This window comes from Lycium barbarum, chromosome 11, assembly GCF_019175385.1.
Source record: "Lycium barbarum isolate Lr01 chromosome 11, ASM1917538v2, whole genome shotgun sequence".
Classification (NCBI taxonomy): Eukaryota; Viridiplantae; Streptophyta; class Magnoliopsida; order Solanales; family Solanaceae; genus Lycium; species Lycium barbarum.
Window position 1 is genome coordinate 49,809,653 of NC_083347.1, and position 71,859 is coordinate 49,881,511.

The window sequence follows — 71,859 nt, forward strand, 5'->3', positions numbered from 1 at the left end:
TTTAACACATTTTATATACCCATTACCATAATCATGTAGTAGAACTCTAATCCATAGCCTCTTTATACATACACCAAATATTATTCTCAATCATCATCGTCACACTTGTTAAGTCCTAAATTATTTCAGAACTTCAATCTTTTATGTAATGAGCTCTTGATCTGCATGCATGAGTATGACAAACATTCCATACAGTCCACATAACTCGTTCAACATTCCGAACCAGGACGAAATTTATTTTCTCCGATTCGTTTAACCTCCAGTCCCTATGACACTTCCTTATCACTGGTTAAACCTAGCATAACTACTTATAACCTCAAAAATCATCTTGTCTATGAACTTATGTCGATTCACTTATGACAAATCCAACATACAAAAGTACGGGATGTAACACTACATACCTGAGGACAATGGCGTCTCTGCCTGAGTCTCCTCCGGGGGTGGAAATAAATGCTGGTACCTGAACTTCATGTCTTCTTCTGCTTCCCAAGTCATTTCCTCTCTATTATTATTTATCTATAAAACTATAACTGAAGCTATATCTTTGATTCTGAGTCTCCGTACTTGCCTATCTAGAATGCAATGGGAACTTCTTCGTAGGATAATTTCTTAGTGACTTGAACATCATCTACCGGTACAACTCTAGAAGGATCCCCAATACATTTACAAAACATCAATACATGAAAAACCGGGTGAACTGACTCCAAATCAGGGGGTAGGTCCAATTCATAAGCCAGTTGGCCTACCTTACGCACAATCTCATAAGGTCAGATGTACTGGGGACTAAGCTTGCCCTTTTTGCCAAATCTCATGACGCCCTTCGTTGGTGACACCTTCAAGAATACCCAATCTTTCACTTGGAACTCTAAGTCCCTTCGACGATTATCTGCATAGGATTTCTAACGACTCTGAGCTATTAATAATCGATCCTGTATAAGCTTGACTTTCTTTATAGCTTGCTGGACCAAATCTGGCCCTATCAATTTTGTCTTTCCTACTTCGAACCACCCAATTAGAGATCTACACTTGTGCCCATATAAAGCCTCATACGAGGCCATTTGGATGCTAGAATAATAGTTGTTGTTATAAGAAAATTCAATAAGTGGTAAGTGATCATCCCAAGTACCTCCAAAATCCAATACACATGCCCGTAGCATATCCTCAAGAGTCTGAATGGTACGTTCAACTTTCCCATCAGTCTGTGGGTGAAATGCTGTGCTAAGACTCACTTGGGTCCCCAAACCTTCTTGGAAAGTTTTTCAGAAATGGGTTGTAAATTGAGTCCCTCTATCGGAGATAATAGATACTGGAACACCGTGAAGTCGCACTATCTCCTTAACATAAAGCTTTGCATAATCTTCTGCTACATATGTAGTTCTGACTGGTAAGAAATGAGCTGACTTCGTAAGTCTATCTACAATCATCCATATAGAATCATACTTACGTCGGGAACGGGGTAAGCCTGTAATAAATTCCATGTTAATTACTTCCCATTTCCAAGTCGGAATCTCCATAGCTTGCAACAATCCACCCGCCTTTTGGTGCTCAATTTTCACTTGCTGACAGTTAGGACATTGAGCTACAAATTTCGCTATATCCTTCTTCATTCCGTTCCACCAATAGACAGATTTAAGATCATGGTACATTTTTGTTACTCCGGGATGAACAGAACAACGGGAACAATGGGCTTCTCTCAATATTTAGTGGCGTAATCCTGCAACATCAGGAACACACAACCTGCCTCGACATCGAAGAAATCCATCTCCAGAAATCGCAAAGGATGACTTCTTTTTCTGAGAAAGTGTATTTCTGTAATGAATTAGCATGGGATCTTCGTATTGACACTCTTTCACTTCAATTACCAGCGACGAGACCGCTGAATTTTGAATGATAGTTCCCATATTGCCTGAGTCCACTACTCGAACTCCTAGGCTAGCTAACTGCTGGAGCTCTCGAGCTATCTCTCTTCTGAACATCGCATAAACTTTCCATAGATCTACGGCTAAGAGCATCAGCCACAACATTTGCTTTCCCGGGATGATATAGGATGTTAACATCATAATCTTTCAACAACTCCAACCATCATCGTTGTTGTAAATTCAATTCCTTCTACTTGAAAATATACTGGAGGCTCTTATGATCTGTATAAATATCAACATGGATGACATACAAATAATGTCTCCACATCTTCAATGCATGAATCACTACAGCTAATTCAAGATCATGGGTTGGATAATTCTTCTCATGTTTGTGCAACTGCCTTGAGGCGTAGGCAATCACCTTACCATGTTGCATCAATACACATCCTAATCCAATGCCCGAACCATCATAATAGACAACATAGCCTTCTGGTCCTTCTGGAAGTGTCAGGACTGGGGCAGAATTTAATCTAGTCTTTAGCTCTTGGAAACTACGTTCTCAAGCATCTATCCATTGAAATTTAGCTAATTTCTGGGTTAACTTCGTGAGTGGTGCAGATATAGAAGAAAAGCCTTCTACAAACCTCCTGTAATAACCTGCTAATCCCAAAAAACTACTACCCTCTGTAGGTGTTATAGGTCTTGGCCAAATCTTTACGACCTCAATCTTTTGGGTATCTACCCGAATACCATCGGCAGAAATAACGTACCCCAAAAAGGTCACTGAGTTCAATCAAAATTCACACTTCGTAAATTTTGCAAATAACTCTCGAGTCTAGAGAACCTTAAGGATGGTACGCAGATGATCTGCATATTCTGCCTCGGACTTAGAATATATTAGGATATTGTCAATGAACACGATTACAAATAAGTCTAGAAAAGGCCTGAACACATTGTTTATCAAATCCATAAATACTGTCGGTGCATTAGTTAGCCCGAACGACATTCCCCGAAAATCGAAATGGCCATATCTGGTTCTAAAATTCGTCCTAGCAATATCTTTCTCTCTAACTCTCACCTGATGATACCCGGATCTCAAATCTATTTTTGAAAACCACTTGGCACCCTGCAATTGATCAAATAAATCATCAATCTTTGGGAGAGGATTTATTCTTGATCGTCACCTTATTCAGTTGTCTGTAGTCGATACACATCCGTAAGGAGCCGTCTTTCTTCCTTATAAAAAACACGAGGGCTCCCCACGGGGAAAAACTAGGCCTAATAAAACCTTTCTCAAGCAAGTCCTTCAATTGCTCCTTCAACTCTTTTAACTCCGCGGGAGCCATCCTATAAGGTGGAATAGATATGGGTTTTGTATCCGGTAGAACGTCAATAGCAAAATCAATCTCCCGCTCAGGAGAAAGGCTTGGAAGCTCATCGGGGAATATACAACCTTTAGCAATCATTTTCCTAGCCTTGAGATAGGAAATAAACCTACCTCTCGGGGATGCCGTATTTCCTCTCCATTCCAAGGCTGGTTCTCCTGAAAACTGGAAGTAAACCATTTTCATTCTACAATAAACATTAGCATAGCAAGAAGCCAACCAATACATGCCCATAATGACATCAAAGTCCACCATTCTCAACTCATGTAAATCGACCAGAGTATGATGATTACAAATCACAACTATACAATTTCTATATACACGGCTAGCTATTACCGGTTCACCAACGGGTGTAGATACCTCAAAAGGTTTGATCGACTCCGGTTTGACCCCAAACCGACCCGCAATATATGGAGTAACATATGACAATGTGGAGCTCGGATCTATCAAAGCATATATATCATGAGAAAATACCGATAATATACCTATGACGACGTTAGGGGAAGACTCAAGATCCTGTCGCCCAGCTAATGCATAAATACGGTGCCACACCCCGATCTTGCCAGGGTGTGATGGGCACCCGACCCCATGTTCGGAGCCGAGCGAAACCCGCTGACTCTTATTACATGCATAATATCTTTAGACTCTTAAGTCGAATAAGAATGAAATACATAGTAAGCTTTCAGAATCTTTCTTTTCCCTCGTACTCAAATCAAATGGAATCTGTAATCACATGGACTTTATAACATAACATAAGATGACACATCGGCTGGTGGAGCCGTTTACAATACCGACACTCTACACCCACGACTCTGTCTGCAAAGTCTCTAACTTCGAACAAGACATCATAGGATAGTACTCTGACCCGGCAACACTCCAGAGCAAATGGAGCTTGCCAACTCCGCTGGAACATCTTCTATAATGGCTTCTACTCATCTAGGTGTACCTGCGCGGCATGAAACGCAGCCCCCGAAGAAAGGGGGTCAGTACGAGCAATGTACTGAGTATGTAAGGCATGAATAGTAACATAGTAAGGGATATAAATATGAATAATAACAAAATGGAAATATAGGGCATATCATGAGGTAGAAGAGTAACCTGTACATATGAGTGCCTCTTAGGGCGGATGCCATGCATGCTTATCTTTCCTTTGAAAACATTTCTTTTTCATATACATGGAAAATAGAACATGTCATAGCGCCGAACGACGTCGGCTCCCCCACATATGTCCCGCGTCCGGGATGATAAATTACTCCAGCTGACCAGGTGGCAATGCGTCTATAGCGCAACATATGGCCTTTTTCCCCATATCCCCCATATACATATACATATATCATATAAGCAGCAGGCATGAGAGCCCAAAGAAAGTCATGTATCCATCGGAGTGACGTAAGGTCGGTAACCTCCGATTACATTATGGAATAACCATGGCCGCTTTGTCTCACCTTGAGGGAACAATTATTATAAGATGAGACGAGCAACGAATAACAGCATACATAAACCGACACCTGAAGGCTCAGAAACAAGTTTCAGGTTAATCCGATTTAGTATAAGGAAGTTATGAGCGTTTGAAGTACAGAACCTTTTGCGAACATTTCAGAAGTCATTTTTGGAAAATCATCCTTATCATAGTCATCATAGAAATATTCTCATCTTTGACATCATCATTGTCATCGTGAAACATATCATCGTTATGGTCATAAAAACTTACAAAATCATAAACCTCTGTTTTGATAGAGTACGGGCACTTTGAAAAAAACATTTACGAGTTATCGGGAAGAGAATCATGCCTTGGAATCATAAACATCTAACTTTTGAAAACAAGGAAATATGGAAGCAATTATGAAATCATAACATCGGAATCATGCCTTGAAAGAAAGGGACGAGCCTTAACATACCTGTTCCACGTCCTATTAGCTACGCTTAATTGTCCAAGCTCGTTATCGCTAGTCTACATTGACGCAATCATTAGATTCATCGTCACACACACCTGTCTTAGTCTTTCAAATAAATTCACTTATGATCTGCCGAAATTTCGGCAGCATCTCCCCTGTAAATACACCATCCCCGAGAATCTAACTTGGCCCAAATCATCAATCAACAATCCGAGAATTCAACTCGGCCAAACTATCAACAACAATACCAACAATCGTGCCAACAACATCAACAATCAATTCAAGACGCATTCTAACATTAACAACCATTGTCACACAATTCAACGACATTTCATTTGTATTCAATTCAATCACATATAGTCAAGTTAACATCAATGATCTCACATCTAAGTATTAATCCGAAATCATTCTAACATGGTTCAAGAATACTTCAAACAATTCTCATAATATTCCAAACAACCCAATCAACATATTACTTCGCCCGAAACCTTCCAAATTCAATAAGAACAATAACAACACATTTCCTTCTTTCAAATTCAAACACAACAACCCACTTACAATCTTCCAACCACATGTCTCACTTCCAAATTCATGAATTATATTTGCAACCTACACATTAGCAATTTCATTCCTACAAATATAAGGAATAATACTAATATCACATCAACGTCTTCAATAATCCACAAACGATTTCCACTTCATTTCAAACCATTAAATCTTCATTTAACATCATAGAATCCACAACACAACAATCCATAATACTAAATAAAATTAGTTCTCCACTCCTACACAACACAACATAGGCACGGCTACAACTTCCACACCATAGTTTCATGAATTTCATTCATTTCCACATACCACAACATGCACAAATCATCCATAACATATGAAAGGGAGGATTGAATACATACCTTTTTCACTCAACTCCTTGACTTGGCTAAGGTTGTGAACTTGCACAAATAAATAGTTTTATTGCTCCAACAACCACTCCATGTTAAAGAGGACCTTCCAATTGGTTGGAATACAAGAAGAAAATAATTTTTCCTTGATCAATTTTTGAACCCCAATTTTTTTCTCCTTGGCCGAATAGGCCTTCTCATTTTTTTCTTTCTCCTCAAGTTTCTTGAACTTTCTAGGTTGAAGATGAAAAATATGATGAGCTTGTCATCTTTTATAATTATGTATTAAGCTTCCATATGGGCCAAGCCCACTCCATACAAACGACCCACTTGACCTTTTTATTCAAGACTATTCTTTCTTTTTTTTTCTTTTTTTTTTGTTTTGTCTTGCAATTCATGAAAAATAAATTTTCCTAATTCCAAATTTGCCCTTAGCCTTCCCCAATTTTTCCACATCAAAAATTTTCATAAGCAACTTATGTATTAAACAAGATCAAAATATGGCCTTATCCTTAACTTCTTGCAATTATCTTAAATTATCCGAATGTACAAATTGCGGGATATAACATACGGTGCTGGGGACGACTAGAACTGGGAGCTCCTCCTCTACCTCTACCGCGACTGACTAATGTCTAAAAGCCTTGCCCCGGAGGGCGTATCAATGATGAAGACCCGGCTGCTGACCCGGGCAGTCACGCATGATATGGCCTGGCCGGCCGTACGTATAGCAAACCTCTGAGCCTAATCAACACTGTCCCCAATGTAACCTCCCGCACTGAGAACATCGTGGCACGAGTGTCCTTGCCTAACCCGAATCGCCTCTGAAATGAGAACCTGAAGCCCTAAAACTTTGACCCGGCCCGGAGTGAGTAGATCTATCAAATCTCTGGCCCGTAAACCGCGGAGGCGCGCTAATCATAGAATGGCCTGAATGCCTAGAAAACTGCTATCTTTTCCCTCCTCTAAACTCACTAGTTGGACCCGAAGATCTAGCACTCTTGTTATAACCTCTATCAAGCTCACGCTCACCTCTTTACGGTTGTTGGCTTTCCTCCAAATTCTGGGCATGGGCTTGAATGCGAGAAATATCCATATTGTCCTGAAGGGAAGCAGTCAAGCACTTGTCCATCAAATGTGGCCCTAGGCCGCTCACAAATCGACGCACTCGGTCACCCGTATCCGCTACCATGGCCGGAGCATACCTAGCCAAAGAATTGAAGCGGAGACTATACTCTAAGGCACTCATACTTCCTTGCCTAAGATTCAAGAACTTATCGGCTCTAGCCCGCCGAACCTCTGGAGGCAAGTAATGTCAGAGGAAGGCATCCATAAATTATTGCCATACCAGAGGAGGTGCATTGACTCCCCGTGAAGCCATCCAAATCGTGTACCAATGAACCGCAATATCCCACGTTCTATAGGACGCTAACTATTCTGATTCAATGTCTGAAGCATGCATTAACCGAAGTGTCCTCAACATCCCATCAATAAAGTTCTGAGGGTCCTCATCCGGCTTTGACCCGAAGAATTTCGGAGGGTTCAAACAAATAAAATCATGGGCCCTTGCACTAACAGCCCTATCACCTTGACCCGTACCTTACCGCTGGGCCTGAGCGGCAACTAACTGAGTGAGCAAATGAATGGCCTCTTTCACATCTTAGCCCGAAGCATCTGGCGGAGGAGCTGGGGTTGCTGGAGCTGGGGCTGAGGCTCCCTCATCTCCTCAGAAATAGGCAATGAGTGAGAGGACTGAGATTGAGTCGCATTCTGGGACTCACCTTCCACTATATGCGTTGGCGGTACTCTTTCAGCTCGCTTTTCTGCCACTGTCTTGCCCTTTTGGGATGCCGTAGCTTTCCTCTTTACAGGCATTTCTGAAATACATAATACACAGTTAAGGAAATAGAAATCCTTATATCATGGCTCTATCGCACGATCTATGAAGAAAGAAGGTCATCCATTCCTAAAATGCCCGCGCCTCCTGCTTATAAGTGTGGCGCACAACACACCCATAAAAAAGACTCTACTGGACACGGTGTCACGACCCAGCCCGTGGGCCATGACTAGTGCCCGAGCTGGACACCCATATGTACCTGTCAAACATTATCGGACTGATACTGTAGGTCCTCAATCAATCACATCGTAATAACATACGCAAGCCGACGAGGCTACCACTGTATATATCATTATATTACGCAAGCCGACAAGGCTGCTATAACGAAAGAACATCCACAGTAACCATATAGACACGACTGATCAAATCTGGATACAACCCACATACATGTCTACAGACCTCTAAGAGTTCAACAATGAAATATGACGGGACAGGGCCCCGTCGTACCCCTAGACAATCATATATACATCAGAAGGTTTGTACCAAAATCTAGGCCCCGGAACAACGGAGCTCTCCAAGACAGCCGAAAGGGAATCCTAAGCTGGCGGATCACCAAAGCGAGCATCTGCACCTGCGGGCATGAAACGCAGCCCCCCCCCCCCCCCCCCCGAGGAAAGGGGGTCAGTACGGAATATGTACTGAGTATATAAAACATGAAATATAGTAAAAAGGACCATAACTGAAGTAGAGGTTCCAGGGGACAAGTATAATAATCAAGAAATCACTATACCTGTGCCTTACGAAACAAAGTCAGGCATATCATTATCATATACCGTACCCGGCCCATTATGGGACTCGGTGCTATAGTCATATCATCATATCATCATATACATATACCGTACCCAGCCCTCTAGTAAGGGACTCGGTGAATAAAGTCATATTATCATATACATATACCGTACCCGGCCCTCTAGTAAGGGACTCGGTGAATAAAGTCGTGTACAGGAATACCGTACCCGGCCCATTATGGGACTCGGTGCCATAATCATCTCATCATATCCATATACCGTACCCGGCCATCTAGTAAGGGACTCGGTGAACAATGCAGTGAGACTGTGCACGATAACATATCCTGGCCCGGGACTCAGTGAAAGACATATTGAGACATGCACGAGTGGAGTAGTGAGCAACCATATGCAAACTAAAACATTTTCAAAGACTCAATGGAATAATCAACACGAATTATCATTTGAAAATCGGGACAATAGTCATATCAAATACCTTTCGAATGTCACGCAGAAACATATCAAACATCCCTCGAATGTCATCATGAAGTATATCAAAGAATCTTAGAAATCATAGTCATATGTCAATATAGTATGAAGCATCTTATAGAAGGCTGGACATTAGTTATCATAGAGTTCCTAAGAGTAGGAGCTTATATATCGACTGTTATCCAACGTACAGAAAACTGAAGAGGGAAGCTCAATCACTTAAGAGTTCTAACATCAAGAAGTGAATAAGAATCATAGATCACACTCAAAACTTATGAATAGAATTACCCCAAAGTTCATATCATTCATCTCTTAGATCTAAGACATGCCAAAAGAAAGAAGGGACAGCTTTACATACATGTTAGCGACTAGTCGCAAACCCGTTCGCCTTGTCGCTCTTTTAGCCTATTTAATATAAGAGTAACGTTATCGTTAGTAACTATACTTTCTAGTCCATAAATCCGTATCCCATCGCTTATAGAATTTATTCTTTGGCTTGGACTTTCTCGTTAAGGGTTTTTCATTATTTAAGGACTTAAAGAAAATCGGGCAGCATTTCCCCTATATATTCGCCTAACCCGAATTTCCAATTATTCTCCTGTTAACACAGAAATACCAACAATAGAGATATACATATAAAATTCTCACAATTCAGTCCATAACCATTCTAACAACCCAACAACTTTTCTAAATCCATTTCAACCCACGATTTCCTATAACATCAATTTTATACATTTTCTTACTTTCAATTTCGTCCAATTCAATTTTAATAATTACATTACAACACTCTTAACACAATTACACCATAAAATAAGAAAATCTTACCAAATTTTTCTCGGAGGAATTTTTACGCTCAATTGCTCCAATTTTACAATTTCTTCTTCTCCAACTTAAAATCCAATGTTGCTATCACCTCCTTGAACTTGTAATTCAACTTGAGACTTGATCAAAACATGCAAAATTATTTTTTTCCTCATCAACCATGGCTGGCCGAGAGGTTGGCAGCCATGGCATTGTCCTTTTTTTTTTCTTTTTTCTAAGTCTTTTTTTTTCTTAGTTTGCAAAGTGAAAGTGAATTCATCAAGTTGGTCTTCAACTATATGTATGATGTCTCTTTGTTGGACACGTCCCCCCCCCCCCCCCCCCCTTTTAATGACTCACCAATTATTTTGATTTGTCATTCTTCCTTTTTTTTTTTTTTTTTTTTAATTTTTGGGTGGGGCCTACTTTTAATAATTAAGCTTAATTAATTTAATTAATCACTAATTCTTACTTAATAATCTAATCACAATTAATTAATCCCTAATCTCCAATAATATATATATGTAGATATATATTTTTAACACTAAAATAAAATTTGTAAACAATTTAGGTTCTAATTATAACTGAAATTTAAAGGTTCCTATTTCGTATCCGAAAATGATCCCGTCTTTGACTTGAATCGATTCTCTTGCGAATAACTCGACGTATAAAAATACGGGATATAACACACGGCTCGTAGACACACCCTAGGACAGAACTGCTCTGATACCACTTTTGTCACGACCCAACCGGAGGGCCATAACGGGCACCCGGTGCTAACCTATCCGGGCACCTCTTATCGTACATTCATATTCACATCTAGGTGAGCCACATGGCCTACGCATGATTTCTATACATCAATAATACTAATCTCATTGGGCAATGACACATTTATACCATCATCAACAACTATGCCCATATCTGTATACACCAGCCGACGAAGCTAACAAAATGATATACAAAATATAAGCCGACAAAGCTAAAACACATCTAACCATACACAACTGTCTACGAGCCTCTAAAGAGAGTATGTAACATCATATAGACGGGACAGGACCCCACCATGCCCATACGTATGTACACAAAAGAATAAAACCAACAGCTGCAGCTCCGGATCAAATGGAGCTCCTCTATGCAGTCCCTGAACAAATGATCTATGGATCGAGTCTATCTCCCTGTCCACCTGCGGGCATGACGCAGCGTCCACAAACAAAGGGACGTCAGTATGAATAATGTACTGAGTATGTAAAGCATAATCAATAACATAAAGGAGACATAGGAAATAACATAAGATAGAGAAGTCATGGAATGAAAGAGCTATGTATACCTCTAGCGGTGTTCGTCATATTTACTTACCCTCTTTCAAATGGGAAACTTCCATTTCATACATTCATACATTTAGAAATATCATACCCGATCATAGAGGTTCGGTGTCTTACATACCCGACCATGATAAGGTTCGGTGTTATAGGTACCAGCCCCTACCAAGGCTCAGTGTCATCCGTACCCAACTGCAGTGGTGTGCGCGCAATAGGATCATACCCGGCCATATAAGCTCGAAGTCACATTATAGTCATACATACTTAGACACATATACATAAGAGTCCATAAGTATCATCAACATCGTTACCATCATCATTTTCGTCACATCTATCCTTAGAGGATCAACTATCATATAAGGGAGGTAATAGTGTCGTTAAAGTATCGACAATCATGAGCTTCAGTAATTTTAGAGATAGGGTCATTTGGAAGACATCACGGAACTCATAAGAGGGTATATAGCAAAGGAATCATGCTTTAATGAAAGAAGGGTTAGCCATACATACCTCTTTGTCTTCTTAACTACTTAACGTTCACCGTCGAAGCTTGAACAATCTAAATTTAGAAGGATTCATACCACAGTTAAGCCTTAATGATACTCTTAAATTCAAAATAGAATAATTCATGATCTAATGAAAATTGGGCAGCATTTCCCCTATTTCGTCAACTTCCACCATATTACAAAACAACTCCCGGACAACCACAATATCATAATCAAGTAATCAAATTCCATTAAGCCTTCAAAATTCATTCTCATGCTCAACTTATACTAGCAACTTCACACCCATTCTTAGCACATTTTCATACAATTCTTCCTCATCACTATTACTACCTTCCATAACAAGATTATACCCATATCATACTAAGAATTATGGCTCAAGTTAGCTTACTACTCAAAAACATCATAAAAGCTACATTTAGACCTCATTTTCTACTTTCTCCTTTTACCCAAGTTGTTCAACAACCAAGCATTCATGATAACATGAAGTAAGCATGAAAACTAACCTTTTATCTCATAAGATTGGGATTTAGAGCAAGTTATCAACCTGTGAGAAAACCCTAGCTTCAATGCCCAAGAATTTCTTGTTGTCTACTAACCCTAGCAAGACCTCTAACACATGGATATCTTGATTCTTGCCTGTCGATATTTGTTTTCTCTTGGGTTGGAGTGGAATCTGCTTGGAGAAGGGTTTTGGAGCTCTCAAGACTTGTGGAAATGTGAGAAATGAAATAAGAGAACAAGGGTTATCTATTTATACAAAAATTAAAAAGCTGCCCGATGGACTTATACGTACCTTATAATATTATACGGTCCGTATAAGTGGACCGTATAACACCACCATGAAAATATCCCTTTCTGTAAAGGTCATGTTATACGGACCCCCTTATATGGACCGTATAAAGTTATACGGACCATATAAGTGGTCGTATAACTCACAGTTATCCGAAACTTTCTCTCGTTGATTCGTTTGACTTCCAATCCTCGTGGAACCATCTTGGCACTTATTTAACACTTCATTAACCATAAAATAGTCCCTATAGCATCCCCTCAAGACAGTACCAAATAAGTATTAGCTCAATCATAGCGAAAACCCTTTCCGAGCACGACTTACATTTCACTTCCTTCGACAAACTAGATTTCACATATTCATATGACTTCAAAATCTTATAGTATGAACTTTAAGCTATCTAATACTTCCCTTAATCTTGTAAGGATTTCATAATCACCTTAAGCTCACATTAGCCTACTCACAAGGAAACAAATCAAGAATTTTCGAGATATAACACAGACCCTTATGAGCTTCATCAGCGGAGTCTCAGGAGCGCTTCGTTTGTTTTGGAGCTGCAGTTTATTGGTTTTACTCTTTGTGTATATACTTGGGCATGGCGGGGTCCTGCCCCATCTTCATGGATTCCTGTATTCTATATAAAGGTGTGTAGACAAATGTATGTAGTTAGATGTTCCATAACCTTATCAGTGCATATTGTGTTATAATATTTTGGCAGCCATGTCGACTTGTGATGATGGGCACAGTTGTTGATGATTATATAGAGATGTGCCATTATCTTGTAATATATGCCCTTACAGAGTATGACGCCCATGAGATATCTTTGTGGTCCACCTAGAAATGATTATGAGATATATGTTCAGTGCTGCTCGGTGGGTTAGCTCCGGGTGCTCGTCATAGCCCTCTGGTTGGGTCGTGACAAAAGTGGTATTAGAGTAGTTCGTCCTAGGGTATGTCTACGAGCCGTGCCCGGTAGAGTCTTGTTTATGGGTGTGAAGCGCACACACATATAAACAGGAGGCTGCGGGGCATTTAGGAATGACCGACCTTTCTTCTCATCTTAGATCGTGCGATAGAGCTATGTTAACAGGATTCCCTTTTTCCTAACCGTCCGATTATGTTTTCAGTGATGCCTATGAAGAGAAAAGCAACAGCGGCCCAGAAGGGCGAGACAGTAGCAAGAAGGAGGACTCAGCAGGAATCGCATGCGAATATAGAGAAGGGCAAGTCCCAAAATGAGGTTCCAGCTCAGACCACTCATACCCCCATGCGACTCAGAGGAGCATGAAGGGGCCTCAGCTCCAGCTCCAGTACCCCTAGTTCCTTCACCAAATGCCTCAGGCCAGGAGATGAGACAGGCCATCCTTTTGCTGACCCAGTTTGTAACCGCTCAGGCCCAATGATAGGGTGCGGGCCAGGGTGATAGATCGGTCAGTGCAAGAGCCCGTGATTTTATTAGTCTGAACCCTCCAGAATTGTTTGGGTCAAAGCCAAATGAGGACCCGAAGAGCTTTATAGATGAAATATCGAGAACCTTGCGGATAATGCATGCCTCGGAATTGGAGTCGGTAGAGTTGGCCTCCTATAAATTACGGAATGTTGCAGTTCATTAGTATACGGCTTGGATATCTTCTAGAGGGGTAAATGCACTTCCCCCGGTATAGCAAGAGTTCATAGATGCCTTCTTCCGACATTATTTGTCGCTAGATTCGCCGGGCCAGACCTGACAAATTCTTGAATCTTAGGCAAGGGAATATGAGTGCTCGAGAATACAATTTTCGCTTTAATTCCTTGGCTAGGTATGCTTCAGCCATGATAACTGATATAGGGGACCGTGTACACCGGTTTGTGAGTGGTTTGGGGCCATATCTGATTAAGCAGTGCTTGACGGCCTCACTTCAGGATGGGATGGATATTGCTCGTATTCAGGCCAATGCGCAGAATCTAGAAGAACAGCAGCAACCGCAAAGGGGTGAGCGTGATTATGATAAAGGTTATAGTAAGAGGGCCAGATCTTCCTGCACCGCTAGTGAGTTTAGAGGGGCGCCAAAAGCAGCAGTATTCTAGGCATTCAGGCCAGTCAGCGGTCAGTGCACCTCATGAATTTGCGGGCAAGAGATTTGATCATCCCATTTATTCTGGACCGGGCCAGAGCTCCAGAGTTTTGGGTTTCCAGTATAGGGATAATTCAGGCCGGATGAGACTGCCTTCACCCCGATGTGCTCAGTGTGGTAGGCCATATTCTGGACAGTGATGCTTAGGTTTAGGTGTTTGTTATGCCTGCGGTCAGGTTGGTCATATGATGCATGATTGTCCATTGAGGAATGACAGAGATAAGGCTCAACCAACAGGATCAGCAGTTGGTTCTTCATCGTCCGTACGCCCTGTGGGGGGACAAGGTTCGCTGGTGCCAGTAGGTCATGGTAGAGGTAGAGGGGGAGCATCTAGTTCGAGCAGCCCTCAGAACCATATCTATGTACTAGCTAGACGATAAGATCTTGAGTCCTCCCCCAATGTTGTCACAGACATATTGTCAGTATTCTCTCATGATGTATATGCATTGATTTATCCGAGTTCTACATTGTTATATGTTACTCCTTATATTGCTGGTTGGACTGGGGCGAAACTTGAGTTGATTAAACCTTTCAAAGTGTTTCATTAATGAGACGTCAGTATGATTAGATAGGAGTTGTAACTTTTTCTTGAAGTAAGAAGTGGAAGGGATAAGTATATATTTACGCATGACCCTTAAGTATAAATAAGCTAATAATTTATGAGTACAAAGGGGTAGAAGAGGTAAGAGAACAATGTGCATTCTAAAAGGGCTAGATATCAACAAGGGCCTGTTTATCATATAAAGTATATTGGCAAGGATGTTGTATGGAGGTACGAGTAAAAAGATATATGAATTTAAGACAAAAGTGGGACTAAGGTACAGAAAAATTCTCTTTCAGAAGTTCTCTTGTCACAAGATTATTGAATTAGTAATATAAGGTTGAATAGCTAATGAAGGATGTGAACGATGCTTTGAAGGAATTGGTTCTGTAATGGTAAATGAATGAGTTGGAAGTCGCGAATTGATATAAGATTTACCCTTCATTAAGAAGATGAATTTGTAGTTTAAAAGAGGGTTGTCCAAAGACCGAGTGTTTATGTGGCAAAGAGAAGGAGGAACACAAACAATCAGGGCAGATTTTGAGGAAGAAATTGGCGCTAGATACCATCACGATGATGAAATGGGAAAGTGAGTAATGGGAGAAAGGTGATTTTGGAAGAACAGTAAAGAAATTATGAAGATCCTTTTGAGGAAAGATTAGACCCATCCAGGACCAGTACGTCTACGGAAATATGTGACTCGTTACAAATATGTCCAACTGACTAGATAAAGTCAGATGATGAATAGTCACAACTAAAAATAGTTACGGATTCACTGAGAGTATGTAATTGCAATAAAAAAGGAGAACTAATGGGATGTTAAATATAGAATAATGGGCTAACACCCTAAGGGCGAAAGATGAGACAAACAGGTATTGGATCAGAAGTAGGCGCTGTTAAAAGATGGAAATATGGTAATAAAGGATTGGAAACTATCTCAAAGGGATATTACACTAGCTGGCCGATAAGATGAAAGGACGATTTGATGATAAACATAACTAGTTAGTCATGTGCATGACTAAGTAAAGATTGAAAGGGAGTACACTAAGGAGGAAATTACTCAGAAATTCAAGATAAGAGTGGAATAGGAAGTTCAGAAATGAAGAAGCAGACAAGGATTGAGTATGAAAGTATTCAAAGTAGATAGTAGACTAAGATAAAAGTTAAGTGAAATAGCCACCGCGAGCTAGTTGTGTGAATACAAAGTTCCAGCATTACAGAACAGTTAGGAAAGCATTGTACAGGGAAGCCTTAAAGGCAAAAGTATTCGAGCCAGAATCTAGTAACATCTTGTTGATGGAAAGAAGTGGAGTTATCAATTGAGAAGGACAAACAAAAATAAACTATTCGGAGGAACGCGATTATTTGATGATACAAATGTGTATGATGATGATATGAGAATTCCAGGCATAGAATGTTCAGGAAATGATTAGCATGGAATTATTTGATTATGTAGTAGCTTTGGTTACCCGATTAAGATGTTCAGTTCTCTACTAGCACATGAGGATCAGTGTATACAAAGAAACCTAAAGAATATGGATTACTCTATTATTCTTTCCCACCTTGAGATAAGTGGGTAAGTAGAACACACTTTTTCGACGTCCAAGGATATGTCATGAGCATGTATATTAGAACCACAAAAAAAAATAGGATGACCAGTTAGTATGGATTGAATTTGCATATGGTATTAGTCGTCATTCCAATATCCATATGGCTCATATGAAGTTCTATAAGAATGGGAGAATGTCAGATTGTTTGAAATTTGGAATCTCATCTTAAAGAAATTTACGAAAAGTAATAAGGAAGGGAAGTTTGACCTTTGGATATCTTAGACTTTGCAAGATGATAGTCGAAGGACCTACTAGATTTACCCCTAAAAATTGAAATCTGTATATTCAGTCTTTTAAATGTTTATGCTTTGCAAGTGTATTGAGAAATTCCCCCATAGTTGTACCAATTGATGATATTTGGAGTAAAGAACAATTATTGTATGAGTAAGTCCCTACTATCCTCTCAGATCGCCAAATTTCTAGGATTGTGGATTAAAAACCAGAGAGGTAGCCTTGGTAATAGTACTATGGAAGAATGTGAAGGTAGAAGAGATGACTTGAGAAGTTATGAAAGATATGAGATCCAAGTATTCGCATTTGTCTCCATTACTAAAGGAGATCTAGATTGAGACATTATAACCTTCAGGTTGGTAGTACTACAGCTACAGAGGAAGCTCTACCGAAAATTTCCGTAAGATCTCTGAAAGTTTAACATTCGAGGATGAATATTTTAAAGGGGGGAAAATGTTACACCTCAAAAAATTTCACATCGTTTGCGTCGTGAGTAAACTAACATAAGCTCGAAGAGGTCATGGAACCCTTATAAGGTTAAGAAGTACTGTTAACATGTGTTAAGCAAGTGTCTAAAGGTTCTAGGATCAAGCAAATCAAAGAAAATAAGTTTGTTGAAAGTTTGGAAAAATTTGGCTAGAAATTTTGGGTCAAATTTAGAGAAGTATATCATTTAGTATATGAGGAGTTTTGAAGCAAAGCAAAATCCTAAATTGAATTTCATGAAGTCTAGTTTCCAACGCAACAAACCGCTCGCCAATATGACATCGGAGTAGAGAGTTATGGACGTTACAAGTTAGGTTGGTAGAGCAGAAACGTGCAGCTACAGTGCGCGACACGCGCGCTACAGTACCCGAAAATTCTAGATCGGTGCCAACCTACTCTAGAGCACCATAAAAGGGAGTTTACCCCTTATTTCTTCATCCAAACCACCCTAAACATATCCCAAATTCTCTAGAACATTCCTCCTACTTCTACAACATGCACATATATTCCTACAAGTCTATATGACAATTTTGGTCATTATTTTTTCATTTTTAACATAACCCCAAGTCCTAGAAAGCCCTAGAAACCTCTCCAAACATATTCCAACATATTTCCAAGCCTAAACCAAAGATCCAAATGAAGATTAAAGTGGTTAAGGTTTCTAAGTGAGGTCTACGCTTGTTTCCTCTTCTTGAAGATGCTTGGGTGAGTATTTTTAAAGTGGAGTAACCATGGAATTGAAGTGTTCTTCAATTTTGAGGTAAGATTTCATCTTAGTTTCATGTTTATGAGTTTGTTTGGTTATTATGTTAAGATTTGAGGAGAAGAAAATTGGAGGAAAAGTTCAAATATGCATTTGATGATATTTTGAGTTGTGAATTAACTTGAGTTATAATTATTAGTATGTTTTGAGCATAATCTTGTTATGAGGGATAACAATATCGTTAAGGAATTGTTGTATACGAGTGTATAAGGGGTTGTATGAAGTTGTTGTTATGGATTGATCATGAAAAAATGTTTTGGGATTGAATTGAGTATAGTTTGAATGTAATCTTTTGATTATGGAATTTTTGATGTTTTATTGTGTTTTGGGAGTTGTTTTAAGGATTGGAGGGAGTAGAAGACATAAGGGAGATGCTGCCCGAATTTCGACAGATTCTAAAGGAGTTTAATTTGAAGGCTTAAGATGAGCATATGACGATAAGCCTAACAATAGTATGAATTCTCTTGAATGTAGATTTACGAGCTTGGGAGGACAAGCATTAAGTAGTTAAAGTTAAGGCGACCGAAAAGGTATGTTAAGGCTAGTCCCTTTCTTTCTAAAGGTATGATTCTTTTCTTACGAAACCATACTTGTTTTCCATAACGTCCTTATTCTCAAAAGCTAGAACTTCATGATTCTCAAAGATCTTATGATGCTAAAGATAGATATTTTCTAAGATGATAATGATGATGATGATGACCCCATTTCTAGAAATTTCAAGGCTTATGATTTTGATGCTATTATGAGATTATTGAGCTTATTTCATGATTTTCTTGATTTTATTCATTATTGTTGATCTCACCTTATGATAATTGTTCCTTCAAGGTGGGATATAATAATGATGATTGTTCCATAAGATAATCAGAGGTTACCGACCTTACGTCACTCTGATAAAATAGTAGCTTTTATTTAGGCTCTCATGCATACCACTTATATTGTATATGTATATTATATTTGTATATATGGGATATGGGGAAAGGTGAGGCGTTATATATGCATAACCACCTGATCAACTGGTATACTATAATATCATCCCGGACGCGGGATATATGGGATAAATGGATCGGGCCATTCGTTCCGCGGCAACATATATGATGATGATATAATATAGTTATAGATTGGGCTGCACGTTCCGCAGTACTATTATGTTATATATGTATGAAATTTTTTTTTTTAAAAAGAAAGCTAGGCATGCATGATATTCGCCTTAAGAGGCAATCAGATGTACAGGTTATCCTTATCTTATGTTATGTTCTGTATCTCTTGTTATGTTATTATTCATGCCTTACATACTCAGTACATTATTTGTACTAACGTCCTTTCTTGTGGACGCTGCATTCATGCCCGCAGTTAGACAGGTAGACGGACCAAACCCTTAGGAGCTTCATCAGTGGAGTCTCAGGAGCGCTCGATTTGTTTCGGAGCTGCATTTTATTGGTATTACTCTTTGTGTATATACTTGGGCATGGCGGAGTCCTGCCCCATCTTCATGGATTCCTGTATTCTATATAAAGGCGCGTAGACAAATGTATGTAGTTAGATGTTCCATAACCTTATCAGTGCATATTGTGTTATAATATTTTGGTAGCCATGTCGACTTGTGATGATGGGCACAGTTGTTGATGATTATATAGAGATGTGCCATTACCTTGTAATATATGCCCTTACAGAGTATGACGCCCATGAGATATCTTTGTGGTCCACCTAGAAATGATTATGAGATGTATGTTCAGAGGCGCTCGGTGGGTTAACTCCAGGTTCCCGTCATGGCCCTCTGGTTGGGTCATGACACCAGACCAGTAGGTTGCTTCTTCAGTGATTGCATAAAGGTGCTCCATTTGATCCGGAGTTGCAATAGTTGGTATTATTCTTTTGGTATATATATATATTCTTCAGTGATTGCATAAAGGTGCTCCATTTGATCCGGAGTTGCAATAGTTGGTATTATTCTTTTGGTATATATATATATATGTATGTATATATATATATATATGGGCATGGCGGGGTCCTGTCCCGTCGTTATGATATCATGTACTCTTCTTAGAGGCTCGTAGACAGTTGTGTACAGTTAGGTATCACTCAGCCTTGTCGGCTCCTATTGTGTATATCATTTTGATAGCCTTATCGGCTTGTGTATATATGGGCATAGTTGATGATGTTTGTATAAAATGGTGCCTTAGCCCGATGTCAATTGTGTTATTGATGCATGGTAATTATGAGATAGCTATGTGACTCACCTAGATATGATTATGAGAGTATGATGATAGGTGCTCGGCAGGTTAGCTCCGGGTGCCCGTCATGGCCCTCCGGTTGGGCTGTGACATAGGTACAGTCAATCGATGGTCATTCAGTCAATTGAAATAAGCCTGTAGTTGAACAAGTAAAAAAATCCAAAGGCTTAATTATATGAAAACATAACAAGAATTCATCCTACAAAAGGTTCCATCAAAACCATTGATAAAAAATTAGCTTTCATAAGAGTATGTGGAAACACAATACTAAAATTCACAACAAACAATGAAAAATAGGATGAAGAAAGAAAAAACTTGTTGCCAAATCGCTTGCCTAGCTCCTAGAGTGTCCTTGCCTCCAAAAGTGTTGTCTCTTCCTTCTTAGGTCAAATCCCCCTTCAGAAACGTGTTTTTAGTGTATGTATAGATGTAGAACACATCTTAGTTTAATCCAAAATCTACTTGGAAGAATCGCAGGTCTTTGGTGCTAAGTTTGTGCGTGGCGTCCATTTTGCGGACATGTGTTGCACCTCGGAAATTTCCCCGTGAACGTACAGTGAATAGACTAACGAAGAATACGAGTATGCGATGTTTTAATAAGAAGGAAATGACGTTTGACGACCCTAAGTAAGATTTCAAAGGCAATGGGAATAAGAGGTAGGTTATGAGCCCAACGACTACTTATGGGTCCTGAAAATGTGAAAAGTTGCAGGTTTGCACTTTGGCCTCGTCGATGAAATACGGACCGTAAAGTGGTATACGGCCCGTAAATTTCCATGTCGTATTTCAACTTCCAAAATTTCAACTTTCTGTCCAATGCTCGAATGGTTAAAGACGACTTGAAATACGGACCGTAAAGTGAGTTCGTAAACCACCATGTCCTCAGCTTGACTTTCTGGTTCTGTTATGATTAAATACGGCCCGTAAACTAGAATACGGACCGTAAACTGAGTTTACGACCACTGTTGCACTTTCGACTACTGTTCATTGCAATCAGATTTTAAGTCATTAAAAAGGGGACTCAAGCTCATTAATTCATTTCATTTCCACACCCTTTCTCTCTAAAAACATCTGTCTATAATTATTCCCCAAGAATTCAAGGATTATTAGTGATCAACAACATAAACCAAGTGAATCAAGTGTAAGAAAACCCACTAAAGATCATTCAAGTCAAGAAATCCTAATGGAGATAAACTAGGGTTTTTGCTCAAGTGGAGTATTATCAACCAAGGCTTGTTCCTACAACATCTAAGGTAAGATTCATGGTATCTCTATGTTTTTTAAGGTAATTGAGAGTTGAAATACTTGGATTGTAGAAGGGTATAGAAAGATGGGTCATGAATGTCGAATAGTGTCATTTTGAGTAATAGCTTGAATTGAGTCATGATTCTTGATGTGTTGTGATATAAATACGTTATGAATGACGTTGAGAACATGGGATAGGCAATGTATGTGAATGAACGTAGTCGTGTGTATTATGACCATAGATATGGGTGATTGAAAGTAAATTGAGAAATGTGGATAATGTGGATGAATAATGACTATTGTTATGATATTGTGAATGTATTATTGACGTTTGGGAGTTGATATACGTTATGGAGGTGTCACAACCCGGCTAGGGACTGCGACGGGTACCCGGGGCTAACCACCGAGCACCGCTCTTCTTAATACTCAATTACTCATTAAATACTTCTTTCAGAATTTATAGACGAAACATGTGAAAATCATACTTTACAAGAAACATACTTGCTTTACATACATTTTCCATACGGCTATCAAGATAGTATATACATATAGTAATATCTTGTGGAACCATCTAACCCACACTACGCATCTACGAGCCTCTACTGACGTGCTATAAAATGGACGGAACAAGACTCCGTCATGCCCCAAAATGGATATATATATATACGTACGTATACACAAAAGAAATCACAAGCACCTCCGAACAATGGAGTGCTCTCAACAGCTGACTGCCCCTATGGCTCTGGATCTAGCTCGTCTCCCTGTCTACCTGTGGGCATGAACACAGCGTCCAAAGAAAAGGACGTCAGTACGAACATTGTACTGAGTATAAGAGGCATAAATAATGAAGAGAGAAACAATAACAACCTAATGAACATCAAAGTGAACATGTGAAGCTGAATCATAATCATAGGAAGGATGATGCATGTTGTCTTGCTCATACTCTTTATCATATCATGTATACATATCATGCAAGTTGCCCGTCCATGTCGGAACGGTGTGATCACCAATAATATAAGCCCGCGTCCAGGCCTCCCACGTCCGGGGTACCATCTCATGCCGCCCACTAGTGGTGTCTGCCCATGCCCGAGAGGGTCATGGTGTATCTGTGTAGCCGCCCGCCGAAGCGGTGTCTGCCCGGCCAACTAGGCGCGGTGTAAATGCAATCATGACATGCTTAACATAAAATACTTATCATCATATACTTAAAAAAAACATGCTTATGTTATCATAATACATGCGTGAGCTCATGATCATTTGTACTCTACCGGGATGACGTAAGGTCGTGATCCCCCGATCTCTTTATGGAGCAATTTCTGACATTCTGCCTCACCTCGAAGGAATTAGTACATGAGGTGAGTGTAGACAATGAGGACATAATCATCGCTTTAGCATTATAATATCATATCTATTAGCTCATGGAAAGAAGGGGATTTTATGCTATGGGATTCATGCCATTTGAAGAAAGGGACTAGCCTCACATACCTTGGTCGCTTAGCTAGAATACCGTTCACTTGCTCTTCTGCAATATCGCGTCGTTACCTTCATAAGCGAATTCGAATTATCGTTAGTTAGTGGGCTATAAGAACGCGTCGCTATTTTCTAAAGAAAATTGGGCAGCACTTCCTTTGTTTATTCTACTTTTCCCATCGTCTATATCAATTCCCAACATTCAGAATAATACCCACAACATTACCACCAACAACCATCATTCATATCGACTCATCACATTTCACCATTTTCCTCCAATTTTTCCATAATTTCCTACCTAGCTTATCATCGTGTTTTCACACCTTTAATACTTATTTCATGGTAAAATCATCATTTCTAGCATATTCATAACCTTAACACTTCAACTTATATGATTCAATTCCATCATCACTCAATGGTGGCACTATTCACCCATTTTTCTATGTCTTCCTACAATTCAAGCTTTTCCTATGTTTCTAACACTTAAATAACTTAATAAGGTCATGAAACATACCTTGGATGGTGATTGAACAACCCTTGAGTTGAAATGCTTCGCTCCAACAAAACCCTAGGTCCTCCTTCTAGGAATTTCTTGACTCAAATTATCCCTTTTGATGTGTTCTTGCACTAGGTTATGGTGAATTGATGAATTTGATCTTAGATTTCTACTTGTGTTCTTGGTTTGGGAGAGTGTAGAATATTCTAGAGAGAGAGAGGATCGTGTAGTAGAAAGTGGGAATGAAGAAAATGAGACTTGGATCATATTTTATAAAATTCAACTTCAGTCCCGATGTCATTATACGGTTCGTTATACGGCCCGTATAAATTTATACGGTCCGTATAACTGGCCGTAAAATGGACCCAGAGATCACCCCTTTCTGTAACCATTTGACGATCCATTTGACGGGCCGTATAATCGTTATACGGTCCGTATAATTCACCGTAAAATCGACCTTCTTTCAACCTCATTCTGTGACACTTTGACGATTCATTTTTACGGACCGTCAAACCGTTATACGGTCCGTATAGTACACCGTAAAACTCACCCTTCAGCCAGCCTCTCCTGTGACACTTATACGGTCCGTATAATGGACCGTAAAACACTTTTACGGTCCGTATAATGGACCGTATACTCCCAGTTCACTGAAGCTTATTTTCTTGACTTGGTCTCATTTCCGATCCTTATGGAACCTTCGTAAAAGTTGTTCAACTCCTCGATACCAATCTACGGGACCTTATTACTTGCCTTCAAAATGCCACACACATATTTTATCCTTATTAGCCTATTTTGTACATGCTAACGGAAAATTTCCGGGGTGTAACATCCTTCCCCCCTTTTAGAACATTCGTCCTCGAATGTTAAATACTCGAGATTCTACAGAAATTTCGCCAGAGTTTCCTCTGTAATCTGGCACTATTAACTTGTCACAGCAACCCATAATATCATTTCCCCACATGGCTATATTACAATATCAATACATCTATGGTCACACACGACCAACATCATAGAAATAAAGCGTACATACCTCAATTCGTCGTTGCTTCATGTCTAGTCTCTTCTGGGATTTGAAACAATTGGGGGTACTTGGACTTCATCTTTTCTTCCGCTTCCCAAGTCATTTCTTCTCAATTATTGCTCTGCCATAGAACTTTGACTGATGCTACCTCTTTGTTCCGAAGCCTTCTCACTTGTCTGTCTAGAATAGCAACAGGTACCTCTTCGTATGTTAGCTTTTCTGTCACTTGCACATCTTCTACCGGAAAAATCCTTGTGGGGTCCCCAATACCATTGCGGAGCATAGAAACATGAAATACTGGATGAACTGATTCAAGCTCCGAAGGCAATTTCAATTCATAAGCTACTTGACCCACTTTACGAACGATTTCATAGGGTCCGATATACCTGGGACTTAGTTTCCCTTTCTTGCCAAATCTCATCACTCCCTTCATCGGCGACACTTTCAAAAACACCCAATCACCAATTTGAAACTCCAGGTCTCGTCGGCGATTGTCTGCATAAGACTTTTGACGACTTTGGGCTGTTAGCAATCGATCCCGAATAATCTTGACTTTTTCGACCGCTTGTTGAATCGGGTCGGGACCTATTAATTGTGATTCTCCTATTTCAAACCAGCCAACTGGAGATCTGCATTTTCTTCCGTACAAAGCATCATATGGAGCCATTTGAATACCGGAATGGTAGCTATTGTTGTAAGCAAACTCAATGAGGGGTAGATGCTCATCCCAACTACCACCATAATCCAGCACACATGCTCGTAGCATATCTTCCAGGGTCTGAATAGTACGCTCGGCCTGCCCGTCGGTCTGTGGGTGAAATGTCGTACTAAATTTGACTTGGGTACCTAGACCCTCTTGAAACGACTTCCAAAACTTGGTTGTGAATTGTGCCCCTCTGTCCGTAATAATGGCTAAAGGAATTCCATGGAGTCGCACAATTTCCTTTAGATATAACCGGGCATAATCTTCTGCCGAGTACGTAGTTCTGACTGGGAGGAAATGAGCTGATTTCGTGAGCCTGTCCACGATCACCCATATAGAATCATACTTCCCTCGTGAACGGGGTAATCCTACAACAAAATCCATATTGATGGTTTCCCATTTCCACATAGGGATTTCCATGGCTTGTAACAACCCTCCTAGCTTCTGATGTTCTGCTTTTACCTACTGGCAATTTGGGCATTGCGCTACTAATTCTGCTACATCCCTCTTCATGCCATCCCACCAGTATATTAGTTTGAGGTCATGATACATCTTAGTTGCACCGGGATGGATAGAATACCGGGAATGATGTGCTTCCTCTAAGATCCGTTGGCGCAAATTTGCCACATCCGGCACACATAGCCTGCCTTGATATAGTAGAAGTCCATCCATGGAAACTTCAAATGGAGACTTTTCCTTCTCACAAGATAGGTCTTGGTAACGGCTTAGTTGAGAATCTTCATATTGTCGTTCCTTCACTTCTGCATTTAAAGATGAAACTGTGGGGTCATTAATGCTGATACTTGCTTTACTCGAATCAATTGCACGCACTCCAAGTTTGGATAATCGATAAAGCTCACGGACCATTTCTTCCTTGTCTGAGGGAATTCCACATAAACTACCCATCGATCGACGGCTAAGCGCGTCGGCTACCACATTTGCTTTTCCGGGGTGGTACAGGATATTTACATCATAGTCCTTCAACAATTCTAACCACCGTCTCTGTCGCAGATTCAACTCCTTCTGCTTAAAGATGTGTTGGAGACTCTTGTGATCTGTATATATATCGACGTGCACCCCATACAAGTAATGCCTCCATATTTTCAAAGCATGAATAACTTCAGCCAATTCAAGATCATGAGTTGGGTAATTCTGTTCATGTTTACGTAGTTGTCTCGAGGCATATGCAATAACTTTGCCATGCTGCATTAATACACATCCTAATCCCATGCCGGAAGCATCACAATATACCACATAGCCATCTGGTCCTTTGGGAAGTGTTAACACTGGGGCGGAAGTCAACTTGCCTTTCAATTCTTGGAAACTGCGCTCACAAGCGTCGTTCCATTGAAATTTTGCCGACTTTTGAGTTAACTTCGTCAAGGGAGCTGAAATGGAGGAAAACCCCTCTACGAATCTCCTATAGTATCCTGCCAAACCCAGGAAACTACGAACTTCTGTCGGTGTCGTAGGCCTTGGCCAAGTCTTCACAGCCTCAATTTTCTGAGTGTCGACTCGGATGCCATCACCTGAAATAATATGGCCTAAAAATGCCACAGATTTAAGCCAAAACTCGCACTTTGAGAACTTTGCATATAATTCTCGGGCTCGGAGAACGCCAAGGATAATCCTTAAATGATCTGCATGTTCTGATTCTGTGCGAGAATATACCAAGATGTCATCGATGAATACTATCACGAAGAGATCCAAAAATGGTCTGAACACATTATTCATCAAGTTCATGAACACTGCCGGGGCATTCATTAACCCGAACGACATTACTCGGAACTCATAATGGCCATATCTCGTCCTGAAGGCAGTCTTGGGGATATCTGCTTCCCTGATTCTCACCTGATGATAACCCGATCGCAAATCTATCTTGGAGAACCATTTAGCGCCTTGCAATTGATCAAACAAATCATCAATTCTGGGAAGAGGGTATTTATTCTTTACTGTCACCTTATTCAATTGCCTGTAGTCGATACACATTCGCAGAGATCCATCTTTCTTCTTTACGAACAAGACTGGTGCTCCCCATGGCGATGAACTAGGCCTTATAAACCCTTTCTCGAGTAGATCCTTCAACTGTACCTTTAATTCCTTCAACTCTGCTGGTGCCATTCGGTACGGAGGAATAGAAATAGGCTCGGTGTCAGGTAATACATCGATAGCGAAATCAATCTCCCTTTCTGGAGGAAGACCTGGGAGTTCATCTGGGAATACGTCTGGAAATTCGTTTACCACCGGAACTGTTTGAAAAGTTGGCGGCTCTGCCTCGATATCATGAACTCGAACTAGATGAGAAATGTAACCCTTTGCTATCATCTTCCTCGCCTTAAGGTAGGAAATAAACCTACCCTTTGGGGATGCAGTGTTACCTTTCCATTCAAGTACGGGTTCTCCCGGAAATTGGAATCGGACCACTTTCGTCCGGCAATCAACATTAGCATAGCATGACGCCAACCAGTCCATACCCATAATTACATCGAAATCGACCATTTCTAACTCAATCAAATCGGCTCTAGTCTGGCGGTCACACATAACAACGACACAATTTTTGTATACTTGTTTTGCTATCACGGGTTCACCAACCGGAGTAAGTACCTCAAAGGGCTTAATTGACTCAGGCCTCGCCCCAATGCAACCAGCAACATACGGAGTAATATAAGAGAAAGTAGAGCCTGGATCAATCAAGGCATACACGTCACGGGAAAATATAGTCAATGTACCTGTGACAACATTTGGGGAGGACTCAAGATCCTGTCGCCCTGCTAAAGCATATACGCGGGGCTGAACAGCACCTGAAGTGGATACTCCCCCTCTACCTCTGCCTCTACCTGCTGTAGTCTGAGAAGTCTGTGCTGTCGGGCGTGCTGAAGAAGAACCCACTGCTGAACCTGTGGGCTGAGTCCCCGCTCTGCCTCTCGCGGAAGGATAATCTCTCATAAGGTGACCAACCTGCCCGCAGGCGTAACATGCATCTGAACCCTGACGACACTGCCCAGAATGCAATTTACCGCACTGACTGCACCGCGGTACTGGAGGTCTCCGCTGACTGAAATCTCCCCTGAACTGGAAATCTGAGGCTCTCGAACTCTGGCCCTGTCCTGGCTGACAAGAACGATCAACCCTCCTATCTGGGAACCTAGAAAGGGCACTGGTCGCTGACTGACCTGAGTGCCTAGAATGCATCTGCCTCGACCCCCCTCTATATTCGCTACTTGCTCCCATCGATCTAGCCCTTTTTCCTTGTCTCCTGTCACTGTCATAATCACTTCTCTGTAATTGTCGTCGTTCCTCAAGATTCTGTGCATGGGCCTGTATTCGGGAAATATCCATCCCATCTTGCAAAGAGGCCGTCAAGCATTCTCTGAACAAATGTGGCCCCAAACCACTCACGAATCTGGGCACACGATCGCCCATATCGGCTACTATACTCGGAGCATACCTGGCCCGAGAATTGAATTGCATACTATACTCTCGGGCACTCATGTTCCCTTGTTTCAAATTCAGGAACCTGTCCTCTCTAGCTCGGCGAGTCTCGGGTGGCAAGTAATGACGAACAAAAGAATCTGCAAATTCTTGCCAAACTGGAGGGGGTGCATTTTCTCCCCTTGATGCCATCCAGTTGTTATACCATAGCACCGCCACATCGTGGAGTCTATAAGTAGCCAACTCTACGGATTCTGTCTCGGAAGCATGAATAATCTTTAGGGTTCTCATCATATCATCAATAAGGTTTTGCGGGTCTTCATCCGGCTTAGACCCAAAGAACTCCGGGGGATTTAGAGTCATGAAATCACGGGCTTTTGTACTAGCTGAACGATCACTCGGGCCCGCACTTTGTCGTTGTGCCTGGGCGGCAACCAACTGAGTCAATAAGTGTATGGCCTCGGTCACTTGTTGACCCGAAGCAACTGGTGGAGGAACCGGAGCCGAGGCTCCTCCTTGCCCTTCTACATTAGGCAATGCCTCATTTTGGGATTCACCCTCTTCCACATTCGCCGGAGGCTCTCTTTCTGCTCGTTTCTGTGTCGTAGCTTTGCCCTTCTGGGAAGCTGTAGCTTTCCCCTTTGGCGGCATTCTGAAATCATAACACACTTTTAGAAGAGAATAAAATCCTACACACGGCTCTATCGCACGATCTCTGAAAAGAAAGATGGTCATTTTCCTAAATGCCCTGTAGCCTCCTGTTTATTGATGCGGCGCACTACACACCATAAACAAGACTCTACTAGACACGGCTCGTAGACACTTCCTAGGACTGAACTGCTCTGATACCACTTTTGTCACGACCCGGCTAGGGGCCGCGACGGGTACCCGGGGCTAACCACCGAGCACCGCTCTTCTTAATACTCAATTACTCATTAAATACTTCTTTCAGAATTTATAGACGAAACATGTGAAAATCATACTTTACAAGAAACATACTTGTTTTACATACATTTGCCATACGGCTATCAAGATAGTATATACATATGGTAATATCTTGTGGAACCATCCAACCCACACTACGCATCTACGAGTCTCTACTGACGTGCTATACAATGGACGGAACAAGTCTCCGTCATGCCCCAAAATGGATATATATATATGTACGTATACACAAAAGAAATCACAAGCACCTCCGAACAATGGAGTGCTCTCAACAGCTGACTGCCCCTATAGCTCTGGATCTAGCTCGTCTCCCTGTCTACCTGTGGGCATGAACACAGCTTCCAAAGAAAAGGACGTCAGTACGAACATTGTACTGAGTATAAGAGGCATAAATAATGAAGAGAGAAACAATAACAACCTAATGAACATCAAAGTGAACATGTGAAGCTGAATCATAATCATAGGAAGGATGATGCATGCTGTCTTACTCATACTCTTTATCATATCATGTATACATATCATGCAAGCTGCCCGTCCATGTCGGAACGGTGTGATCACCAATAATATAAGCCCGCGTCCGGGGTACCATCTCATGCCGCCCACTAGTGGTGTCTGCCCATGCCCGAGAGGGTCATGGTGTATCCGTGTAGCCGCCCGCCGAAGCGGTGTCTGCCCGGCCAACTAGGCGCGGTGTAAATGCAATCATGACATGCTTAACATAAAATACTTATCATCATATACTTAAAAAAAACATGCTTATCTTATCATAATACATGCGTGAGCTCATGATCATTTGTACTCTACCGGGATGACGTAAGGTCATGATCCCCCGATCTCTTTATGGAGCAATTTCTGACATTCTGCCTCACCTCGAAGGAATTAGTACATGAGGTGAGTGTAGACAATGAGGACATAATCATCGCTTTAGCATTATCATATCATATCTATTAGCTCATGGAAAGAAGGGGATTTTATGCTATGGGATTCATGCCATTTGAAGAAAGGGACTAGCCTCACATACCTTGGTCGCTTAGCTAGAATACCGTTCACTTGCTCTTGTGCAATATCGCGTCGTTACCTTCATAAGGGAATTCGAATTATCGTTAGTTAGTGGGCTATAAGAACGCGTCGCTATTTTCTAAAGAAAATTGGGCAGCACTTCCTTTGTTTATTCTACTTTTCCCATCGTCTATATCAATTCCCAACATTCAGAATAATACCCACAACATTACCACCAACAACCATCATTCATATCGACTCATCACATTTCACCATTTTCCTCCAATTTTTCCATAATTTCCTACCTAGCTTATCATCGTGTTTTCACACCTTTAATACTTATTTCATGGTAAAATCATCATTTCTAGCATATTCATAAACTTAACACTTCAACTTATATGATTCAATTCCATCATCACTCAATGGTGGCACTATTCACCCATTTTTCTATGTCTTCCTACAATTCAAGCTTTTCCTATGTTTCTAACACTTAAATAACTTAATAAGGTCATGAAACATACCTTGGATGGTGATTGAACAACCCTTGAGTTGAAATGCTTCGCTCCAACAAAACCCTAGGTCCTCCTTCTAGGAATTTCTTGACTCAAATTATCCCTTTTGATGTGTTCTTGCACTAGGTTATGGTGAATTGATGAATTTGATCTTAGATTTCTACTTGTGTTCTTGGTTTGGGAGAGTGTAGAATATTCTAGAGAGAGAGAGGATCGTGTAGTAGAAAGTGGGAATGAAGAAAATGAGACTTGGATCATATTTTATAAAATTCAACTTCAGTCCCGATGTCATTATACGGTTCGTTATACGGCCCGTATAAATTTATACGGTCCGTATAACTGGCCGTAAAATGGACCCAGAGATCACCCCTTTCTGTAACCATTTGACGATCCATTTGACGGGCCGTATAATCGTTATACGGTCCGTATAATTCACCGTAAAATCGACCTTCTTTCAACCTCATTTTGTGACACTTTGACGATTCATTTTTACGGACCGTCAAACCGTTATATGGTCCGTATAGTACACCGTAAAACTCACCCTTCAGCCAGCCTCTTCTGTGACACTTATACGGTCCATATAATGGACCGTAAAACACTTTTACGGTCCGTATAATGGACCGTATACTCCCAGTTCACTGAAGCTTATTTTCTTGACTTGGTCTCATTTCCGATCCTTATGGAACCTTCGTAAAAGTTGTTCAACTCCTCGATACCAATCTACGGGACCTTATTACTTGTCTTCAAAATACCACACATATATTTTATCCTTATTAGCCTATTTTGCACATGCTAACGGAAAATTTCCGGGGTGTAACAGGAGGAATGTCGTATAAATAAAGGAGATGCTGTCCGATTTTCTCTATTTTTAGTCATATATGCTAGCTATCGATTCTAATGATAGTATGACTTTAATGAAGGTAGAAACGCGATCATTGAAGGGGAACGTACAAGTGATAAATAGTCGAACGGAAAGGTTTGTAAGGCTAACCCTTCTTTCATAAGGCATGTTTCTTTGGCCAAACGTCTAAATCTTCTATAAGACCATGATTTCTTCTAATGATTTGATCTTCCGAGCTAGTAAGCTCACGATGCTTGATACGCTACGCTTGTACCAAATTCCTCGTATGACGAGTAAGTCTATAAAGATAGATGTGATGAATGACAATAATAGTATTAATGATATAGATGACGATAATAGTATTAATGATATAGATGACGATAATAATGGTAATAGCGATAACGACGACGATGATGATAGAGATGATAATAGTAAAGATGCTTATGAGATATTATGTATATGCATCGATGTATGACTATTATGGAACCCCGAGCTTATGAGTCCGGGTAAGATATGTATGTATGTATATGATTATGTAATGCGCGCACACCTCTGCAGATGGTACGGATAACCCTGACGCCTTGGTAGGGCCAGGTAGATGTAACCCTGAAGCCTTGGTAGGGCCAGGTATGTGCAACCTTGAGCCTTGGCTGGCCAAGTATGTATGAAACACCGATCCTGCATGGTCGGGTATGCTATGTAAATGCTATGTATATGATATGATGATGTATATGATATGGAGATATAGATATGAGAATGAATACGAATACGGTACGATCACGAATAAGAATATGTACGGATACGGATATGGATGTATGTACACGAATACGCATTAGAAATGAAAAGTTCCTATGTAAGGCAAGTAAGTGCTTATGAGGGTGATGTTCCTATCTCCCATCCTATGCTATCTCATATGATTGTATATTATGCTTCTATGTTGATATTGATCATGCTTTACATACTCAGTACATTCTTCGTACTGACGTCCTTTTGTTTGTGGACGCTGCGTCATGCCCGCATGTGCACAGGGAGACAGACTTGATCCATAGCCACGTTCTCAGAGATTACATAGCAGAGCTCCATCTCATTCGGAGCCATAGCTTTTGGGGTACTTATTCTTTTGTGTACATAATTATGGGCATAGCGGGGTCCTGTCCCGCCTATATGATATGTTATACACTCCTTAGAGGCTCGTAGACATGTGTATATGGTTAGGTATGTCTGGCCTTGTCGGCCTATATTTTGTATATCATTTTGTCAAGCCGTGCAGGCTTATGTATATTGACATGGCATAGATGCCAATGATGATATAAAGGTGTTATCGTCCAACGGGACTATTATGATTGATTAATGGAAATGTATATCTTAATATGTGGCTCACCTAGATGTAAGTGTAAGTATAAGTCAAGGGGTGCCCGGGTGGGCTAGCACCGGATGCTCGTCGCGGTCCTAGTTGGGTCGTGACAACATGGATCTTTCCTTGGTTCGTGCATCAGTGCAACCTAGCGTACATTTCCTTTCAATGTTTCAGCAACAACTAGCCTTGGGGCTGACCAATTTGTCATGTCATTTTGGCTGCTTCATCCATTGTCATCATGAAAATTGTTACTTCATCCAATCATTACTTAATGACTGTCAATCATTAAGTGATGATTGGATAAATTAGATTCTCCTTCTAATTTTGCTTTTAATTCAAAGTTTTTGTTTCAAATTTCATCTCACCTACAAACTAAATACTACATACAGTACTAAGAACAAATCATTATAATTAATATTCATGACGATAAAATATGAGACAAATAATAGCTAAAATATATGCATTTTAGGTAGAACATCATTGTGTAGGAAATAATTAATGCTCATTAATGTGCACTGCAGTTGACTATTAGATGAACGGTCTTGTAGCCTTCTAAAGTCGTCTGACATATCTTCGTAATATGCATCCAACAATTTTCTAGTGTTAGTTGGATTACAATGCACCAATAAAATTGTAAATAAATTACGGAGAGCTGATGAAATTTTGAAGAGAACATCCACGCGTAAGCATTTTGAAATGTTGTTATATGATTGTATTGACCCTCTTTTTTTAACAACTTCCTTGAGTGTTTAGCACTCTCTTCCATTAATAGTGAGTAAGTCATTAAACGAAAAGGGTCTTTTGACATGATCATTTAACAATAATCACAAAATAGTAGCTTGACCCTCTCTAGGATAGTTGTGTTATTCAAAAAAAGAGAAAAAAATAGATGAAATGTACAAGAAAATATGTTACCAGTAGTAATTCAATCAATTACATACAATTTTAGTATAGAATTTAGTGTATTATCAGATCTTCACAATTGTATTGCAAGTAGTAATATTTCGTGAGGTGAACACATAATATCTTTTAGTACCAGTGTAGTAGTTTTAACTTTCTGAAATGTCGGGTTTGATCAATACACTACTAATGTGAATAGTAGATATTACAAACTCTCATGTTTAGAAAAAAATATAAAAAACTTAGCGTAAATTTCAAATGATAAAAAATTAATTCTGAATACAAAAGATGCTTGATATAATACTATATTGATAAGTCAATCCTTTCACATCACAAAATACTAGGACAATTTATTAATAATATCATATCATTTCACTAAAGAGATGTACTGGTAGAAGTGTGCATATAATATACTTAAGTGAATTAATCATATTAAGTTAAAATCTGGATTAAGGTGTAACAACAATAACATTAAAAGATTATTATTTATAATGTCTGCTTAAGTTCGTGGTTAAGTCTGAAACAGAGAATGCAACAATTTGAGTTCATGTATCAATGCTTTTATTAAGGATTGTTTTAAGAATGATGATCAAAAAGTAATTTAACTTTTTGGGTTTAAGAAGTATGTTAAAAAGGTAATTTTGTTATATATGACCTAACATGTAGTATTAAGAAGTATGTCCAAAGAGTAATAGGATTACGTATGGTCTAACGTGTATTATTCGAGTTGGATTCTTTTCTTGTATTCAATATTTTAAGGATATTTTGGTCTATCAATATTGCATTTGTGCTTTACTAATATAGATGAATAGATAGATTAAATAGAACGTGAATTAATGTCGCATGTGACAAGTGTATTTGATAGTTGTTGTGCGATGCATGATTTGGCTCAAAATTTGATTTTGATTAAGGCCTCATTTGTTTGCAGAGTCTGAATCTGAATGGTTAAGATTTCAACCCATTAAGTGCTTCTTTTTCTTTTTTAAATTCTTAATAGGTCTGGTAATGTCTGATTCGGTCAGATGTGTGAAAGAGTCAAGACTCTTTTTAAAGCCCTATTTTATTTCCCCAAAAATCTCTAACGTCGCTTTTTTTCTCCCTATTTACACCTGAAGTCCCTCTCTTTCTCCAACAGGTCGGCTCTATCTCTCTTTCTCCAACAACGCTGCTCTCTCTTTCTCCTGTTTCTTCAAGTAAAAGTCACCTGAAATTCTTTGCTCTACTGGTAAGATTTCTTTGTTTATTAAATTGTATATTCACAATATTCTTGGCATTTGTTTTTTGGCAAAAAACCAATAACTAACTAAAGTTCAATCAAGAAACATACGGAATCTTTTTGTGTATCTGTTTCTATGTAGTAGTAGCAGCTTTTTGTTTCTTGGCACCTGATGGCATGTTGGTTTATGATTTGCAAAAAAAAAAAAAAAAAAAAATGGGATTTTTGTTTGTCTTTGAAAAAAAAATGAATAGAAGAATCTTTTTGTGTATCTGTTTCTATGTAGTAGTAGTAGCAGCAGCTTAGCTGAGATTTGTTTTGTGGTGAGTATTGAGGAAAGTGGGGATTTCTAAATAGGTATGCCAGTAGAGAAGACTAGTAGATTATGGGAGATGGGGATTGGGTCCCTTGTGTTTCTTTGGAAATCAAATGAAGCGTCACTTTGTCCCTACTGTATTATATTTCTATTTTTTTATATATGTGGACAGGTCAGCTTTTTAATTTTTATGACACAAATATTCTAGTTTTTTCCTTCTTTTTTATTCATCATCTGAATTTGTTTTGTCTTTTATCGTCTGGTGGGTTTACAAGATTATTTAACTTTAATTTAATTTGATTCAACGTATATGGGTTATTCTCTTTTCTTCAGTTTTCAAATCTAGTTGACAATTTATCCATTCTTTTGTCATGATTTTTGACTAAGGGACTATGAGAAACAACCATTTTACCTGCACAAGATAGGAGTAAAGTTTGCGTACGTGGACACTATCCTTCCTAAACCCTTACTTGTAGAATTACACTGAATATGTTATTGTTATTGTTATTGTTATGTTATGATTTTTTCTTGTGGTGTGTTACTAAATATTTTAGGAGTTTCATTCTATCATTGTCTTATTTGGCTTTTGAGTCCAATATTAACCGGCCAAGGAAAAGAGTCTACTATTTGGCTTGCAACTATTAAGTTAACAGAGTATGTTGTCATTAGAATTGTTTAGGTACAACCATGAATGTATAATTTTTTTGGAAGGTCTATATCTTTTTTTACCCCAAATGTTCCAATTAGTGGTTTTACTGCTTAAGTTTTGTTAAGTACTCTAAGTAACAAAGCATATTTTATAATTATAGTATATTTTATCAACTTTTATGAATTTTGGCAAAATGGGTACAACTACAAAAGCATTTATAAACCAACCTTAAAGAGATAATAACATTCACAAGACATATCCCCCAGCTTCTCATGTTAATAACCATATCAAGTCCAAAAGACAACTCCATTAGCTTTGTCTCAACTGTAAGGAGTAGTTACTAGTATCAAGCTTCAATCAAGATTGACACCATCCTAATTATCTTGACAAAATGACCTGCAAGACTGAATTGGTGTATTATTACTTATACATTGCTTGGTGTTGTTGTACGCACATCTAACTTTTTAAGAAATTGGAAGTTTGGTCTCTCAGCTACTTACCATTTTAAATTTTGGTTCATGTATCATGTAATTTTTGTTGTGTTAGTCTATATGTTATGATCATTAGAATTATATATTTCAGTTATGGAACAAGCTAGCTAAAACGATACAAGAACGGATACGCGGAAACGAGAAATTAAGAAGATAAACAAAAGGAAAAGAAAAGATACAAAGAAACTAACTAGGAATTCAAAAGGGACAAGGAAATTAAAGGATAAGTAAGTTGACACAAAGAGAAATACCAATTGGCAACCAAGGTTCTATATAATCAAGACCTCCAATTGAGTAATCACAAGCACCAAACTTCTTAAGGTGACCTCAAGGGAAACAAAGTCCCAAGCAACCGACCTTCTCAACAAAGAATTCAACCAAAATCTTCAACAAGCTCTCATCTCTCATTCTCCCAATGGAGTCTTACAATTTCACAATTTCAATATTTCACATCATCAAAGTCTCCCTAATGAAATAAACTAAGGTAGTATTTATACTAGATAGAAAAGGAAGACAACTACATTATTACAATAATACCCTTAATGAAGTAAGGGCCTTGTTTGGTTGGTAGTCTTCTCAAAAGATGAGAAAAGGCCTTCTTCTCCCTACTTCATCCAAATGAGGCCTATACTTCCATTTTAGCATATTCTTGAGCTTCATGCCTTCAATCCAAGCACCTAGTAAGTCTCCAAAGACGTGATCCCTAGCTCGGCTTGATGTGCATATTCTTGATGAAGCTCGGCTTGTATCATGCTGGATGGGAAGGCATAGCACATGATGCACGTGTTCTAATGGAGATTGTGTCTAATCCAGAGAATGGCTTTCCATTTCCTCCACCTAGTAAGTCATACACTTTAAACAATTGAAATGATTATTTAACCTCTCAATAGGATCACCTAACATTTTTATTTTAATGTTAGATAAATACTATCTATGTGATGCGGCATATTCTAATACTCGAGGATTTCTAGCACCGTATCGTAATATTCGATATTGGTTAGGAGATTATCATCGTAGGTGTGCCATAACTAAGGAGGAAAAGTTTAATCATGCACATGCACAGCTTAGAAACGTTATCGAACGTTATTATGGAGCCCTGAAAGCAAGATTTCCTATATTGGACAAGATGGCCCCATACCCTATTAATATCCGAAGAGATGTTGTTATTGCATGCTTTGCAATTAATAATTTTATCAGAAAGGAGCGCATCAATGATGACTTATTTAATCAATTTGACACACCTCAAGTAATCTTTTATGAAAAAGGACAACAAGAAGAAGCATTGGATGAAACGAATGGACCTAGTTGGACAACTAAAGATTCTCAGATAATGACCGATATGCGGGAGCAACTTGCACTCCAACTAATGCAAAGAAGATGAAATACTTGAGAGTTCTATATTTAAGTTATTTGAACTTTTTTCTCCAGTGGTGGAATGTTAAAATTTGATGATTGTTAGTTAGTTACTCAAATACTCTAATATTTATGCTTCTAAATCATAACTATATTTGAGATTTGCTTTGTTGGATAAGTTTGATTAATAGATTAATTTATGTTGAATTTAAATTTTATGATAACATTTTATTACAACAATTTTTTTTATCGTTATATCATTTTTTAATAATTCAGCTAGTTCAATAATTGTATCAAACACAAAATATTCATTTATGTTTTTAAATACTTTAATTTATCTCTCAAATAATAATGTTGTTTAAGTTAATATTGTATCTAATATTTTGTTGGTATGACTTTTAATTACTATTTTATTTGAGTTATATATTTATTATGTTTAAATATTGATATATTACACACATTCGGATGATGAAAAACAAACAGTCTTAATCATTCAGTGTTCAGATCTACAGACCACATCTTAATATTCAGATATGTATTCAGATTAAGACATCTTAATCTTAAAAAAAAACAAATGCAGCCTAAGCAAATATTTAATTTGTTAACATTTTACTACCCACTTGATGGAAGAAAGTAACGAAGCTACAATTGCTTGAACCGTTCTCTTTATTAAAGAAATAGACAGGTACCCCGGTCAAATCAAGTTAATGTCACGACCCAACCCAATGAGCCATGACTAGTGCCCGAGCTGGACACTCGTATACAAACCTGTTAAATATAGTCAGACTGAAACTAAGGATAGTATGGAAACTTGTAAAAGCCAACTATAGACTCATAACGCCATATATCATAATGAACCTGTCTCCTGAGGAGTCACAGCTAACCAAAACATAACATAATATTCAAGCCGACAAGGTTGCCACTATATACGGAAATACCCAAAACGAACCATATCGACATACCTAACCAAAACCTATATACAACCCACACATGTCTACAGACCTCTAAGAGTATCATAGTGAAACATGACGGGACAGGGCCCCGCCGTACCCCTGGATATGCATAAGTCTATATCAAAGCATCTGTACCAAAATGACTTAGGCTCGAGAATAATGGAGCTCTTCAAACAGCTGAGCAGAAGTCCTAGGCTGGAGGATCACCAAACTGAAAGTTTGTACCTGCGGGCATGAAACGCAGCCCCCGAAGAAAGGGGGTCAGTACGAGGAATGTACTGAGTATAGAAAGCATGAAATACCATAAAGAAGATCATGACTGAATAAAAGATAACAAGAGCCAAGTATGATAATCAAAGATACCAATGCACCTGTGCCTTACGAGATAAGAATCATGCATATCTATATAATATACCATACTCGGCCCATTATGGGACTCGATGAATGAAGTCATACACATATATACCGTACCGGCCCTCTAGTGAAGGTCTCGGTGAAATAATCATATATATATATATATATATACCGTACCCAGCCCTCTAGTGAGGGACTCGGTGAACAATGCAATGAAACTGTGCACGAATACATACCCGGCCCGGGACTCGGTGAACGATATATTAACGGCATGCACGAGCAGAATATCATGAGCAACCATATGCAAACTAAATCATCATCTGAGACTCAATAGAATAATTAGAATGAACTAACACTTGAGAATCAAGACAACAGTCACGTCAAGTACCACTGAGAACTAGAATTCATTGGAGTCATAATGCAAGTGAGACTCATAAAATTATTTCTGAACTCCTTAAATAACCTGGGAGCACCCTCGAATGTCACTATGGATTACATCAAAATAGGACTTCAGGAATCATAGACACGTATGAGGACATAATGAAATAGCTTCTAGAATCAAGAACATTAGCCATTCAATTATCTCTAAGAATAGGAGCTTCTTTGGAATTTATACGTTCGTCGTCCGTTTGTTTCATATAGACCATGCCAAAAGAAGAAAAGGGAATAGTTTTACATACCTTTGACGCTTAATCCGTGACTTGATATGTATACGCTGCCCGAAGTACCTCAACCTATATTAAGACGTTAAGAACTATGGTTAAGCTACGGAAAAGCTTAAAACGTATTTCAAAGTTAGTAGCTTCTTTCTAAAAAATTGGGCAGCATTTCCCCTATATTGTTCACTTCCCTCACATTCAAACCAACTCTAAAACAACCAGAATAACATCAATAACAACACGTCCCAGTTACCACATCAAGAACTAGCCAAAACAAGGTCTAAGAACACCTCGAAACAGCCCGCACCGCACGCACAACGCTCCAAATCAGTCCACACGTTGCAACGTTCAATAATAATTAACATAACAACCACGACATATTCAAGTTATTCCTAATGATTTATAGCCACAACACATCATCAAAAATGACCTAACAATAACATGCCCCAAACAGCCCATCAACTACAACAACACAAATACATAATCATAACCACACTTTTAATCCTTCAACACAACAAGAACAGCCCTACCCAATTACCATACCACAACGCCCAACAATAACCTACCAATATAGTATTTATGATCGTTTCTATTATGAAAAGAAGCGAGTACATACCGTAGACAAGAACAAGCCAATTCTGCCCGAGTTCCTAATAATCACGACACTACTTGAATGGAATGAGATATGAGGTTACTACCCACTTCTTCTTCCTCAAATCACATACCAACGTTGCTGCTCACTTGATTAAAAAGAGGGCAGGAACCTTTTTTTTTTTTTTTTGTCTTATGAACAAGATGAATTTAATATGCTACTTGGTCCTAATTCAAGAAGAAAATGAAACCTAAGATGTATATAATATTGCTGCCTCCTTGGACGTTTAGAACACCTAGTCAAAAATTAAATGTTTCTTCCAAATGCTTGAAGCTGGCCGTGAGCTACAAGGTAGCAGCCATGGCTGTTGTAAACCTCTCTCAAATGAAATTTTGTGAAGATGAAAATGTATAGATAATTAGTCATCAAAATATATATATATATATAGGCAAGCAGCCAACTTGACACATGTCCCACTTTATCATGTCATCATCCATGCTCCAATCATAATTGTTCATATTTTAGTGGGGCCCACTTAATAATCTGATCATGGTTGTTAATCCCTAATCTTCACTAATGTTTCTACATTAATAGTGATTAATTAGCAAACCGTGCAATATTAAGATTGGGACTAAAAAGTCCTTGTCTCATATCTCAAAAATAACCTTGTCCTTGAACTTATGTCGATTAACTTACGAATAATTCAACGTACAAAAGTACGGGATATAACATCCTTCCCCCCTTTGGAACATTCATCCTCGAATGTTAAACTAGTCCTATAGGGTCTTATAAAATTTTTGGCAAAGTTTCCTTTATCGCTGTACCTACCAACCTGCATTCAGCAACCCACAGATGCCTCACAGGGCCACAATAACATAAAGTCTTATCTACTAATCAATATAGTCAAGTAAGGAATTAAATTACCTGTAGGTATAGGGAACAAGTAAGGATACTTATTCTTCATCTCGTCTTCAGCTTCCCAGGTCACCTCTTCCCTATTATTATTTCGCCACAATACTTTGACGGAAGCCACATCCTTAGTACGTGACTTTCTAACTTAGCGATCAAGTATAGCTATGGGGTTCTCCTCATAAGACAACTTCTCTGTTACCTGGACATCATCTACAGGGAATACTCTAGAAGGGTCACCAATACATTTACGAAGCATTGATACATGAAAGACTGGATGTACTGCTTCCAAATCAGATGGTAGGTCCAACTCATAGGCAACCTTGCCTACCCTACGAATAATTTGATAAGGCCCAATGTATCTCGGGCTAAGCTTCCCCTTCTTGCCGAATCTCATCACACCCTTCATGGGTGATACCTTCAGGAACACCCAATCGCCAATCTGAAACTCTAAGTGTCGACGTCGATTATCTGCATATGACTTCTGTCGACTCTGGGCTGCCAATAATCTCTCCTGAATGAGTTTCATCTTATCAACAGCTTGTTGAACCATGTCTGGGCCGATTAACTTAGTCTGGTCTACATCGAACCAACCGATAGGTGACCTGCACTTCCTCCCATATAAGGCCTCGTACGGTGCCATCTGGATACTAGAATGGTAGCTATTATTATAAGCAAACTCAATAAGTGGCAAATGATTGTCCCAGCTACCTCTGAAGTCAATAATACAGGCTTGCAACATATCTTCTAGCGTCTGAATAGTACGCTCAGCCTGTCCGTCAGTCTGAGGGTGGAATGTTGTGCTAAGACTCACCTGTGTCCCCAATCCCTTCTGGAATGATCTCTCGAAGTTAGCTGTAAACTGAGCTCCTCTGTCCGATATAATAGATGTGGGAACCCCATGAAGTCTCACTATCTCCTTGATGTATAACCTCGCATAGTCCTCAGCTGAATAAGTAGTCCTGACTGGAAGAAAATGGGCTGATTTTGTCAGCCTATCCACAATAACCCATATAGAGTCATACTTCCGTTGAGTGCGAGGTACTTTCTAATCTTAGGTAGCACTGCTGTCTTGCTATTCATAGGCACACTATCTCTCTTTTCTTTGGAGATCATTGAACTCCCTATACTTATTCCTCTTGCTAAAACTTTCATCTCTTCTAGTGCTAAGATTTCCCTTTTCTTGAGCTTCAGAATATTGTAGCTCATCTTAAAACAGAATTTTTCTCCCCCCCCCCCCCCCCCCCCCCCTTTTTTTTTAAAGGATGTTTTCATATACTGTAACCTCTGAGTGTTAACCGTCTTTGATAGTCATCTATCCGACCTTAGCGATCCTTCAACTCCTGTATTCTATATAATTCCGGAGTTCTCTTCATCGCATGGTTTAACTTGTTTTCCTTTTTTTTTTTTTTGCTAGTTGAGTTTTTGTGTCAAATCAAAAATGCTTATACATATCGGATACAATCCTAACGGCTTCTTTACTGTCTTATCACTTCTACCTCTCATGACTAGTAGTACCCTAGGTTAATGAATTAATAGGGACATCGGAATTCATTAAGCCCCTTAAGGAGTGTCCGACTATACCACGCTCTTTTAGCCCTAGTCTTCCTCCACGACTACCTTCTTAATATCCTTGAAACTCTCCTTGCTATAGGTTTTGAATTCCTATTTATGTTTATACTATACCATAGAAAGTTGATATTCAACACCATCCATTCCCACGACTCGTCCTTTCATTATCTTAGCTCATTTGTCCCATAATTCTCCTTAACTATTCGTTTGCATCGCAGCTATGCTTCATAGTCCTTCTAGTGTTCTGTCAGCTCTTGTCCTTAATATGAAATCCTCACAAAGTACACCTTTTCCTTTCTTCTTTCATCGAGTCTTCATCTTTCTTTATGATACTACAACTTGTGCACACACATACAAATTCGGTTTCATGATCGCATCATTGCATCTTTTACATATATTTTGCCTTATAATTTCAATTTGTTTTCCCTTGGGCAAGCCTACTGATTCACTAACCTTCTCCTTGTTGTCGGCGGCCACATAATTCCCTTTAACCATTCCATTGACACCTTCTCCTTCCTTTAGTCCTTATAGTTTCCTTTACTTGTACAATGCCTATTTCCATTAGTCATCCTTTACTCCTGGGTTAGGAAGCTTTGGAATGTTTCGTTACGAGTACGAATCCCTTTTACAATGAAAATCTCTTTTTGCCCTAAGTTCTCCTTCCATCTAGGCCTATACTGTACCGTCCCGTCACTATTCCATGCCCTTCCATCCACTGTTAGTCCTTCTACCCGTTTAACTCATTTACTCGTAATTCTTCCTGACTATGTGTTCGTGTTGCAGCCGTACATCAAGTTTTCCTATTGTCCTACCACTTCTTTCTCTTAGCACGAAATTTTTATAGTTTACACTCTCTCCATGCTTCATTCATCGAGCCTTTATCCGTCTTTCTGACGCTACGGCCGAATTGTCTTCCATACATGTTCCTTACATTTCATTCTACTCCCTCTATGACCGAATCTCTCGGCCTTTACCGGAACTCTTGTCCCATGCCATTAATTTGTTTAATCGCTTGTGTCGTCCCATCATCCTCGTTCCTATCTCGACGATTGATCGGTTTCTTACAGCTAAATCATTAAAGCATTCTGTGTACTCCGAGGGTTAAAGATTTCCAGTTACTTTACTCCTAAATGCTCTTCTCCTTTCCTTATATTATAACATTGACCTTAAAGTTCATAGAATATCCTTTTTGAGTTGCAGATCCGTTTTACTTCCAAATCATATTTTAGGAGGGCTTTCTCCCTTCCCAAAGTGATTATGTCTGCTTGGTCATGCCTTTAGTTCCTCGATTGCTTCTCAAGAACTGGGAATCCCCTAAAATTGTTATCGAACCTGTTCATTCTTCCTCACTTCTCCTTCCTCTTCGTGGTTACTTTCCTTCAATCTTACTTACCAGTATTTGTTCTCCTAATTTTGTACGTTTATTTCCTGTCCGTGCTATCATACCCTATTTCTCTCACACCTACTCCCAAATTTTATCCAAATAGTCCCTTGTTTTTCCCGTTATTTCCCTTGGAAGCTTCACTCCCCCTCATTTCTCACTTCTCTCACCTTTTCTCAAGACATTCTAATCTCTTCTCTTCCTATATATACTCACTTTCTTCCTTTCCCCGATGTTATTGCATTAGGACTTTTCAACTCTAACCTACAGTAAGAATAACATTAACTTACCTTGTAACATTCGTACCATTATCGCCACTTGAACTTCGTTACCTTGTTCGATTAATGGCTTCCATATGCTGCAATGTCGGTTGCGAGGATACACATACCCGTTGGTACAACCACATATGAGATATCATACACACACGCATATATTTTCTAACGTCTTGCTCATAAGTACATCCGAATACTTTTCAAACCTATCCTAACAATAAAACTGTGATGCACCTTCCTTCTCTTTGCCGATCTAGTCCGCCTAATTCTTCACGATCTTTTAGAGCTCCCAAGCACTCCACATACTCCAATTCCCCCTTAGGCTACTCTAATTGCCCATTTGCCTCTTATGTCTGACTTCGTAGGATTTCTAATACACTTCGCAGGAAGGTCACCCATCCTAGTATTTCTCTCAGCCCAGCACACTTAACCTTGAAACTCTGATAAAATTCGGTGTGCTAGTGCTGATATAATTGTACCCACCTTACTACATGACCTCCATCACCTAATCTCGGGCAAGTTGACATCCTAACAGATTCCAAAACATTCTCGTAACGCATCTCCCTCCGAATTAGAAAGGATCTCTTATTCTTCCGACTACACAATTACTACCTTGGCCTTTTTCAATCCTCAATATCCAACTTTCACCTGTATGTATGACTACTTTCCATCCTATATTTCAAAATTCCCATGGTGACGAAAACACCTTGGTCGCCGTTACTTATAAATACTTGGTTGTCGGCCCCTTTGATTTTCGCTCGCCACTATTAGGTATAATCTATAGCAAATGCACATACATAGGAAATTTCAATAAAATCTCATATACCTGTAGTCGATCGGTCTCTAGTCTAATCTGGTGATCTATAAGGTGAAGTGTGCTCCTCGTCATCGTCTACCCACCATCTGCTCATCTGGCCTTCATCATCTCTCTTATCTGAGTCCAAGGAATGTAGATAACCGGGCAACTCCTGGTTTACTGACGGCCAGGATAGGGGGCTGGAGTAATCCGTAACACTTATCAGGGTAGCTGGTCTAACGTAGTGCTCTACCATAGGAGCAACTAGTACGGCCTCGAGGACCTCCTCCTCTGGTGTCCCAGACGAATACTCAGGCGGATCTATGTCATAACTGTCCCTTGGGGGGTCCTTCTCCCTGGATGTCAAAAACTCTGGAGGAATCATCGCTAGGTCCTCCGAGGGATCAGTATCAATGGAATAACTGAAGCTCCTCCTGCTCGCTCCTGGAGCCTAGGGTCCTGAATCTACTCTAGGGGCCTTCTTAGCACCCCCACAATCTGAAGCTGATCTCTTTATCTCTCGCTAGTCTGCACTTACCTACAGGAAAAGAGGTCGGAAGTGTTATATCCCGTATTTTCGCATATTCGGAAAATTCGAAATTATTTTGACTTGTAAGAAATAAGGCCATAATTTGATTTTTATTTAGTATATGGGTGTTGTTTATGAAATGTTGATGTGGAAACATGGAGGAAGGTCAAGGGCAAAATGGGAAATTTTAGAAATTAGTTTCAGGAATTTCAAAATAAGACCTATAACTAAATGGGCTCAAAATAAATGAAAAACAAAAAGGCCCAATATTTTGTGGGGTGGCCGGCCAACTTACCATGGCCCAAGCCCATGTGGAAAACTTAATCTAGCAAATAAATAGAAGGGTCCATGACTAGTCATCATATTTAGAAACTTCAAGAACAAAAGAGAGAGAGCAAGAACAAGAGAGGGGTTCGGCCACTACAAGAAAAGAAAAGAAAAATTTTAGCCCATCAATCTTGAGTTCAAAATTTGTAATTTTCTTGTATTCCTACTAAGCTCAAGACCCTCGTCAACGTGATATAATTTTTGAGGCAAGAAAATCACTTTGTTGGCAAGTGGAAATTCTTGAAAAAGGTAAAGATTCTACTCTTTTTATCTTGGAAGAATTTTATATATATGTTGTAGTATGTGGAAATGAATGTAGAGTATGAAAATTGTGGGTTATGGGTATGTGTGTGTGTGGCCGAATATTGTTGTGGATGGAGAGGGATGAACAAAATTTTATTTATTATGTTAATTGTGTTGTGGTGGCCTTGTGATGCAAATGGAGGAATACTAGTTCAAGTTGGCATGAAAATTGATTGTTAAGTTGTTGTAGAAATTTTGTGATTTTATTATAGATTTATGTAATTATGGAAATGGAAATTGTTAAGGTGCAAATTGTAGTTGTTGTTGATGAAATTGGAAGATGAAAAATGTGTTGTGAATGTTGTGTCGAAGGTTGGAGGTTTCGGGTGAATTATAGTTTTGGTGGGATTTTTTTGTATATTTTGTAGAATGGTATGAAATGCTTTTGAATTGCACTTGAATGATCTTGAATTGGTAGTGAATATGTAAGTGTCGATATCGGCTTGAAAATTCGTAGTTGAATTGAATGTTGATGAATTATGTTGAAAGGAAGGTTACTAATGTTAGAATGTGTTTTGAATTGATTACTGATGTTATTGGTGTGGTTGTTGGTATTGTTGGTATGGTTGTTGATGAATTTGGCCGAGTTTAATTCTCGGAGATGTTGAATTTACAGGGGAGATGCTGCCGAAATTTCTGTAGACAAGTACCAATTAGAATTGAATTTCTAAGTACTTGTAGCTGATATTTGGTAATTGATAATATTATTGTAGATATTGGAGAGCCCGAGACTTGAGTCGGGATCTGTTTGGCGAGTGATCGAGATTTGTTAGCGAGCGATCGAGGTATGTAAAGCCTACCGTTCCTTCTTTTTGGCATGATCCTTTTTGGAATAAACAAAAATGTATGTGTATGCTTATAAAGAAAATCCTACTCTTAGATGCCACTAGGATGGCTAACATCTTTGACCTCCGTAAGCTATCCCATATGGTTCGATACGCATTTATGATGTTTGAAGATTCTAGTTGATATGTTTCCGAACAATGTCCGAAAAATATTTGATATGGCTAAAGCTTTGGATACATATATTTTGATACGTACATGTCACACCCCGACATTTCGAGGGTGTGATGGGCACCCGACCCTTACTTAGGGCCGAGCGAACCCTCGGACTCCTGCTACATAGAAAATCACATCGAACTTTCTAAATCGGATAAGGTAAAATGTATAGTAAATTTTTTTTTCAGAAATATTCTATTAAATCAAACAAATACATATAATCATACAGAATCCATTACGTAACTCAGACCTACATATTGGCTGATGGAGCCGCTTACATACGAACAACCAATACTCACGACACTGTCTCTAACATAATCCAGAACCATAACATACGGACTCTGACTATGGCCCTTATTACATGATTTAGGGCTAGTCGAGGTCTCACAGATTCCGAAACACTTTTCGTCACACGCTCTTCCTTTTACAATTACCGTTTTGCCCTTTTAATAACCCTTATCACCTTTACAATTTCTTATTATTCGAAATCCGTATGCAACAGATACCTACAGTACTTTACAGAACATACGACTATATATCACATCCCAGCCGCTCAGAACTCCCGGTTTCAGGTAACAGAACGAATATTTCCAAACTTGCCCTTCTGGCTTTTCCATATCGTTATTTGCCTCATACCGTCGTAGGTGAGGCTTACAGATAGAATTCCATTTTCCTATAACTTGGCTCTATCGCACGATCTGAGACAGAAAGAAGGTCAACAATTCCTAAATGCCCCGTAGCCTCCGGTCTATAAGTGTGGCGCGCTACACACCCATAAACAAGACTCTACCGGACACGACTTTGCAGACAACCCCTAGGACATACCTGCTCTGATACCACTCTGTCACACCCCGACATTTCGAGGGTGTGATGGGCACCCGACCCTTACTTAGGGCCGAGCGAACCCTCGGACTCCTGCTACATAGAAAATCACATCGAACTTTCTAAATCGGATAAGGTAAAATGTATAGTAAATTTTTTTTCAGAAATATTCTTTTATATCAAACAAATACATATAATCATACAGAATCCATTACGTAACTCAGACCTACATATTGGCTGATGGAGCCGCTTACATACGAACAACCAATACTCACGACACTGTCTGCAAAGTCTCTAACATAATCCAGAACCATAACATACGGACTCTGACTCGGCAGCATTCCAGAAGCAAATGGAGTTTGCTGACCCTGCTGGATCATCTTCTGTAATAACTTTAGCTCATCTGGGAGTACCTGCGCGGCATGAAACGCAGCCCCCGAAGAACAGGGGGTCAGTACGAAAATGTACCGAGTATGTAAAGCAAAAATATCACAAGTATAATCATAGCCCGGACCAGAAGCACAGAAATATATACAGGCATAATCGAATCCAAATCCAAGACAGACATACCGAGTTTAGCTGACAGAATCATCCCACAGAGCTGGGGCACAGATGTAACTGATACCATCATAATCAGAGACAGAGGTACAGAATGGAACAGACTGAGTCGTGATCCAGATCAGATTACCAGAAGTAAAACATACAGAAACGTAATTTAGCCGGACAGAAAGAAGGGTAGCGGACAGAACCATAATCTTATCAGATAGACCGAAGTGTACGAATAGAATCATAATCGTATCGAACAGACCGAGGCGTAACGGACAGAATCAAAACCCAGACGAATAGGCAGAATCAGATTCCCGACGGATAGACAGAATCACATTTCAGATGGACAGACAGAATCAGATTTCAGGCGGATAGACAGAATCATAATCCAGAGTTATATAGAGTCATATGCCATATCAGAACGCCGTAGCGTATCGGATCAGATGTTGCCACCTGTGAATCATATGATGTTTACAAAGAGTGTGCCACCTCGAGCTCAACCCAGTACAGTGGTCACACCATACACAAACATATCGTATCAAATCATATCATATCATATCAGAATACGCGTCTACAAGGGGTATGCCACCTCGAGCTCGGCCCAGTACAGTGGTCATCCCATGCAGAAACTGCCCGTTTTTCCCGCTCGAGCTCTGCCCAGTACACGGGTCACGGACCAGTCTAGGGAGCTCGAGCTCCGCCCAGTACACTCCCAACGCGTCTGCCTGGTATCAAATCACACAGCGCAGATACTATCCGCTTTGGGGATCGAGTTCAGCCCAGACCACCCCTCACGGTTTTATTTCAGAACTTCATAGGCAACATAGGGAAATAGCGCATGACAGCATAGCTTGGTCCGGCTCAGTGAATAGACATGGTAGGGCTTGCACGAACGGAGTAGTGAGAGACCAGATACACATATTTTCAGACTCGATAGATACAAACACTTATTGACATTGGAGGATTATAGACGTAATTCGGAACGATCAGAATTGATACGGGATATTTACGGATACGTTTACCACAGAATCGTTACGAACGTTTCAAAACAGATTTCGATCGACAGATCCGTCCAAGGAATCGGACAGTAGTCATAAAGCACATACATAACTCTTTGGATGGCACGATGGAATGTTTCAACACAAAACGTCTAGAGTCATTTCACATGTCCAAGCATTTTTATAAGACTGGTGAGAGTGATTGAACATACTATCGGAATATTCGTAACGGATTACTCGATGAAAACATTCATATCCGAATACTAATGTCAAAATAGCTCTAACGGAGTACTTGTATCGGAACACCTATGCTCGGATACTCATATCAATAAAAGGGCATGCAGTCGAATTGTCATAGTGCGCACGATCAATAACTCGGCCCAGAGGACCGGTGAACGATATCATAATAATGGGCACGAGCGGCGTCATGAACGGCTAATGCAATTTATGGATCGGAATAGCTATAGGGCCCAATATAGTCATATGTCGGCCCGTTAATCCAACTAGTCCGAACAATGGTCAATACGGGGTTTATTTCACAAAGGCTCTTCCAAAACTATGTTTATAGTTCAAAATGTAAGTTACAATGTTGAAATACTTTTGTAAGCTTGATAAAATCATAGGTTGATCCAATAGTCAAAATAATTCGGATAATTAATCAAACGGGGTTCATTTCACAAAAATATTTCCAAAATGGTCGTTGTGGTTCAAAATATAGTTTAAGATATCGTGGCGACCAAAACATTATTTTGTGATAGTCAAATTCATAAACTAAAGTCCTTTACCGGCGTTATGCCAAAGTGAACCTTATAGGGCAAACAAAAGGGTTTCGGACTTAGCAGGCCCACCTCGGGTCAAGTCGAGGTAGCGAACATGATTTACGGGCATTTGAGGTCTATGGAATCAAACATAAAGGTTTCGAAGTGATCCGACTATGTTTGCACAAGTTTCGGACGTTTGGTTACTTTCTAGCCAAAATAGGGTCCTTAAGCTTCAATGGAATTGAATGAATAGTAGTCATTTTCTAATTCGGATTTCGAGGAGCAGATTTGCTCCCGGGGTTCCAATATCAACCTAACATACTTAAGACATGCCAAAAGAAGGAATGGGGAGCCTTACATACCTTTCTTACTTCGTACGCTCGTTCAAACTCGATTCCCGTTTCGTCCAAAATCTGCAATTGGTCATTGTTACCAATTAGAATCTTCAAGACTTAAGAATACACTTATCTTCATTTTGTCTACCGAAATTTCGGCAGCACCTCCCCTATAAATATAGCACCCCCGAGAAACATCTCGGCTCAAATAATAGCGATAACAACCCAACAGCATCAACAAAGTCAACAACCATTACAATATAGCACAATATAAGGCAACTAGCTCTATTTTCGGACATAATGCACTAACGTCCATTCCGACTTCACACTTCCAAACTAAGCTCAATATTTTCATATTCATCACTAATCAAGATCATCCCCATATAGGTTAGAAGCATTTCATATCGTTTTCACAAAATGTTCACACGATATACAAGATATACAATTTTCCACCAAGATCATATTTCATCCAAAACTTCTAGTATTTGGCATACATATCCATAACATGTTTCCACCTTCCAAATCCATCAATGATCATCATAATCATATCCTTAACAACTCCATTTTCATAATGTCATAAAATCATCATAAAACGACATAGACTTCTACTTTCCATTTCAATGCAAACTTATATCATTTCATCTTCATTTATATTGCAAGCATCACATTAACACAATTAACATATTAAACAAAAGTGATTTATTTCCATTCCAATTTCAACATCACACGACCAACCTACTCATTTCCCACTTCAACCAAATTCATTCCACTTTCATTCTCAATGCAATTTCCACAATTATCACAACTAGAATACAACATAAATTTCCATTCATCACATGCACACATTAATACACACACGGCCACACACGGGTATGCACTCCCACTTTGCAAACTTCTATATTTTCATGAATTCTACTCATTTCCATATACTACAACACAAACAAACCTTCATAACTTAATAATATGGAATGAATTCTTACCTTTTCTCTTCAACTTCTTCACTCAAATATGTTGTCCCATTGAAGAAACTAGTGCCCTTTCTTCCCAAATAATTGCACCATGTTGTAGAGGGACCTTGAATTAGTGAAAATACCACAAGAAAAATATTTTGGAAGCAAGATTTCCAAGACCCAATTTCTTAGGGTCTTGGCCGAATGGCTTGCCCCTTTGTTCTTCATTTTTTTTTTGTTTTGTTTCTTGATCCTTCTAATGGCTAAGTGTATATATATAATATGAATACTTTGATTAGTGACCACATGGAAATCACATGACCATTTTATGGGTTTGGGCCATGCTTTGGCCGGCCACCCTCTTCAAATTGGGCCTCCATTTTCTTATTTATTTTGAGCCCAATAATAATAATTCTCGTTTTGTAATTCCCGAAACTAATTTTCAAAATTCCAATTTTTTCCCTTGGCCTTCCTCCGTGTTTCCACACCAATATTTTTCATGAACAACACACCCATATGTGAATTCAAATCAACATATGGCCTTATTCCTTGCAAATCAAAATCATTCGAATTTTCCCGAACATGCGAAAGTACGGGATATAACATCCTCCTCCCCTTTAAAACATTCATCCTCGAATGTTAAATTAGCCTTACCGGCCTTACAAACGTCTCAGGGGAGGCCCAACTATCCACACCTTTCACTTCTTGTCACACTCCTCTGTTCCTTATAACGTTATTATAATCCCACGTCATATCGAACAGATTCATAACTAGGGTCGGACACATAGGAGCATACCGGACAAATTCATAGTCAGAATCAAATGTACGGGACTATGGCAGGCAGAGTCGTAGTCAAAGTCAGACGTATGGGAGTATGTCAGACAGATCCGTGATCAGAGTCAGACGTACAAAAATTTATCAAACTGGTTCGTAACCAGAGCCAATCGTGCAGAAGCATATCAGATAGGAACGTAATCAGATTCAAAGGTACAGAGGCATAATAAACAGAGCCTCATCGAAATCAGAGGCGCGAAAGTACAACAGACAGAGTTTTGATTAGAATTAGACCACTTCTACTAAGGCTTTCGTGATTTACGAAAATTTCCTTGTCGACACTTCATTACTCACCCTGATCATCGTACCACGAATTATTTCATCAAAACCTGTTCACTCATTCGTAACTCGTTTGTCAAATTGCCATACAAATAGTTTTATGTGTCGTTTGTTGGCTCTTTCAAAGATCCTGCTTATTCGCATTTCGTGTCCTTCATCTTTTCTGATATCCATACTCATTTTCTCTTTCAGATATCGTCACACTATATTAACTTGTAATGCAATCGGGGTTTGTCTATTCTTTGACAACATTCCTTGTCGTAGTCGCGATTCCCTTGGTCTCGCTTGTTTAAGTCAATTTTCAGACCTCACACACTTTTCCCTCGTTTCGTATAATCATACTTCATCCTTTTCCGGAGGTTTGGCTCCGTCGTATTTACTACCTTTCGCTTCCTCCTAATGTTTGACCTTTTTGCTTTTACTTCACTTACTCTCTTTCCTTTCCAATATCATTATACTGGAACCTTCCAGACTTAACAGATAGGGGAAATGACAACATCCTACCTTGTAACATACGTACCCTTTACCTTTGTTATTGTTACTTGGGGCTCAGTACCCTTATTCAATTGGTGCCTCTCGCATTCTAGCACCGGTCGCGGGGACACACATATTCACTAGTACAATCACAGATAAGGCATCATACGCATTCATATATGCACACATAATCATTTTCAACTAGGCCACAGTGTACCCCCAAACATCATTCAAACCTATTCTAATTCCAAAACTGTAGCGTTCTTTCTGTTTCTTCTCTAATCTAACTGATTGCGCGTTGTGTGGCCTTTTTATGATCTCCAACCATCTCGTATATTCTAGTCTCACTCAGGCCATTTTAGCTTTCCGTTGGTCTCTTACATCAGAATACAGAAAATTCCGGCATACTTCCCAGGGGGGTCACCCATCCTGAAATTGCTCCCACCTGAGCACGCTTAACCTCTAAACTGTGGTGAAATACGGTGCCTTAGAGCAGATATGATCGCATCCGCTTTCTCATATGGCCCTTATTACATGATTTAGGGCTAGTCGAGGTCTCACAGATTCCGAAACACTTTTCGTCACACGCCCTTCCTTTTACAATTACCGTTTTGCCCTTTTTATAACCCTTATCACCTTTACAATTTCTTATTATTCGAAATCCGTATGCAACAGATACCTACAGTACTTTACAGAACATACGACTATATATCACATCCCAGCCGCTCAGAAATCCCGGTTTCAGGTAACAGAACGAATATTTCCAAACTTGCCCTTCTGGCTTTTCCATATCGTTATTTGCCTCATACCGTCGTAGGTGAGGCTTACAGATAGAATTCCATTTTCCTATAACTTGGCTCTATCGCACGATCTGAGACAGAAAGAAGGTCAACAATTCCTAAATGCCCCGTAGCCTCCTGTCTATAAGTGTGGCACGCTACACACCCATAAACAAGACTCTACCGGACACGACTTTGCAGACAACCCCTAGGACAGACCTGCTCTGATACCACTCTGTCACACCCCGACATTTCGAGGGTGTGATGGGCACCCGACCCTTACTTAGGGTCGAGCGAACCCTCGGACTCCTGCTACATAGAAAATCACATCGAACTTTCTAAATCGGATAAGGTAAAATGTATAGTAATTTTTTTTTCAGAAATATTCTTTTAAATCAAACAAATACATATAATCATACAGAATCCATTACGTAACTCAGACCTACATATTGGCTGATGGAGCCGCTTACATACGAACAACCAATACTCACGACACTGTCTACAAAGTCTCTAACATAATCCAGAACCATAACCTACGGACTCTGACTCGGCAGCATTCCAGATGCAAATGGAGTTTGCTGACCCTGCTGGATCATCTTCTGTAATAACTTTAGCTCATCTGGGAGTACCTGCGCGGCATGAAACGCAGCCCCCGAAGAACAGGGGGTCAGTACGAAAATGTACCGAGTATGTAAAGCAAAAATATCACAAGTATAATCATAGCCCGGACCAGAAGCACAGAAATATATACAGGCATAATCGAATCCAAATCCAAGACTGACATACCGAGTTTAGCTGACAGAATCATCGCACAGAGCTGGGGCACAGATGTAACTGATACCATCATAATCAGAGACAGAGGTACAGAATGGAACAGACTGAGTCGTGATCCGGATCAGATTACCAGAAGTACAACATACAGAAACGTAATTTAGCCGGACAGACAGAAGGGTAGCGGACAGAACCATAATCTTATCAGATAGACCGAAGTGTACGAATAGAATCATAATCGTATCGGACAGACCGAGGCGTAAGGGACAGAATCAAAACCCAGACGGACAAACAAAATCATACTCCAGACGGGCAGATAGAATCATATTTCAGACGAACAGGCAGAATCAGATTCCCGACGGATAGACAGAATCACATTTCAGATGCACAGACAGAATCAGATTTCAGGCGGATAGACAGAATCATAATCCAGAGTTATATAGAGTCATATGCCATATCAGAACGCCGTAGCGTATCGGATCAGATGTTGCCACCTGTGAATCATATGATGTTTACAAAGAGTGTGCCACCTCGAGCTCAGCCCAGTACAGTGGTTACACCATACACAAACATATCGTATCAAATCATATCATATCATATCAGAATACGCGTCTACAAGGGGTATGCCACCTCGAGCTCGGCCCAGTACAGTGGTCATCCCATGCAGAAACTGCCCGTTTTTCCCGCTCGAGCTCTGCCCAGTACACGGGTCACGGACCAGTCTCGGGAGCTCGAGCTCCGCCCAGTACACTCCCAACGTGTCTACCTGGTATCAAATCACACAGCGCAGATACTATCCGCTTTGGGGATCGAGCTCAGCCCAGACCACCCCTCACGGTTTTATTTCAGAACTCCATAGGCAACATAGGGAAATAGCGCACGACAGCATAGCTTGGTCCGGCTCAGTGAATAGACATGGTAGGGCTTGCACGAACGGAGTAGTGAGAGACCAGATACACATATTTTCAGACTCGATAGATACAAACACTTATTGACATTGGAGGATTATAGACGTAATTCGGAACGATCAGAATTGATACGGGATATTTACGGATACGTTTACCACAGAATCGTTACGAACGTTTCAAAACAGATTTCGATCGACGGATCGGTCCAAGGAATCGGACAGTAGTCATAAGGCACATACATAACCCTTTGGATGGCACGATGGAATGTTTCAACACAAAATGTCTAGAGTCATTTCACATGTCCAAGCATTTTTATAAGACTGGTGAGAGTGATTGAACATACTATCGGAATATTCGTAACAGATTACTCGATCAAAACATTCATATCCGAATACTAATGTCAAAATAGCTCTAACGGAGTACTTGTATCGGAACACCTATGCTCGGATACTCATATCAATAAAAGGGCATGCAGTCGAATTGTCATAGTGCGCACGATCAATAACCCGGCCCAGAGGACCGGTGAACGATATCATAATAATGGGCACGAGCGGCGTCATGAACGGCTAATGCAATTTATGGATCGGAATAGCTATAGGGCCCAATATAGTCATATGTCGGCCCGTTAATCCAACTAGTCCGAACAATGGTCAATACGGGGTTTATTTCACAAAGGCTCTTCCAAAACTATGTTTATAGTTCAAAATGTAAGTTACAATGTCGAAATACTTTTGTAAGCTTGATAAAATCATAGGTTGACCCAATAGTCAAAATAATTCGGATAATTAATCAAACGGGGTTCATTTCACAAAAATATTTCCAAAATGGTCGTTGTGGTTCAAAATATAGTTTAAGATATCGTGGCGACCAAAAAATTATTTTGTGATAGTCAAATTCATAAACGAAAGTCCTTTACCGGCGTTATGCCAAAGTGAACCTTATAGGGCAAACAAAAGGGTTTCGGACTTAGCAGGCCCACCTCGGGTCAAGTCGAGGTAGCGAACATGATTTACGGGCATTTGAGGTCTATGGAATCAAACATAAAGGTTTCGAAGTGATCTGACTATGTTTGCACAAGTTTCGGACGTTTGGTTACTTTCTAGCCAAAATAGGGTCCTTAAGCTTCAATGGAATTGAATGAATAGTAGTCATTATCTAATTCGGATTTCGGGGAGCAGAATTTCTCCCGGGGTTCCAATATCAACCTAACATACTTAAGACATGCCAAAAGAAGGAATGGGGAGCCTTACATACCTTTCTTACGTCGTACGCTCGTTCAAACTCGATTCCCGTTTCGTCCAAAATCTGCAATTGGTCATTGTTACCAAGTAGAATCTTCAACACTTAAGAATACACTTATCTTCATTTTGTCTACCGAAATTTCGGCAGCACCTCCCCTATAAATATAGCACCCCCGAGAAACATCTCGGCTCAAATAATAGCGACAACAACCCAACAGCATCAACAAAGTCAACAACCATTACAATATAGCACAATATAAGGCAACTAGCTCTATTTTCCGACATAATGCACTAACGTCCATTCCGACTTCACACTTCCAAACTAAGCTCAATATTTTCATATTCATCACTAATCAAGATCATCACCATATAGGTTAGAAGCATTTCATATCGTTTTCACAAAATATTCACACGATATACAAGATATACAATTTTCCACCAAGATCATATTTCATCCAAAACTTCTAGTCTTTGGCATACATATCCATAACATGTTTCCACCTTCCAAATCCATCAATGATCATCATAATCATATCCTTAACAACTCCATTTTCATAATGTCATAAAATCATCATAAAACGACATAGACTTCTACTTTCCATTTCAATGCAAACTTATATCATTTCATCTTCGTTTATATTGCAAGCATCACATTAACACAATTAACATATTAAACAAAAGTGATTTATTTCCATTCCAATTTCAACATCACACGACCAACCTACTCATTTCCCACTTCAACCAAATTCATTCCACTTTCATTCTCAATGCAATTTCCACAATTATCACAACTAGAATACAACATAAATTTCCATTCATCACATGCACACATTAATACACACACGGCCACACACGGGTATGCACTCCCACTTTGCAAACTTCTATATTTTCATGAATTCTACTCATTTCCATATACTACAACACAAAAAAACCTTCATAACTTAATAATATGGAATGAATTCTTACCTTTTCTCTTCCACTTCTTCACTCAAATATGTTGTCCCATTGAAGAAACTAGTGCCCTTTCTTCCCAAATAATCGCACCATGTTGTAGAGGGACCTTGAATTAGTGCAAATACCACAAGAAAAATATTTTGGAAGCAAGATTTCCAAGACCCAATTTCTTAGGGTCTTGGCCGAATGGCTTGCCCCTTTGTTCTTCATTTTTTTTTTGTTTTTTTTCTTGATCCTTCTAATGGCTAAGTGTATATATATAATATGAATACTTTGATTAGTGACCACATGGAAATCACATGACCATTTTATGGGTTTGGGCCATGCTTTGGCCGGCCACCCTCTTCAAATTGGGCCTCCATTTTCTTATTTATTTTGAGCCCAATAATAATAATTCTCGTTTTGTAATTCCCGAAACTAATTTTCAAAATTCCAATTTTTGCCCTTGGCCTTCCTCCGTGTTTCCACACCAATATTTTTCATGAACAACACACCCATATGTGAATTCAAATCAACATATTGCCTTATTCCTTGCAAATCAAAATCATTCGAATTTTCCCGAACATGCGAAAGTACGGGATATAACAGTACATATGATCTTAAAGGCTCCGTTTGATTTGCTCCTTAGTAATGGTTGAAAGTTCCCCTAATACAAATGTTACTTGAATTTCCAAAAAGAGCTTATGAAATGCTTTTAGAAAGTTTTGTACTTCAAAAGTTCGTAACTTTCGTATATTAACTCCGATTGACCCGAAACTGATTTCTGAGCCTTCGGATGTCGTAAAAATATTTGTTCATCAAGTTTTGAAGCTTATTTATTTATATGCATATGGTTTCCGCACTACTCCGCTCGTGCCTACTACTATGATATCGTTCGTCGGTTCTGTGATCGTGCGCACTATGGTATATTCGGCAGTATGATGTGTTACGGTTCCCGAGACCTCGCCATAGGGTCGGGTACCGCTTATATACGGCGTTATGATGTGATATGGCATATGATATGTTCTGGTGTTGTGATATGTTATGATGATACGATATGTTCGGGGATTGTACGGAGATGTGAAACCTTCTGGAGTATGATGTGTTGTGGCGCCAGCGTCGGAGTGGCGGCCACGTTCCTGAACCCTATGCATGATTTTTTTATTTGCATGATATATATATATATATATATATATATTTTCAGCACAGGTTTTGGTATACTAATTCTGTATCCACATTTTGTACTCCTCACTTCGGTTATGATTCGGATTTCTGTATTTCATGCTTTGCATACTCAGTACATATTTCTTACTGACCCCCTTTCCTCGGGGGATGCGTTTCATGCCCGCAGGTACGGACGTTCGTTTCGGTGATCCTCCAGTATAGGATACATATTCTGCCACTTGGATTACTCCTTTTAATCCGGAGCTCGTATTTTTGGTACATATCTTCTGTTATACATATTCTGTATATATATGACTATTTGGGTACGGCGGGGCCCTGTCCCGTCATATGTTCTGTCATGATTTGTAGAGGCCTGTAGTCATATATGTGGGTCATGGGTGATGTTTGTTCGTTTGTGATTATGATCTGCATCTTAATGCGGTCCCGTTTACTATTATGGCCAAAACGGCACATATGTTTGTATATGTGTGTATATCTGGGCGATGTGTATTCCGCCAGCCTACCGGATTTGATATGATGTTTCTGTACGGGCGACCGCTTAAGACGATATTTGTTTTCAGTATCTGTTTAAAATAACATATGTTAAGTTTGAATAAATCTTTGATATGTCGATCTGGTACGTAAGTCTGTTTGGGTGTCCAAATAGAGCACCAGTCGCGGCCCACGGGGCTGGGTCGTGACAGGAAGCGATCTTTCCTAGACTCTGGCTCTATCGCACGATCTAAGACAGAAGGAAAGATGACATCCTAAATGTCCTGTAGCTTCCTGTTTATAGATGTGGTGCAAAACACACCGATAAACAAGACTCTACAAGACACAGTCTGTAGACACTCCGAGGATGAACTGCTCTGATACCACTTTTGTCACGACCCAACCCGATGAGCCATGACTAGTGCCCGACCTGGACACTCGTATACGAACCTGTTAGATATAGTCAGACTGAAACTAAGGACAGTACGGAAACTTGTAAAAGCAAACTATAGACTCATAATGCCATATATCATAATGAACCTGTCTCCTGAAGAGTCACAGCTAACCAAAACATAACATAATATGCAAGCCGACAAGGCTGCCACTATAGACGGAAATACCCAAAACGAACCATATCGACATAGCTGACCAAAACCTATATACAACCCACACATGTCTACAGACCTCTAAGAGTATCATAGTGAAATATGACGGGACATGGCCCCGCCATACCCCTGGATATGCATAAGTCTATATCAAAGCATCTGTACCAAAATGACTTAGGCTCGGGAACAATGGAGCTCTTCAAACAGCTGAGCAGAAGTCCTAGGCTGGAGGATCACCAAACTGAATGTCTGTACCTGCGGGCATGAAACGCAGCCCCCGAAGGAAGGGGGTCAGTACGAGGAATGTACTGAGTATAGAAAGCATGAAATACCATAAAGAAGATCATGACTGAATAAAAGATAACAAGAGCCAAGTATGATAATCAAAGATACCAATGCACCTGTGCCTTACGAGATAAGAATCATGCATATCTATATAATATAGCATACCCGGCCCATTATGGGACTCGATGAATGAAGTCATACACATATATACCGTACCCGACCCTCTAGTGAAGGTCTCGGTGAAATAATCATATATATATACCATACCCATCCCTCTAGTGAGGGACTCGGTGAACAATGCAATGAAACTATGCAAGAATACATACCCGGCCTGGGACTCGGTGAACGATACATTAACGGCATGCACGAGCAGAATATCATGAGCAACCATATGCAAACTAAATCATCATCTGAGACTCAATAGAATAATTAGAATGAAATAACACTTGAGAATCAAGACAACAGTCACGTCAAGTACCACTGAGAACTAGAATTCATTGGAGTCATAATGCAAGTGAGACTCATAAAATTATTTCTGAACTCCTTAAATAACCTGGGAGCACCCTCAAATGTCACTATGGATTACATCAAAATAGGACTTCAGGAATCATAGACACGTATGAGGACATAATGAAATAGCTTCTAGAATCAAGAACATTAGCCATTCAAGTATCTCTAAGAATAGGAGCTTCTTTGGAATTTATACGTTCGTCGTCCGTTTGTTTCATATAGACCATGCCAAAAGAATAAAAGGGAATAGCTTTACATACCTTTGACGCTTAATCCGTGACTTGATATGTATACGCTGCCCGAAGTACCTTAACCTATATTAAGACGTTAAGAACTATGGTTAAGCTACGAAAAAGCTTAAAACGTATTTCAAAGTTAGTAGCTTCTTTCTAAAAAATTGGGCAGCATTTTCCCTATATTGTTCACTTCCCTCACATTCAAACCAACTCTAAAACAACCAGAATAACATCAATAACAACACGTCCCAGTTACCACATCAAGTACTAGCCAAAACAAGGTCCAAGAACACCTCGAAACAGCCCGCACCGCACGCACAACGCTCCAAATCAGTCCACACGTTGCAACATTCAATAATAATTAACATAACAACCACGACATATTCAAGTTATTCCTAATGATTTATAGCCACAACACATCATCAAAAATGACCTAACAATAACATGCCCCAAACAGCCCCATCAACTACAACAACACAAATACATAATCATAACCACACTTTTAATCCTTCAACTCAACAAGAACAGCCCTACCCAATTACCATACCACAACGCCCAACAATAACCTACCAATATAGTATTTATGATCGTTTCTATTATGAAAAGAAGCGAGTACATACCGTAGACAACAACAAGCCAATTCTGCCCGGGTTCCCAATAATCACGACACTACTTGAATGGAATGAGATATGAGGTTACTACCCACTTCTTCTTCCTCAAATCACATACCAACGTTGCTGCTCACTTGATTAAAAAGAGGGCAGGAACCTTTCTTCTTTTTTTTGTCTTATGAACAAGATGAATTTAATATGCTACTTGGTCCTAATTCAAGAAGAAAATGAAACCTAAGATGTATATAATATTGCTGCCTCCTTGCACGTTTAGAACACCTAGTCGAAAATTAAATGTTTCTTCCAAATGCTTGAAGCTGGCCGTGAGCTACAAGGTAGCAGCCATGGCTGTTGTAAACCTCTCTCAAATGAAATTTTGTGAAGATGAAAATGTATAGATAATTAGTCATCAAAATATATATATATATATAGGCAAGCAGCCCACTTGACATATGTCCCACTTTATCATGTCATCATCCCTGCTCCAATCATAATTGTCCATATTTTAGTGGGGCCCACTTAATAATCTGATCATGGTTGTTAATCCCTAATCTTCACTAATGTTTCTACATTAATACTGATTAATTAGCAAACCGTGCAATATTAAAATTGGGACTAAAAAGTCCTTGTCTCATATCTCAAAAATAACCTTATCCTTGAACTTATGTCGATTAACTTACGAATAATCCAACGTACAAAAGTACGGGATATAACAGTTAATTATCAGAATTGTCAGGATCAAGGCATTTTCTTCCTGACCAATGCCTTAATTAGGTTTATTTTTAATAATCTTGAAGTCCTATATTAACATTTACAATCTATTGAGCTCACAATTTCTTAAATTTGTCTTCTCCCTACCCTCACAATTAATGTATATCTTTATTTGTCTGTCGTTTTAGTTAACTATACATTATGTAGCGATTCTCAAGTAGGAATAACCATTAATATTAACTAAGAGAAACTTAAGAGAAGAAGAAATAAAATTGTAGACAAAATTTTAGGATTTCATTCAACATAGCCCTACAATACTCTATTTACAAAATATATAAAGCAAACCCAGTAGTACTAATGAAAATAGATTATAAAGTGAGGCTAAACTGTAGCACTTAAAACTAAGAAGGGTCAAACTATAAATAATGTCACGACCCAACCTAGGGCCATGACGAGTGACCGAGCTTAACCTACCCGATAACCCAACTTATGTTACCTGTACTCAAACATGGCATTCAATAGGGTCTATTTAACTAAGTTTGAAAGTTGTAAATAGAATACCAAAGTCCAGCTGTAACTCAAAACATCTCAAAATATACTTATATATACGTAACATATCACAAGGCAAGCCAACGAGGCTGCCGATACTTCTGTACAACAAAACAATGGCCGGCAAGGCCAAACAGTATCCATGACACCCACACTGTCCGCAGACTACTAGGAGAGTATGACCGTGCATAAGTGGCGGGACAGGGCCCCGTCGTACCCATAATGTATACAAACAAAATTATACCAAAACAGGAACAGTCTCCGAAGCAAGTGGAGCTGTCTGACTCTCAATGCTGACTCCTCCTAGGTGGCTGGATCGATTAACCGCATCCCTGAACCTGCGGGCATGAAACGCAGTCCCCGAAGAAAGGGGGTCAGTACGGAATATGTACTGAATATGTAAGGCAATACTGAATCATAAAACAAGGAAAAGCGTAACAGTAAGCAAGTCTAGAAAGCAACCTGAGAGTAACCTGGAACAACACTTTGAACCATGTCATATGGTCCCTTACACAAATTCTAGCATACACAATATAAATATAGAATATCCTACTCGTAGCCGCTTCCGGCTAATAACACAATAGTCCCTTCGGACGGCCGCTTCCGTCGTAGTCATGGTGGCCCCTTCGGGCAGCCGCTTCCGGCTTAGCTAGGGTGGCCCCTTCGGGAAGCCGCTTCCGGTTTAGCTAGGGTGGCCCCTTCGGGCAGCCGCTTCCGGCTTAAGAATATCATAATCCAGCTGATCAGGTGGAACAATAAAAATACATATGATATACAGTATGAATATGTAATGAAGTTACAAAACGTTGCACCCCTTTCAGAGTGGTTTCTATTACAACTCCCTTTGGAGAGATTTTGAGAACAAGTTTTAGAGTTTCCTTCATTTACCATTTGCTTTGTAGTGAACATGTAAGTATAATGTATCGCAGAAGCTTCCTTCGAATTATCAACAAGAGTATAGCATGAACGAAACAAGACATTGGATATCGACTCCAAATCCAACTAAGAATAGAGTACTTATGTTTTACATTCTTTAGGAGTCATATAAAAGGGATCATGCCAAAATATGAAAGAAGGGTTAGCCTTACATACCTTATTTATGCCTCAAGCTAATCCTCGAGTCCCTTCCCGAGCTTAGTCAACTAAAATACCATCAACAATATAGGGATTAAGACTAGGCCAACATGATTATTCTAACTAATCATTTATTCTGTCTCCTAATGGAATTTGGACAGCATCTCCCCTATAATCCTACCAACCCAACAATTCCAAATTAAGCTAATAACCAACAACAACAACAAATCTAACAATTTACAACAATAATATGACTAAACTCATCTTACAATTCTATCCAAAACAGCCCCTAAACCACAACGCCTTAATATTCGTATACGATAATTATAACTATATTTCTAACACTTTAATTCATTAAATCTCCACGTAATCATCTCAATAACAAAGATGAGAAAATAATACATACCTTAGCAGCAGCTCAACCACGAAAATATCATCCCCCAAGCTCAATATTTAGCTTGAAACGACGACGACAACTCGTGTTACACTTTATCCTTCACGAGCCTCGGGATTCGGGGCCTCGAACTTGATCGAACCCTTGCTTTATCTCTCTAACTCCCCTCACTCTCCCTCTCTAAAATATTCTAGATCTTTTGGCATGCAATGAGGAAGATAATCGATGAAAATTTTCCTTAAATAGCCAAGGAAGTGGGCCTGACCCGACTTGGAGTCGGGTTGGGGCGAGCCCACTCCCAGTTTGACCTATCCTCCTTAAAACGTCCATAACTTTTTCTCCCTATGTCGCATGAAGGCCCACGACCTATGGTTGGAAAGGTATTTCAATTATCTACAACTTTAATTTTTTGTGTTTTCCCAAATTCTCAACGTATAATTGTGTGTTGGCCTCGTAAAGCTAGATCACCCAAAAATGTATCCTTAAATCATCCTTTTGGAGTGCTTATTCTCACATTTGGCCTAAGTGTCCCTCTTAAGACTTTCTAAACTTCCTATGTACTATTCATATAACTTGTCATATGCCCTTTATAAAATCCTGACATGTGGGCCCCACCTTAACTTACGGTTACGAGGGCTATTTGTCAAGTAACGTATTAACCAACTTACACCATATGGCCTCCACTGTCGTCAATATGCTATTCTTATACATATATAACAGAATCTTCATCCCTAATCCTTGTATATCTTTACCCTCCCCTGAGCCCATACTAAGTCGTCTGCAGTCTCGGTAACACGAAAACTTTTTCGGGGTGTAACAAATAATATAACTTAGCATGTATCTCCAATCATTACATTTCCTCCCCCTTATATCTACCTTGTCCTCAAGGTTGGGATATGATTTGGAACCTGAGGGGAAATCCACCACACCAATCAAGAGTCCAGTGATACTTCCACTTATTTGATGATGCATCAATCTTCAAGCTGCTAGGAGACAAAAACAATGCCAACACTGTGAACTAGCATCCTAGCCCAAACAGTCAAGCTCAAGAGAAGACATTGAATGCAACAGTGGTTTCCTTTCCAACCTAATTGAGTTTGTAGACAATGCAATACTCTAGTATTTATCACACCCCGAACATTGGCCTAAACATAACATGGAACCCGGTACCTGACTACATGTGACCAAGCAAACCAACTGGCTAATTGAATCAACATGTGATATCATAACATACTGAATGCAAAAAATAAACTAATCACATGTTGAGATACTGAAAGTCTGAATGATATAAATCAAAATGCGGAAAGGCTAACATAAGTCTGAAGCATAGCTGTAACTGACCTGCGACTCAGTCTAACTGTTATTCTAGTCTATGAAGCCTCTAATGAAGTACTGAAAACACTGACTATTGCCAGGCCAAGGCCCTCGGCAAACCTGACTGTCTGTAAAATACTGGAAGACTGTAACAAATGATAAAGCCCCAAAAGACTGGGGCTCACCAATTAGCTGTTACTGGAAATCCTAGCAAGCAGATTCTTCATCCTGTAAATCGTTACCTGCATAGCGAGATGCAAGCTCCGGGAAAAAGGGACGTCAGTGCATTTGAATTGCACCGGTATGTAAAGCAACTGAAAGAAAGAACTGTAAGTACTGAAACTGATAACTGAAGTGAACAACAAAGTAAAGAAATGAATACTTCATGTTCTGAGTAGAGAATCACCTGTTTAACTGAATTGATAATATGTGGGGCCTCGGCCTAATGTAAGTGCAAAAATCAGTGGCCTTGGCCAAGTAAGTGCATCAGTTAATGACCTCAGTCAAGTATACGTATACATAAGACTGTGCCCTCGGGCAATCACATATGTTAAAAATTCATTTATCATTATTAAGGAATTGAGATCACTGAAATAATGAACATTACTAAACTAAGACATGTATTCAAGGACTGATTATGAGAACTGAAGCTTTAACTATTTTATAAACATGCTGAGTATTCTAGATTGAGACTAATGGGTATCAAACACAGGTCTATATTGATTATGTACTGAGCTCACAACATTCGGAATGAATGCCATAAACGAATTACAAAACTTGAGAATAGAAGTTCTGTAACTATTCAAGGAACTAAGCTTAATTATATTTCTAAGGCAATTCGTAATAGTCAACAAACTGTATCGTAGGGAGAACCAGTAACATTCCCAAACGTAGAGAGTTAGCCTCACATACCTTAATTTCCAGCTCTTTAGCGTAATACAACCTTCGTCACCCCTTTCAACTTTAATTTATAGCAATACAAGTCAAGGGGAATCAATATTAGTAAGGATACTCATGCTTCGGTCATCTATGCATTTTATCAAACACTTGGTGGGCATAAAGCTCCACAACCTTCATTAATGGTGTTTCAACACCCAACAACCCATCCTCTTGCTTCAAGATGATTCTACAATCTCATAATGTCACAATTATCATCATCCCTCATCACCCATAAAATAGACAACACCCTTAGTCGACAATCAACAATCAACAACCCAAATAGATAATCGTTCATGCTTTTCTATCAAATCCATCAACTCTTATCTCATGAACTTATAGTCTATAATCACCAATACAAGGTTAAAATCAATTGAAGTAGGAAATGCTTACCTTTTGACGTTCAAGTCTCTTAAATTCATATTCTAGGGTTCTTTTGTCCAAGACAAAGATTCAATCAATAATCTACGGAATAGATGAGGATTCTAGTGTTAATCTTTATTAGAATGATGTAATAATCAATGGGGTTTGAGTAGGAACTCACCTTGTATGCTTTGTAGAAGCCCTAGGGTGTTTTCTCTCTAAAAAGACGGTTTAGAACAAAGTGGGAAAAGTTTTACGAAGTTAGGCTTTTATAAAATTCAGGAAAAATCGCTTCAGGCATAAAATAGTCTGGCGCGTGGGGGGCCGTGGCCCGGGTCATGCACGGTGTATTTTTCGACGGTGTCAAAATTTCGAGTTTTCTTGGAAATTTGTCCTGTCGCGGGGCACGGTGCGCTAGGCCATTCTGGCAGCATTCGGTAAAATGGGCATAAATCCCAGTACGGACCTCCGTTTAGGTTCCATAATATATCGTTGGAAAGGTATTTCAAAGGGATACAACTTTCATGTTCTATTTTTTCTCAAATTCCCAACGGATCTTGACGAAATCAGGTTGGAAGACAGACCTTTTGAAAACGTAGTCGATTCTATCGAATCTTATGCACCTCCCTATCCGTCTTGATTCCAAAATAACTATTTCCACCCATACTCATCCCTATAGGGCTTCACATGTCTAAAATGTCACATTAATACTCATTTAACACATCCACACCTAATCCGAATTTATAGAGTGTTGCAGTATTCTTCCTCTTAAGTCTAGATAAGCATTTGTTCATCATCTCACCAAGACTTTTCAATGATGTTTTCCCTTACACTTGCTACTATCCTGCTTTAAAACCAAGAGAAACCACCACATTTGCCAATGGTACTTTGTCCCAATTAGCATCAAAATATGACACTCTCTTTATACAATAACCGCAGCCAATGAAGTCATGGTTCTGGAAGCCTTCAGATGACTTCACACAAGAGCTCCACAAATGACTTATGAACTCTGCATTTAAGAAATGAGCTGGTGGCACTTCCTTAACGGATTTTCTTTCATTGTAAATATTCCAAAAGACATCTAGTTGCATGTTTCTTGAAGCAATATTTATAATACGGAAAATACTACTTTGAGCACTATTGGCATGTTTATGAAATAGGGAATACAAGGTAAATGTACTTCCATATCCTCTATCAAAATTTCCAAGCCCCGTGAAGATACACTTGAAATAAAGAACCAAAGTTAAGAACATGAATCTGCTACAATACTTATTTTGAGAAAGCTCAAGGAATTGAGCCGCAATTTCACTATAACTCCACTCCATTCCAGCAGTACATGTTCTAATGCTCTTTCAGTGGCTACAAGCCATAATACTACCAAGAAATGTAATCTTATTAGCCTTCACCACAATTTCAATCCTTTCTTCCGACAAATTTAAAACATCATTTGCACTGATATGTAGTTCTAAACCAATCATACCGAGTCTTAAAATGAATAACAACATGATAGATGATTTGAGCGAGCTCAATTAGAAAAATAGGGAGCCCAATGCAATGAGTAACTCTCAGCATATAGATATTAGAAAGGTAGAAGAAGTTACCAGATTGATCCAATTGTTGAACACTAAGCAGAAGCAGTGAGCTATGTAAGTACTTCAACTTCAAATAGGTAAACACAACAACAACGTACTAGTGTAATCCCACAAGTGGGGTCCGGGGAGGGTAGGATGTACGCAAACCTTACCTTTACTTTTGTGGGATAGAGAAGTTGTTTCCAATAGACCCTTGGCTCAAAAGAAACGTAGTCAATGCAGGATTGCAAGAAAAATAAGACAGCAAATTATCAAGATATAAAACAAATGGAGCAACACATAGTAATACCCATATAAGGATAATAATCTAGGCGATACGTAAAAAATACTACTAAGAAAAGGAGAAGAGAAGATGGAAAGGCTAGCCCCCCATCTCGCTCACACACAACGCGGCAAAACTTAACTACCTACTAAATTTCTATCTTAATCCTCGCTCTCCAAATCTTTCTATCTAAGGTCATGTCCTCAGTCAACTGAAGCTGTGCCACGTCATGTCTAACCAGCTTCCCTCAATTCTTCTTAGACCTCTACCTCTCCTAACTCCTACGACCGCCAATCTCTCACACCTCCTAACTGGTGCATCCTCACTCCTCCAACTAGGTAAACATATTGGCGGAAAAATAATGAATAAGGGACACAAAAATAGCTTCGATTAATCCAACAGGGTAATTAGTATGGAGAATTTCGACAAGTTCTTCAATAGTAATAGTGTTCTTCTCCAACTTCCAAACTGGAAACTGCCCTCCAAGGTTCAGAACTACCACATGCACAACCTTTCCACTTCTGATTCATTCTGCACCTCTTTGTGAGATTTGTATAATTTCCTGACAACCGGTGACCCAACAATTACATCTTGAAAAATAGATATTGGAAAATATCATGATAACTGAATAAGAAATTTATAATGAAAATTGTCGTGTGAAATTTTCCACACTGTTGAATTATGATGATCTATATCTGCCACTACATACTCTACAATAATTAAGTCCTTGTTGATGTTGACCACACAAAGAGATGGAATTATGGAATCTGCTGCTCGACAAGCAATTGAAACAACATGTGATACCAAAAAATCTACCTTGATGAATTTCAACCCTTCCACTTCCATTGCAAAAAGGTGTATATGGTACAACAATTGTCTGATAGTACTTTTCTAGCGAGGCAAGATGATCCACTTTTAAAGCATCAGCTTGAGCTACTGCCTAATTTAACAATACCTTGGGAAGAAAAATTCTAAGAGATCGTACCTCGAGTGTAAAGACAATATCAGGTGCAGCAGCGATGACATGAACATTATTCCAAGCTAAAATGATATTTCTAGCAAACTCAATAGCTTGAGTTGTATCTTGATCTCATCTACACTACGAGTACCAACTATTGGTTCAAAAACTGCTGCAACAAAATCACCATGTGGATATCCTTTATCAACAGCGGTGAAATTCTCAGTTTGGTCAAATCCCTAGTTCCGTGAAAGTTCTGGAAATCAAGAGGAATAAAAATAAGCTCCACATTTTCTTTTTTTGGTTCACTTTCATATATATTCTTTGGTTTCGGTGCCTTAAAATCAGGTTCAACCTCCGAGTTGATTTCTCCTTGTTAACTTTTATCGAACACCTGTTCTTCCTTCAATTTTTCCTTATTTTCATCTTCATCGTTTACTTTTTTTTGTCCATCCTTACCCCAACAGCTAATTTCTGATCCAATTGGTCTAGAATTGTTAAGCCACGAACATGTTGGGCGAAAAATGGCATCACAGGACTATACTGCAAGATGTGATTTGATTTGGATAAATTCCTGCAGTCTCATGTCTTTGAGAACATTCATCAAACAGTTGGTCCTCTGATGAGTTTCCTTCCTTCTTGTCTCCATCACCATCAATGTGGACTAAATTAGCCTTATAGTCGCAACAAATTAGTGCATAAATCCTTTCCCACTCACGGACAACGACAGGGGCAATAGAGACACTCTCACAACTTTAAAAATCTTCTTCGAGCTCCAGCAACTCATTCCCAACACTATCATCCCCTTGCTTATCCATCACATAGATTTCATCCCTCTAAAAAAATTTACCGAACACCTGAACCTCGTTTTCTCTATTTCCTTCCACAACCAAATGCTGGTCCTCTTTCAGTATTTCCCTACCAACAGAAAACTTGGTCACCCATTCACCATTGCTAACTTATACATAATTCGCCTGGCCCTCTTTTTTCTTTAAAGCTTGACAGTAGTAGATTGTCAACCAAGCTCATATTTGCTCTTCTTCCTCCA

At 39.4% G+C, this 71,859-nt stretch overlaps 1 protein-coding gene and 1 long non-coding RNA gene across 2 annotated transcripts; both read left to right on the forward strand.

Annotated features, from left to right (window-relative positions):
- Positions 1 to 35,493: 35,493 nt before the first annotated feature.
- Positions 35,494 to 60,500, forward strand: LOC132617962 (uncharacterized). The gene is made up of 3 exons (XR_009573903.1): positions 35,494 to 35,678; positions 47,839 to 47,910; positions 60,107 to 60,500. It is a non-coding gene; the product is annotated as an uncharacterized LOC132617962 (long non-coding RNA).
- Positions 35,691 to 38,554, forward strand: LOC132617961 (uncharacterized). The gene is made up of 2 exons (XM_060333025.1): positions 35,691 to 37,965; positions 38,046 to 38,554. The coding sequence occupies exons 1-2, from the start codon at positions 37,842 to 37,844 to the stop codon at positions 38,504 to 38,506; spliced, it is 585 nt and encodes a 194-aa protein (XP_060189008.1). The 5' UTR covers positions 35,691 to 37,841; the 3' UTR covers positions 38,507 to 38,554.
- Positions 60,501 to 71,859: the final 11,359 nt, after the last annotated feature.

What these genes read in the sequence shown, in the direction of transcription:
- LOC132617961 (XM_060333025.1), top strand. Translation starts at nt 37,842, where the DNA reads ATGTGCATATTCTTGATGAAGCTCGGCTTGTATCATGCTGGATGGGAA. An exon ending in CTTTCCATTTCCTCCACCTA is followed by an intron (nt 37,966 to 38,045) that starts GTAAGTCATACA and finishes TTTTAATGTTAG; the next exon opens with ATAAATACTATCTATGTGAT.